General features: G+C 40.5%; 1 pseudogene; it reads right to left on the bottom strand.

The window, feature by feature from the left end:
* Nucleotides 1–5969: 5969 nt before the first annotated feature.
* On the bottom strand, nt 5970–22746 carry LOC119522093 (annotated as a pseudogene).
* Between the last annotated feature and the right edge of the window lie 49343 nt (nt 22747–72089).

Consider the following 72089-nt stretch of genomic DNA (forward strand, 5'->3'; position numbering starts at 1 on the left):
TTGGTTCAATTTATTACTAGATATTTAACATTTTTGGTTCTATTTTAAATGGAATGTTTTCCTGATTTCTTATTTAGATTACTCACAACTAGTATATATAAAGACTACTGATTTTTCACATTGATCTTATACCCCACCAATTTGCTGAATTCATTTATTAGTGCTAGGGAATTTGTTGTGTATTTTTCAGGATTTTCTGTCATCTGCAAGTAGGGAAATTTTCACTTCTTTCCAAGTTGGATGCCTTTTATTTCTTTCTCTTGCCTAATTGCTCAGGCTAGAACTTCCAATACGAAGCTGAATAATAGTGGTGACAATGGGCATCCTTGTCTTGTTTCTGATCTTAGAGGGAAAGCTTTCTGTCTTTCAAAATCGAGTATGGTGTATCACATTATTTGATTTTCTTATGTTGAACCACCTTTGCATACCTAGAATAAATCCCACTTGATCATGGTGAATTAGTCTTATAATGTGCTATTGGATTCAGTTTGCTAGTATTTTGTTGAGGATTTTTGCATCTATATTCACAGGCTTATTGGTCTGTAATTTTCTTTCCTTGTGGTATCTTTATTTGGATTTGGTATTAGGGTGATGTTGGCCTCATGGAATGAGTTAGAGAGTGTTCCATCCTCTTCAGTTTTTTGGAAGAGTTTGAGCAGAATTGGTATTAATTGTTCTTGGAATGATAGGTAGAATTCCCTCGTGAAACCATCAGGTCCTGGGCTTTTCTTTGTTGGAAGGTTTTTGATGACTGATTCAATCTCTTTACTTGTAATTGATCTGTTGCAGTCTTCTATTTCTTCTAAAGTCTGTGTAGATAGTTTGTGTGTTTCTAGGAATTTGTCCATTTTATTTAGGTTTTCTAATTTGTTGGTATACAGTTACTCATAGTATCAATTTATAATCCTCTTTATTTCCAGCCTATTAAATCTTGCGTTGGTGTGGTACATTGTTACAATTAATGAAAGCAAATTTTTACACTTGTACTATTAATTATATCCCATGGTTTAAATTATGGGTCACTGTTTGTGTTGTACAATCCTATGGGTTTTTTTTTAATTTTTATTCTAGTAACATATATTTGATCTAAAATTTTCCCTTTTAACCACATTCAAATATATAATTCAGTGTTGTTAATTATGTTCACCATCTTGTGCTAACATCACCACAATCCATTACCAAAACTTTACAATAAACCCAAATAAAAACTCCTTACAATTTAAGCATTACCTCCCTATTCCCTCCCCTCACCCCTCCCCTGGTAATCTATATTCTAGATTCTGACTCTATGGATATGCCCTTTCTAATTATTTCATTTCTAATTTTAATTTGCATGCTTTCTCTTTTTTTCTTTGTCAGTCTAGCTAAAGGTTTGTTGATTTCATTGATCTTTTCACAGAAACAAATTTTGGTTTCATTGATTCTCTCTATTGTTTTAATTAAATTCCTATTTCATTTACTTCCACTATACTGTTTGTTATTTCCTTCCTTCTAATCACTTTGTGTTCAGTTTGCTCTTCTTGTTCTAGATCCTCTATTGTGAGGTTAAGTCTCTGATTTGAGATCTTTCTTTTTTAATGTAAACATTTAGAGCTATAAATTTTATTCTCAGCACTGCTTTTGCAGTATCCCATAATTTTTGGAGTGTTGTGTTTTCATTTTCATTTATCTCAAGATATTTCCTAATTTTCCTTGTGATTTCTTCTTTGACCCATTTGTTGTTTGTGTGTTGTTTAATTTCTACATATTTCTGAATTTTCCAGTTCTCTCTCTGTTATTGATGTCCAGCTTAATTCCATGGCAGTCATAGAATATACACTGCATGATTTCAATATTTTTGAATTTATTGAGACTTATCTTTTCACCTATCAAATGGTCTATCTGGAGAATGACCCATGTGCGTAGAGAAGAATGTGTATTCTGCTGCTGTTGAGTGAAGTGTTATATGTATATATGTCTGTTAGGTCTAGTTGGTTTATAGTATTGTTCAAGCCTTCTATTTTCTTATTGATCTTCTGTCTAGATGTTCTATCCATTATTGAAAGTGGGTTATTGAAGTGTCATTCTGTTAATATAGACCCATCTACTTCTCCCTTCTAATCTGTCAATATTTGCTTAATATAGTCTGAGGCTCTGCTATTATTTGAATATATATTTATAATTGTTAGGTCTTCTTATTTAATTGACCTCTTTATCAATATATAGTGATAATCTTTGCCCCTCATAATGGTCTTTGATTTAATGTCTATTTTATCCGATATTAATATAGCTACCTCAGCTGCTTTTGTTTACTGTTTGCATGATATATTTTTTCCATCCCTCACTTTCAACCTACTTGTGTCTTTCAATTTAAAATTAGTTTCTTGTAAACAGCATATCGTTGGGTAATGCTTTTTTATCCATTCTGCAAATCTGTCTTTTGATTAGAGCGTTTAATCCATTTACATTTAAAGTAACTACAGATGATGCAGGACTTTCTTCCTCCATTTTGCTATTGGTCTTTGTAGGTCTTATACTTTTTCTGTCCCTCAATTCTTCTGTTAATGCCTACTTTCATATTTATCTTACAGATTCCACCAGGTAGTTAATTTTTTAATAAAAAATGTGTACCGATGACTTGTGTTTGATTTTTGTAGTGAAATATTTTAAGTCCTTTCTCATTTCTTCTTTTAAATTTGGTTTTATTGAGATATATTCATATACCATACAATCATCCATAGTGTACAATCGTTCATAGTACCAGTATATAGTTGTGCATTTATCACCACAATCAATTTTTGAACATTTTCATTACTCCAAAAAATAAAAATAATAAAGATAAAAGTAAAAAAGAATGCCTTTTTCTATATATTTTTCATATAAACATATTTCATTTTTTTTTTTTTTTGGTTACCATGGGGCTTCAATTTAACACCCTAAGTCTACAAAAATCATGTTTGATTTGATACCAACTTAACTTCAATAGCATATCTATACACCGCTCCTATACCTCTCCATCCCCCCATTTTTTTGTTGTACTTGTTACAAATTATATCTTTATACATTGTATGTCCACATCCATAGTTTTATCATTACTTTTTAATGCATTTGCATTTTAGAACCTGTAAGAAGTAAAAAATTGAGTTACATACCAAAAATAGAATAAAATAGTTCAGGGCATTTACAATTAACCATATGGTTACTTTTACCAGACATCTTTTCTTAATGCTTCCTTGGTCCCTTTCTGGTGACCTTTCCTTTCAGTCTGAAGAACTCCCTTTAGCACTGCTTTTTTTTTTTTTATCTTCATTTTATTGAGATATATTCACATACCACGCAGTCATACAAAACAAATCGTACTTTCGATTGTTCACAGTACCATTACATAGTTGTACATTCATCACCTAAATCAATCCCTGACACCTTCATTAGCACACACACAAAAATAACAATAATAATAATTAAAGTTAGCACTGCTTTTAAGACAGGTTTAGTGGTGATGAATTCCCTCAGCTTTTGTTTACCTGGGAATGTCTTAATCTCCCCCCCATTTATGAAAGACAGTCTTGGATACAAAATTCTTCATTGGCAATTGCTTACTTTCAGCACTTTAAATATTTTGTCCCACTGCCTTCTTGCCTCCATGGCTTCCGATGAGAAATTGGCACTTAATCTTATTGAGACTCCCTGACATAATACATTGCTTTTCTCTTACAGCTTTCAGAACTCTCTCCTTGTCCTTGGCATTCAACAGCTCGACTACTATACTTGTGGGTGTGGTTGTCTTCGTGTGTTTCTTGTTAGGTATTCATTGGGATTCTTGAATGTGCATATTAATGTCTATCATTAAATTTGGGAAGTTTTCTGCCATTATATCTTTGAGTATTCCTTCTGCCCCTTTCTCTCTTTCTTCTCCTTCCGGTACTCCCATAATGGGTATGTTGGTATGCTTGATGGTGTCCCACAGATCTCTTAGGTACTGTTTGCTTTTTATTATTCTTTTTTATTTCTGCTCCTCAGCCTTAATCATTTCAATTTTCTTGTCTTTGGGATCACTGAGTGTTTCTTCTGCCAGCTCCAATCTGCTGTTGAAACTCTCCTGGGAATTATTCATTTCAGATATTGTAGTCTTCGACTCCAGTTATTCTGTTTGGTTTCTTTTAAAATTGTCTATCTCTTTATTGATATTCTTATATTGTTCTTTCATTATTTTCCAGATATCCTTTAGCTCTTTCTCTGTTTTCCTTCATCTCCTTAAGCATTTTGAGAATCATTTTTTAAGAAAAGTTTTTGTCCAGTATGTTGAAAGTCTGGTCTTCTTAATTGATGGCTTTTGGATATTTGTCTTGTTCCTTTGGATGGGCCATCATTTCCTATTTCTTTGTTTGTCTTGTAATCTTTTGTTGCACTCCATACATTTGTTTCCCACAACTTCAGCTATTTCCATTATTGTAAAATATAACATGCACACAGAAAGATGTTAACTTTTGACATATAGCTCAACAAGCAGTTTTATAGGTAATTTCAAAAATTGTTATGTGTTACAGTTCCACAGTCTGAGTTCTTTCCTTATTATGCAATATCGGGTATATACAGAAAGGTGAAGACTTTCAAAGCACAATTCAACAAATAGCTAAGAGCAAATTTCAAAGGATGTTATAGGGTACAGTTCTACCATGTCATTTACCTCCTTTCATCTATTCCAACACCCCAGCATCTAAATATATATATATATTTATATAAAGTTTCAGTGTTCATAGACCTTTGTTAAATCTTATCTTGTTTGTTGCTACCCCTTCCTCTCACTTAATCTTTCTCCATCTTCGGGGGTGTCTAGACAGCGAGCACCCTAACTTATTTATATTGAAAGGGGGTGTTGACAGTATGGGGAAGGGGACTGCATCTGATTGTTGTTTTTTTTTTTCCAATAATTTTAATTCTTAAAAATGATACCTAGGAAAAAAAAAGATATCTGTATATAAGTTCCATAACTCATATTCAGAGTAGGCTTCAACATGTGAACAGCAAAATCAGACATTAACAGGTAGTGTATTACATTAGTACCATAAAAAACACCACAGATTTAGGCACTTTATCGGACACAAATGTTTAGAAATAAATGAGGTTATCCAGTCCTCAGCTGCACACTGTAAAAGACTGCTGAGTCCCTATTTACATACTTTAAAATTGTCACATTAATTGGAATATGAACCCTCAACACCAACATTCCTCTTTCTAATTAAGAACCAACTTCTGAACTTTGCAGACCACATAAAAACTGCCAAGTATCAAGACTTTGCTTTAACTGATGAGAGGAATCTAAATCAAAGAAATCAGAAGTTAATACTAAGGGTTTCCCAAGTTACATTATTTTCTTTTCTCTGCATTTTCTGCATAGATTTTAGATCTACACCTCCTGATTGTATATTTAGGCTTTAAAGCTCTCTGCAGTGCTCCAAGAGCATGTTTTAGTTTCACATCTAGACATGCTCTGTACATAATATAGTAATGAAAATGATGTCTTACTCCATTAAGTTAAGAGTTTTAAAAGCTTGTCTGATTAGAGACTGGTATCCTTTTGCAAAAAAAAAAAAAGCACTGACTCAATGGGCCAGACAACCAGAGCAGGTACAATGAAGAGGGAGCTGGTACCTGTCCTGTTCAGGACAGAAAGTCCACAGTAAAATCAATGACTCACCAAATTTAAATGGGAAAAAGCAACACAGTCAAGTCTCCATTTAAGGTGGTTTTATAGTAAACATTAATTTGTCAGTTTCAATATTAATTAGAAAACCTCTGTCGTCTGTTTTGAAGCCTTTCAAATAGTAATTTTTATTTTAACAACAAACTGGTGATGTGGCACACCCTTTCTAGAAGAAACTAGAATTTCATCCAGTGTGCAGTTTCTCATGCCTGTTCCCACCCCCACGAACCCTTGCAGGGCTCTCTGTGTCCCATCTGCTCCTTTGCCGGGCACCACAGCTGCCCCATCATAGGTCTTCTCTTTTATTCCCAGCTCGGTTATCTTCCTTTGAAGCCTGAGATTTCTGATCTTTCTCCTTCTTTTTGCTCTTCTCTTGCTTCATTTTATTTTTCTCTGCTTCCTCCTCCTTTGCCAGGGTATACCTGTCCCTCCAGAGTTACTTCAGCATACCTGTCTTGACTGACCAAAAAGTCTTTGATCTCCCAGACATAGCTCCCATCATGAAGCATACAGACAGCTAGGTCTGATCCCACAATAAACCTCTGGACATTGTAGTTGGCATTGAAAAGACTGCCCTGTCAGAGGCTAGTGATTTCCTCCGTCTCCTTCTCCATGGGGCTTCCTGATACAGTAATAAACATCATGAGAGTCTTCCCTTTCATTGTCATTTTCAACATGCTTTCAGGCTTGCCTGGATCTATCTTTGAGAAGTCAATCGGTGCTGAGGGTCTTTTGTGCTCTGGAAGATCTCCTACTTCTATGTCATCATCTTTCTCCCACTGTTCCAAGAGTCTTGCCAGGTCTGCATCATAGTAATCGCTAATACCCTTTTTCTTCTTCTGGGGGGGTGGAGTAGCCTCACCGGGCATCCCAGCAAGGCCTTCAGCCACATTGGCTGGAGGCAGCAGCAGCAAGTCAAAAGCACAAAGCCTGTTTGTTTTCCTTAAAGAGTCTGTTGCCTCTGGGTTTTAGGACTTGTCTGGCATAGGAACACTGGTGAATTCAAGTTTCTGAGAGATAAAACTTACTGAGTGAATCTTTTCTAGAATCTCAGGTATAGACCTAGGTTTTGGGAATACTTTTGGTAAGGGCATGGCATACTGTGACCATTTAGGATGTCTAGCTAGAGCTTGCATAAGAGAAACCTCCAGGATAGGCTCTTGACTATATTTAGGATCTCTCAGCCACTGTGACCTCAGCTTGTTACCTTTGTTTTCTCCCTCTCCTCCCTTTTGGCCAAGTAGGAATTTTCAATCCCTTGCTTCCAGGGCCCGGCTCATTCCTGGGAGTCATGTCCCTTGTCACCAGGGAGATTCATTCCCCTGGGAGTCATGTCCCTCATTGGGGTGAGGTTAATGAATTTATTTGTCGAGTTGGTCTTAGAGAGAGAAAGGCCACATCTGATAAACAAAAGAGGTTCCTTGGAGGTGTTGCACACCATACATTTTAAAATTTTAAATTGTTAACTCTGGAATTTAGTCTCTGATATGCTTGTTCCTTAAGTTTGTATCCAGATAATAAGAGAGTTTTCCTTGTGTGCTGCTCTCCTTCAGAGTTTAGCCCTCCTATCAAGAAGATCAGCCCAAGGCAAATGTGAAGTGCAGGGTCTTCTCTGTTCTTGGTTTTTGGTTTTTTTTTCCTGAGCCCACCTCTTATCCTGAACTTGTGCTCACTCATGGCCTTAGGAAATCCCCCATTTACAAGAGACCCAGTATCCCCACTACTCTTTATGAAAGAGACTTTCACCCCTCCTGGGTGCTCTATAGTACATCTTAAAGTTAGTAATCCATTTCCTCAGACCACTTCAATTTAATTGTTTCTTACACTTATTTAGCTATCTACAAGCTGCTTCTGCCTATAGGTCAAGTTCTGGGAGGGTGAGCCAGAGACAGCTTTCCTGATTCAGTATTTCTGGATGCCACCTGAAAGATTAGCATTGACATTCAGGCACCTAAGTATGTGAATAGGGATGATCCTGCTGCCTCCAGAAAAGGGCCAGAAATCCACAGTGGAAGCACAGGCTGACTGCACACTGTGCTGATCTCAGAAAGGGGCCATCAAAGGTGCCACAAGCTTCTTGAGCCTCTTCTACCATTTTTAACTGCATTTTCTTGATTTGGCAATTATCCAATTACTGTAATCCTTTATCTGTTTTCCAGAGTTTTGAGGAAGATAGCTGTGTCATTTTTTTTTTAAATTCAGTTTTATTGAAATATATTCACAAACCATACAGTCATCCATGGTATACAATCAACTGTTCACAGTATGATCATATAGTTATGCGTTCATCACCACAATCTATTTCTGAACATTTTCCTTACATCAGAAAGAATCAGAATAAGAATAAAAAATAAAAGTGAAAAGAGAATACCCAAACGATCCCCCCATCCCACCCTATTTGTCATTTAGTTTTTACTCCCATTTTTCTACTGATTTTTTTTTCAATTTTTTAACTTTGTTTATCAAAAAATTAAAAACAAACAGGCAAACAACAACCAAAAAAACCCCACAACATTTCAAACAAAGCAATGGATTAAGGAAAACAAATAACCTAAAATAACTACTTTGCTTCCAATATGTTCCTACCATACCCCAAGAAAATTAATAAACCATGTCCAAACAGAGGAGTAAGAAAAACAAATAATCTAAAATAACTACATTGCTTCCAACATGTTCCTACCATACCCCAAGAAAATTAACAACCCCTAAGAAAACAAAGGAATAAGAGAAAAAAAAACCTAAAATAACTCTATTGCTTCCAACATGATCTTACTATATCCAAGAAAGTTTACAAACCATAATCATTCCTGAGCATTCCCATAACATTGAGATTACCCTCCATAGTTTATCTGTTCTTATTAGATTATCATTCCCCCTCCACTAATTGGTATCTCTAGGTCCCCTACATTCTACAGTATAAAACATTGTACATTTTTCACAGAATTCACATTAGTGGTAACATACAATATCTCTCTTTTTGTGCCTGGCTTATTTTGCTCAGCATTATGTCTTTTTTTTTTTTTTTTTTTTTAATCTTCATTTTATTGAGATATATTCATATACCACGCAGTCATACAAAACAAATCGTACTTTCGATTGTTCACAGTACCATTACATAGTTGTACATTCATCACCCAAATCAATCCCTGACACCTTCATTAGCACACACACAAGAATAACAAGAATAATAATTAGAGTGAAAAAGAGCAATTGAAGTAAAAAAGAACACTGGGTACCTTTGTCTGTTTGTTTCCTTCCCCTATTTTTCTACTCATCCATCCATAAACTACACAAGGTGGAGTGTGGTCCTTATGGCTTTCCCAATCCCCTTGTCACCCCTCATAAGCTACATTTTTATACAACTGTCTTCGAGATTCATGGGTTCTGGGTTGTAGTTTGATAGTTTCAGGTATCCACCACCAGCTACCCCAATTCTTTAGAACCTAAAAAGGGTTGTCTAAAGTGTGCGTAAGAGTGCCCACCAGAGTGACCTCTCGGCTCCTTTTGGATTCTCTCTGCCACTGAAGCTTATTTCATTTCCTTTCACATCCCCCTTTTGGTCAAGAAGATGTTCTCCGTCCCACGATGCCAGGTCTACATTCCTCCCCGGGAGTCATATTCCACGTTGCCAGGGAGATTCACTCCCCTGGGTGTCTGATCCCACGTAGGGGGGAGGGCCGTGATTTCACCTTTCAAGTTGGCTTAGCTAGAGAGACAGGGCCACATCTGAGCAACAAAGAGGCATTCGGGAGGAGGCTCTTAGGCACAACCATAGGGAGGCCTAGCCTCTCCTTTGCAGCAACTGTCTTCCCAAGGGTAAAACCTGTGGTAGAGGGCTCAACCCATCAAACCACCAGTCCCCTATGTCTGTGGTCATGTTAGCAACCATGGAGGTGGGGTAGGCAAATACCCCTGCATTCTCCACAGGCTCCTCAAGGGAGCACTACATCTTTTTTTTTTCCTTGTTTTTCTTTTTTTTTTTTTTTTTTAACTTTCCCTTCTTTTTTAAATCAACTGTATGAAAAAAAAGTTAAAAAGAAAACAAACATACAATAAAAGAACATTTCAAAGAGACCATAACAAGGGAGTAAGAAAAAGACAACTAACCTAAGATAACTGCTTAACTTCCAACATGTTCCTACTTTACCCCAAGAAAGTTACCTAATATAGCAACATTTCTGTGAACTTGCTCCTACTATATCCATCAGAAATTAACAGACCATAGTCATTCCTGGGCATCCCCAGAACGTTAAATAGCTTATCTGTTCTTCTTGGATTATTGTTCCCCCTTCTTTAATTGCTCTCTATTGCTAGCTCCCCTACATTATACATTATAAACCATTTGTTTTACATTTTTCAAAGTTCACATTAGTGGTAGCATATAATATTTCTCTTTTTGTGCCTGGCTTATTTCACTCAGCATTATGTCTTCAAGGTTCACCCATGTTGTCATATGTTTGACGAGATCGTTCCTTCTTACTGCCGCGTAGTATTCCATCGTGTGTATATACCACATTTTATTTATCCACTCATCTGTTGAAGGACATTTGGGTTGTTTCCATCTTTTGGTAATTGTGAATAATGCTGCTATGAACATTGGCGTGCAGATATCTGTTCGTGTCACTGCTTTCCGATCTTCCGGGTATATACCGAGAAGTGCAATCGCTGGATCGAATGGTAACTCTATATCTAGTTTTCTAAGGAACTGCCAGACTGACTTCCAGAGTGGCTGAACCATTATACAGTCCCACCAACAGTGAATAAGAGTTCCAATTTCTCCACATCCCCTCCAGCATTTGTAGTTTCCTGTTTGTTTAATGGCAGCCATTCTAACCGGTGTTAGATGGTATCTCATTGTGGTCTTAATTTGCATCTCTCTAATAGCTAGTGAAGCTGAACATTTTTTCATGTGTTTCTTGGCCATTTGTATTTCCTCTTCAGAGAACTGTCTTTTCATATCTTTTGCCCATTTTATAATTGGGCCGACTGTACTATTGTCATTGAGTTGTAGGATTTCTTTGTATATGCAAGATATCAGTCTTTTGTCAGATACATGGTTTCCAAAAATTTTTTCCCATTGAGTTGGCTGCCTCTTTACCTTTCTGAGAAATTCCTTTGAGGTGCAGAAACTTCTAAGCTTGAGGAGTTCCCATTTATCTATTTTCTCTTTTGTTGCTTGTGCTTTGGGTGTAAAGTCTAGGAAGTGGCCGCCTAATACAAGGTCTTGAAGATGTTTTCCTACATTATCTTCTAGGAGTTTTATGGTACTTTCTTTTATATTGAGATCTTTGGTCCATTTTGAGTTAATTTTTGTGTAGGGGGTGAGGTAGGGGTCCTCTTTCATTCTTTTGGATATGGATATCCAACTCTCCCAGCCCCATTTGTTGAAAAGACCATTATGACTCAGTTCAGTGACTTTGGGGGCCTTATCAAAGATCAGTCGGCCATAGATCTGACGGTCTATCTCCGAATTCTCAATTCGATTCCATTGATCTATATGTCTATCTTTGTGCCAGTACCATGCTGTTTTGGCAACTGTGGCTTTATAATAAGCTTCAAAGTCAGGGAGTGTAAGTCCTCCCACTTCGTTTTTCTTTTTTAGAGTGTCTTTAGCAATTCGAGGCATCTTCCCTTTCCAAATAAATTTGATAACTAGCTTTTCCAAGTCTGCAAAGTAGGTTGTTGGAATTTTGATTGGGATTGCATTGAATCTGTAGATGAGTTTGGGTAGAATTGACATCTTAATGACATTTAGTCTTCCTATCCATGAACATGGAATATTTTTCCATCTTTTAAGGTCCCCTTCTATTTCTTTTAGTAGAGTTATGTAGTTTTCTTTGTATAGGTCTTTTACATCTTTGGTTAAGTTTATTCCTAGGTACTTGATTTTTTTAGTTGCTATTGAAAATGGTATCTTTTTCTTGAGTGTCTCTTCAGTTTGTTTATTTCTAGCATATAGAAACATTACTGACTTATGTGCATTAACCTTGTATCCCGCTACTTTGCTAAATTTGTTTATTAGCTCTAGTAGCTGTATCGTCGATTTCTCAGGGTTTTCCAGATATAAGATCATATCATCTGCAAACAATGACAGTTTTACTTCTTCTTTTCCAATTTGGATGCCTTTTATTTCTTTGTCTTGCCGGATTGCCCTGGCTAGCACTTCCAGCACAATGTTGAATAACAGTGGTGATAGCGGGCATCCTTGTCTTGTTCCTGATCTTAGAGGGAAGGCTTTCAGTCTCTCACCATTGAGTACTATGCTGGCTGTGGGTTTTTCATATATGCTCTTTATCATGTTGAGGAAGTTTCCTTCAATTCCTACCTTTTGAAGTGTTTTTATCAAAAAGGGATGTTGGATTTTGTCAAATGCTTTTTCAGCATCTATTGAGATGATCAATTGATTTTTCCCTTTTGACTTGTTAATGTGTTGTAATACATTGATTGATTTTCTTATGTTGAACCATCCTTGCATGCCGGGAATAAACCCCACTTGGTCATGGTGTATGATTTTTTTAATGTGTCTTTGGATTCGATTTGCAAGTATTTTGTTGAGGATTTTTGCATCTATATTCATTAGGGAGATTGGCCGGTAGTTTTCCTTTTTTGTAACATCTTTGCCTGGTTTTGGTATTAGATTGATTTTAGCTTCATAAAATGAGTTAGGTAGTGTTCCATTTTCTTCAATGTTTTGAAAGAGTTTGAGTAAGATTGGTGTCAGTTCTTTCTGGAAAGTTTGGTAGAATTCCCCTGTGAAGCCATCTGGCCCTGGGCATTTATTTGTGGGAAGATTTTTGATGACTGATTGGATCTCTTTGCTTGTGATGGGTTGGTTGAGGTCTTCTATTTCTTCTCTCTTCAGTCTAGGTTGTTCATATGTTTCCAGGAAATTGTCCATTTCCTCTACATTATCCAGTTTGTTGCCATACAGTTGTTCATAGTATCCTCTTATAATTTTTTTAATTTCTTCAGGATCTGCAGTTATGTCACCTTTTTCATTCATTATTTTGTTTATATGGGTCTTCTCTCTTTTTGATTTTGTCAGTCTAGCTAGGGGCTTGTCAATCTTGTTGATCTTCTCAAAGAACCAACTTTTGGTGATATTTATCCTCTCTATTGTTTTTTTGTTCTCTATGTCATTTATTTCTGCTTTAATCCTTGTTATTTCTTTTCTTCTACTTGGTTTAGGATTGGTTTGCTGTTCATTTTCTAGCTTCTTCAGTTGATCCATTAGTTCTTTGATTTTGGCTCTTTCTTCCTTTTTAATATATGCGTTTAGTGCTATAAATTTCCCCCTTAGCACTGCTTTTGCTGCATCCGATAGGTTTTGGTATGTTGTGTTCTCATTTTCATTCGTCTCTATATATTTAGCAATTTCTCTTGCTATTTCTTCTTTAACCCACTGATTGTTTAGGAGTGTGTTGTTTAACCTCCAGGTATTTGTGAATTTTCTAAGTCTCTGATGGTTATTGACTTCTAATTGTATTCCATTGTGGTCAGAGAATGTGCTTTGAATAATTTCAATCTTTTTAAATTTATTGAGGCTTCTTTTATGTCCCAGCATATGATCTATTCTGGAGAAAGTTCCGTGAGCACTAGAAAAGTATGTGTATCCTGGTGATTTGGGATGTAATGTCCTGTATATGTCTGTTAAATCTAATTCATTTATCAGATTGTTTAGGTTTTCAATTTCCTTATTGGTCTTCTGTCTGATTGATCTATCTATAGGAGAGAGTGATGTGTTGAAGTGTCCCACAATTATTGTGGAAACATCAATTGCTTCCTTTAGTTTTGCCAGTGTTTCTCTCATGTATTTTGTGGCACCTTGATTGGGTGCATAGACATTTACGATTGTTATTTCTTCTTGCTGAATTGCCCCTTTTATTAGTACGTAGTGGCCTTCTTTGTCTCTCAAAACATCCCTGCATTTGAAGCCTATTTTATCTGAGATTAATATTGCTACACCTGCTTTCTTTTGGCTGTAGCTTGCATGAAATATTTTTTTCCATCCTTTCACTTTCAGTTTCTTTGTGTCCCTGTGTCTAAGATGAGTCTCTTGTACGCAACATATTGATGGTTCATTTTTTTTGATCCATTCTGCGAATCTATATCTTTTAATTGGGGAGTTTAATCCATTTACATTCAACGTTATAACCGTGAAGGCATTTCTTGAATCAGCCATCTTATCCTTTGGTTTATGTTTGTCATATTTTTCCCCTCTGTCTATTAATATCCTGTATTGTACCCATACCGAATCTCTTTAGTACTGAACCTTTCTCCAAGTCTCTCTGTCCTTTCTTTGTTTCTCTGTCTGTAGGGCTTCCTTGAGTATCTCCAGTAGGGCAGGTCTCTTGTTAGCAAATTCTCTCAGCATTTGTTTGTCTGTGAAAAATTTAATCTCTCCCTCAAATTTGAAGGAGAGCTTTGCTGGATAAAGTATTCTTGGCTGGAAATTTTTCTCACTCAGAATTTTAAATATATCGTGCCACTGCCTTCTCGCCTCCATGGTGGCTGCTGAGTAGTCACTACTTAGTCTTATGCTGTTTCCTTTGTATGTGGTGAATTGCTTTTCTCTTGCTGCTTTCAGAACTTGCTCCTTCTCTTCTGTGTTTGACAGTGTGATCAGTATATGTCTCGGAGTGGGTTTATTTGGATTTATTCTATTTGGAGTTCGCTGAGCATTTATGATTTGTGTATTTATGTTGTTTAGAAGATTTTGGAAGTTTTCCCCAACAATTTCTTTGAATACTCTTCCTAGACCTTTACCCTTTTCTTCCCCTTCTGGGACACCAATGAGTCTTATATTTGGATGTTTCATATTATCTATCATATCCCTGAGGTCCATTTCGATTTTTTCAATTTTTTTCCCCATTCTTTCTTTTATGCTTTCATTTTCCATTCTGTCATCTTCGAGGTCACTGATTCGTTGTTCAACTTCCTCTAGTCTTGTACTATGAGTGTCCAGAATCTTTTTAATTTGGTCAACAGTTTCTTTAATTTCCATAAGATCATCCATTTTTTTATTTAGTCTTGCAATGTCTTCTTTATGCTCTTCTAGGGTCTTCTAGATTTCCTTTATCTCCCGTACTATGGTCTCATTGTTCATCTTTAGTTCTTTGAGTAGCTGCTCTAGGTGCTGTGTCTCTTCTGGTCTTTTGATTTGGGTGCTTGGGCTTGGGTTATCCATATCGCCTGGTTTTTTCATATGCTTTATAATTTTCTGTTGTTTTTGGCCTCGTGGCATTTGCTGAACTTGATAGGGTTCTTTTAGGATTTGTAGACCAATTGAAGTCCTTATCTCTAATTTATCAGATCTACAGCTTCGTGGAGTACACTTTCTCTAACTAACCAGCAGGTGGCGTCCACGAGCCACCTGTTCTCCACAAGCCAGTTCTCCCCTGCTTAGCCTTTTTGGTGAGTGGGGGAGTGAGTCTTGTGGGGTCCAATTGGTGTACCAAGCTTGCGTGTGTAGTTGGTGTTGCCTGCCCTGTATATGGGGCGTGTTTCTGGGCAGTCAGGGAGGGGGGGTTGGCTCTAACAATCAAATCTCCCTGGTGATCCTAGAGTTTTAAAGCTGCTGCAGTAGTCTAATCCTTCAGTTCAGTCCTGCCACAGTTTGTCTCTGCCACTGACCCACAAGTCCTTGGTATTGGCGTATGGCTCCAGAGACTTGCAAGTGGGCCCCTCTTCCAGGCCGTGCACCCCGGGTCCTCTGTTGAGGGATGACTGTGCTATGTCACAGGTGAGTGCCGTCCCCCCAGGGCAGTTCTGGGCTGCTGGGCTGTGTAGGGAGGCTCCCAGTCTGCTGAAATCATGGCTGAATGGGGCTTTGTTAATTCACACTGCTCCACCTTCCCAGCTCTGGGACAATCAGCTGAGGTTGCAGGGAAGGCTAATGTCCACGCCCAGTTTTGTGGTGTGTGCCTGTTATTTGAAGCACTTCCGTCACACTGGGTTGTCTGCGGCAGTTCTGGGCTATGGGGCTGGCGATGGGCAGGAGTGTTTCCTGTCCACCAGGATGATGGCTGTGAGCGGACACCCCCCTTTTCTTGGGAAGTTGTGGTGTTTAGTGAATTTTCTCAGCCACTGGATTATTGCGTTTTGTCTCAGAGCTCTCCTAGTTCTGCTCTTGACTTGACCTGCCCAAATAGCAAGTCTTTGAAGCTTTCTGTATTGGGCTTCTTAGAGTAATTGTTTTAGAAAAAGAAACAAGGATTAAAAAAAAAAAAAAAAAAAAAAAAGGGCCCTCCTCAGAGATCTAATGGGTTATTGAAATGCTAAGAGACAAAGCAACCAGGGCCATTAAGGAAAGGTCCACAGGGCAGAGAGATCAGCTTTTCTTCGGGATTTGCATATGCGCCTCAGGGCCCTTCCCCTTTCTATGTTCACCAGAACTCCAAAAATCCTCCGCTTTTATTTTAGAGTTTTTCGTGTTGTTTTTTTTTCTATGCCTGTCTCCTCTCTGCTGGGCTGGCTGCTCTCAGATTCTCTGGTGTCTGGTCTCAGTCTATCTATGGTTGGAGTTTGGATCAGTAGAATGAGTTTCCGATAAGGGCTGCCACTGCAGTTCTCCCTTCTCCTTCCCGGAGCTGACAGCCCCTCCTCCCCCGGGACTGAGCCTGGCGGGGGGGGCGCGGGTCCCCTGGCCGCAAAAACTTACAGATTTCGCTGATCTCAGCAGTTCCACGTTTTCATGAGTGTTGTATGAAGTATGCCCAAAGTCAGATTGCTCTGTGGTGTCCAGTCCACGCAGTTCCTGGCTTTCTACCTACTTTCCTGGAGGAGTAACTAAAACATACAGCTCACCAGTCTGCCATCTTGCCCTGCCTCCAGCTGTGTCATTTTGTGTTTGTAGTTCAAAGATTCTGTGGGGAAATGCTACCCTGGAGAATCTTATGCCACCATCTTTTTTGACTAGAAGGCTAGGGGGACATTTTAAAGCAAGATAGTGACAAAACAAAGTAGTATGTTGTGCATATTTGCCTTTCCCATAAATAAAGCAAAACTAAATATCCTACAAGACCGAAGAACTATTGCTTTCTCTCCAAATTTGATTAACACTCCTTATATTACCAATAAATGTACAATATACATTTTCTGCACATTTGTAGATGGCATTCAAAATCATGACTCTAGCATCATTATGCAGGCCTGTTGCATAGGACTGGACAGGAGTAAGCATGGTGGAGAGGAAAGTGTGCTAGCAGAGATCTGAAAATCATATATGACCACTATGAATAATTTTATGCCAATAAATTTGAAAAATTAAATTAAAGGGGTAATCTGCTAGACATAAAATACCAAAATTGGTTCAATAAGGAATGGAAAACCAGAATAATCAATAACCCTTAAGAAAATAGCTCAGTAAGTGAAACAATATCTCCCTCTGCCCCTTACCCCACCCTCTACTAAAGCAAGCAAGCAAGCAAGAAATAAAGAAGCAAACAAACCAAGTTCAGGCAATTTCATATTATAATTTACCCAACATTAAAAAATATGAAGTCCTTCCTTATATAAACTAATATAAAAAATAGAAAAGAAGGAAAATTACCCAACTCATTTTGTGGGGATATTTAGAATCTTGTTTCCCAAAACAGAGAAGTACAGTAACAAGATAAAAACAAATTTGGCTGAATTTGCTTATGAACACAAATTCAAAAATCTGAAAACAATATTAGCAAGTTGAATCCATTAGTGTATAAGAAACTAAAACATTACAGCCAACCAGGGTTATTGCAAGAATGCAAGGATGGTTCAACATGAGCAAATCTATCATGGAATTCATAGTATTTATAAGAAGAAAGGAAAGAACACAGGTGTAGGCATTAAGAGATCAACTTAAGTTCTACCTCTGCAATGCTATTAACTAGCTGTGCAACCACTTGCCTCTCCCCAACACCCTCAAAGGTGTTCTCAGGTGGGGCTCTTCACTAAGGAAGGGAGCACAGCTTTGAGAAACAGGCTGTTCCTATCTTTGCTCCATTTTCTGCACCTGTCAAGTTAAGAAATATTCTAATTACATGATTTTGTAAGTTACCTGAAGGAAACATGGTGGCACTCAAAAAAAACAGGAAAGGAAATATTGCTGCATGTCTAGTCCTGGCTAAGTGTGCCCATGGTGCTGGTGGGTTCCTCAGAGATCACCCCTTGGCCTGTTGGAAAATGCATAAAAAGCATGGACACCACTATGGCATACTTAACTGCAGACAAGAAGAAATAAATCTGGAATGAATGCAGTGATGGGGCAGGGGAGGGTGGAGTACAGGGGAGATTGCACACCAGGGCCCTGCCCATCTCACATGAGCCTCTTTCTGCCCATAATATTTGTTGGCTGATCTATACAATATACTTCTGACTATGTAGCTCCAAGAACAGCAGCAGGTAGGTTGCACAAGATATTGCTGGACAACTTCTAAAGCACTGCTGTTACTCCTAATACCAAGACTGTGGTCTTTGAAAAACATTTCCCATTAAAAGGAACCAGTGGAGAACTTCCAGGGAAGATGGTGGAGTCGGGAGCTGCAGGGCTCACTCCCATTCCAAGGACAGTTAGTGGACAGGTAGAAAATGTCTGAAACAACTGCTCTGGGGCTCCAGGAGCCAGGGGAGCACTGTGCAGCATCCAGGGAAGAGCAGGATGAAGAGACTGAGAAACGGCAGTGAAAAACTGAGTAACTCATTCTGCCATGGCTGATGGCATCCATCAGCTACTCTCAAGGCAAGCAACCTTGGGTCTGGTCCATGGCTGGCTGGCTGCTGGGGACAGAGAGGGGAGTGGGGCAAAGTTGAGTACAGATAATGATGTACTCCATGAATTTAAGACTACTGGGCCCTGATGTTTTAGCCTGACCCAGACAGGGGCCACTGCACCATTGTTTCAACTCTGCCTCTGACAGGGGTGGAGCCAGTGGGCATTTTAAAACACACTGACTTCTTAGGGTTGTAGGAAACAGCTTGCTGAAGAGCATCATCTGCTGGGCAGACCAGGAAAGTTCAGCAACAAAAAGGCTTTTTGGCATCTTTCCTGACCTTCTCCCCAGGGCCCATTAAAACAGGTCTGGGTCCCTAGTTCACTGGGAGATGCAGACAGAAGGATGTTTGGAGATGCTAAGCTAAGAAACAAAGCCCAGAGTTTGCCCTGGAGAGGCTAAGAGAAGACTTCCAGATACTTAGAGAGAAATGCCCTGGGAGAACAAACAAGAATGCACAGGAGCTGAGAGAGAGAAGCTAAGAGAGATAGAAGCCCAGAGACATTTTGGAAAAAGCCATTTTGAAACCAGAACCCAGGAGCAAAGGACCAGCAGATGCCAACCACGTGTCTTTCCAGCTGACAGAGGTGTTCCAGATGCCATCGGCCTTTCTTCAGTGAAGGTATCCTCCTGTTGATGCCTTAGTTTAAACACTTTCATGGCCTTAGAACTGTAACTTTGTAACCTAATAAACCCCCTTTATAAAAGCCAATCTATTTCTGGTATTTTGCATAACAGCAGCTTTAGTGAACTGAAACAGATTCTAGTACCATAGAAGTGGGGTGCTGCTCAGTTTGCAAATACCAAACATGTTGGAATGGCTTAAAAAGGGGAAGATTCTGGAAGAATTGTGAGGAGCTTGGCAGAAAAGGCCCAGACTGCTTTGAAGAGACTGTTGGTAGAAATATGGACTCTAAAGATACCTTCAATGAGGCCTTAAACAGAAATGATGACTATGTCATTGCCAACTGGAAGAAAGGTGATCTTTGTTTTAAAGTAGCAGAGAAATTGGCAAAATTGAGTCCTGGTATCAGATGGAAGGCAAAATTTTGAAAGTGACGAGCTGGGATACTTAGCTGAAGAGATCTCCAGACTAAATATGGAAAATGCAGCCTATACTAAATATGAGAGGAAAGACATAAGCTGAGAACTGAACCCTTGGGTACAAAGAAACAAGAAATTGGTCTGGAAAATTCTGAGCTTCCAGAAAGCGAGACTCCAGAGGATAGTGCACCATGTGAGAATTCAATGAACCTGTAACCAGCCAGCCATTTCAATACAAGTCAGGATTGGAGATGGAGCTATCCAGAAAGGATTTGTGGAAAGTACTGTTGTCTGATGGTTTTGACTCCTGTATGCTGCATGCCAAGCCAACAAACTGTGAGATCTGTATAAATGGAACCACTGCCAGTCTGGACTGAGTGGATGGAGAAGGGACAAAATGAGAGAAAGATGACTTCAAAGGCAGAACCATGGAAGCTAAGGTCTGGAGTCAAGAAATCTCAAGCCAGGAGGGTGGACCTACCCATGCATGTGGAAAGGGTGAGTTTGCTCCGGAGGCAGAGGGTGGGCCTTCTGCCTTGATGCTCAGGAAGAGTGCTGCCACCCCAGGCCTCAGAGAGGATGGAGCACATTCCCCAGGGATTGGGGAGAGACTGGCCACCACCCCACTGTTCCAAAGAGGGGACAGCCTTTGCCCTGGAGGTGGAGAGTCTGGGTGGTGCCCCGATGCTTGAGGAGGGTGGGACCAAGAAGGTGGCCTCCCCATTGTGTGGGAACATTCACTCCAGTGTTTGGAGAGAAAAGGGCTGCCATGAAGGATCTTGGAAAGGGTTGGACTCCTGCTCTCTCAAGCCCCAAGGATAAAATGTCATTCTATAAATTACTCTCAGACTTTGAAATCTAACAGTTTGCCCTGTGGGTTTTTGGAACTGTTTAGGTCCCATGACTCCAGTTTCCCTTCCAATTTCTCCCTATGGCAATGGGAATGTTTATACTATGACTGTCCCTCCTTTCTATATTGGAAGTTGATAACTTGTTCTAAGTTTCACAGAGTCACAGCCAGAGGGGAATTTTGCCTTAGGCCAGACCACGTCTATAACTGATTTTGATAAGACTTGTACTTATCTATTGTTACTGAAATGATTGAAGCTTTTGTGATATTGTGATGGATTGAATATTTTTGCATTGGAAAGAACATGTCTTTTTGGGGTCCAGGGGGTGGAATGTGCTGGCTTGAATCTATTTTGTCCCCCACAAAACTCATGTTCTTTAATGCAATCTTGTGTGGGCAGACATTTTAGTCTTTTGATTAGGGTGGAACTTTTTGATTAGGTTGTTTTCATGGAGATGTGACCCACCCAACTATAGGTGAGACCTTTTGATTAGATCATTTCCATGGAATTGTGGCCCTGCCTATTCAGGGTGGGTCTTAATTAGATCACTGGATTCCTTTAAGAGAGACATTTGGGAGAGAAGCTAAGAGCTGACACAGACCCATATGCTTGGAGACACTGGGAGATGCAGGCAAAAGGACATTTGGAGATGTTAAGCTAAGAGATGAAGCCCAGAGTTTGCCCTGGAGAAGCTGAGAGGACCCCCCAGACACTTAGAGAGAAATGCCCCAGGAGAACCAAGCAGAGAGCAGAGAGAAGCTAAGAGAGACAGAAGCCCAGAGACATTTTGGAGAAAGCCATTTTGAAATCAGAACCCGGGAGCAAAGGACCAGCAGATGACAGCCACGTGCCTTCCCAGCTGACAGTAGTGTTCGGATTCCATCAGCCTTTCTTCAGTGAAGGTATCCTTCTTGTTGATGCCTTAGTTTGGACACTTTTATGGACATTTGTGAACTAATAAATCCCCTTCATAAAGGCCATCCTTTTCTGGTATTTTGCATAACAGTAGCATTAGCAAACCGGAACAGTGACTATATCTCAATAAAACTGCTTTAAAATAAAAGGAACCAAGAATCTTTGGAGAAATAGCTGACTCCAGATCTGGATAGGAAATATAGCATTAAGTCAGGAAGCTATCAGATTCTTGGAGTCATGCTGAAAGGACTCAAGAGCCAAATTTAACACCTTACATTGGGGAAAAGGAAACAATAACAATATTAATTTGGATAAACCTGTGAAGGAATGAAACACATCAAATATGTGAATATCCATGAGTTCATAATGGCAGTCTATATCATTTATATACACACTTGCACACACATACATGTACTGGAGAATGCTAGGTGATCTCCTAGCATTGTCTCATTATTTTGAAAACAGGCAAGTAAAGGGAAAGAATCAGGCATTCTTCCTGCCATTCCTAAGTTATGTTAACCTCATGTTAATACAAAAAGAATGATAAAAGTAATGCCATCTTCTGCAGCTCTGAATGAATTATTAATGTATCTAATCAATGGTTATTAATGAATGGCTACCAGCAATACAAGAAAAAAATCAACTAGACATGTACCTCCTTATGGAAGTACATACCACTACCTAAAGTAGTCTTGAAAACACAACAAAATAGAATCTGATCAAGCCTCCAGATCTACATTAATTAAATAAAATTAAAAATTCATTTCTTCAGTTGCACTAGCCATATCTCAAGTGCTAAATAGCCTCTTGTGGCTAGGGGCTACCATATTGATTAGTGTACATATAGAACATTTCTGTCATTGCAGAAAGTTCTATTGGACAGCATTATTCTAGCTCTAACTACCAATTTACAGGGAATATAGAGGACAGAGGAACATGTTAAATCACCATGAGGATGCACTAAGCAATATTCAGGCCATGGAAACTCTTAAGGATAAAATATCCAGTTCTTTCAACAACAACAAAGTGCAAGAAAAAAATGAAATGGAGGGGAAACATATAGCCTAAAAGGCTTAGGAAATATATCACTCAACTGCAATGTTTGGACTTATTTGGAGCTCAATTCAAACAAACTATTTAAAAAATGTATAAGACAGCCTGGTCCAATCAAGATGGCAGAGTGAGATGCTTCAGTGCTCCATACCACCACAGAAGCTTTGAACAACCAGAAGGAACTGGCAGAAACATCTTTCTCAAAGATCCAGAAAACACTTAAAAGATTACAATAACAAGGTGAGCACCGAATTAAAAAAAAGGCTACTTAAAAGGGGTAGGATTGCATAGGATCCTGGCTGGCCCCTTCCCCCAACCCTTCACCAGCTCAGTGCAGAGCTGACCCGTGCTCCCAGTTCTGGAAGGAGCAGTGTAGCCCTTGAGCACATGTTGGGAGCAGCATGACTGGTGGTGGCCTGAGGTACTCGCTGTCCCTGAACTTGCTCTGCATGTAGAAGGCAGCTCACCAAGTTCTCTTACAGAACACTGTGGGAGAGTAGTCAAGTGGCTGCCTGGGGCAAGGGATTACTGGCTGTGGGGCTTACTGTGCAGTGCCTGAGACTGTGAGGAAACGGTTTTCTAAGGTAGAGTGGACATTCATATTTGTGTAAATGGGGGAATTCACAGGGCCACATGTGCATGCTCAAGACAAGAAACATGTGCAGAAAGTCCCAGGGAGGTCCTTGTGTTTTGGCCTGGAGCTGTTCTCTAAATTCATTGTATGATATGCTGGTTTGAATCTGTTATGTACCCCATAAAAGACTATGTTCTTTTAATCCACTCTTGTGGGGGCAGACCTATTATGGGTGGGATCTTTTGATTAGGTTGTTTTCATAGAGATGTGACCCCACCCACTCAGGAGCTGAAAGAGAGAAGCTAAGACAGAAGCCCAGAGACATTTTGGAGAAAGCCACAAAAAACAGAAGCTAACTCTGGGAGAGGCCCAACAGACTCTGGCCACGTGCCTTCCCATGTGTTCCGGTTTCCTAATGCTGCCATTACACAAAATACCAGAAATGGATTGGCTTAAATAAAGGGGGTTTATTGGGTTACAAATTTACAGTCTGAAGGCCATGATAATATCCAAATTAAGGCATCAACACGAGTATACCTTTACAGAAGGAAGGATAATGGGCTTCCGGAAAAATTCTGTTAGCTGGGAAGGCAAGTGGCTGGCATCTGCTGATCCCAGGTTGTGTTCCACCCCTCTCTCAGCTCCTGTGCTTTGTTCAAAATGTTGCTCTTGGGGCGTTTTGTCCTCTCTTAGCTTCTCTGGAGCAAACACTGGGCTAGCATCTTCAAAGTGTCAGCAAAAGCCTGCTTTCAATGGCCGTCTCCAAAATGTCACTCTCAGCTGCTCTGAGGTCTTTCTGTTTGTGAGCTCTTTTATAGGACTCCAGTGATTAAATCAAGACCCACCCTGACTGGGTGGGGTTCACATCTCCATGGAAATAATTCAATCAAACATTTCACCTACAGTTGATTGAGTCACATCTCCATGGAAACACTCAATCAAAGGATTCCAACCTAATCAACACTAATACGTCTGCCCCCACAATATTACATTAAAGAATATGGCTTTTGGCAGGACATAATGTATCCAAACCGGCACACCATGTGACAGAGGAACCCCAGATGCCATTGTCCTTTCTTCAGAGAAGGTATTGTCCCATTGATGCCTTAATTGGGACATTTTCATGGCCTTAGAACTGTAAATTTGTGAACTAATAAACCCTCATTGTAAAAGTCAATCCATTTCTGGTTATTTTACATTCTGGCAGCTTTAGCAAACTGGAACATATGGATAAGCCCTGAAGAAGAGCACTCCCACAGGTCAATCTGCAAAGACTAGGAAAGGTGTTTTCTTTTTTCCTTCTTTTTTATTGTTTGTTGTTAGCTCCTGGCGGTTAAGGAAAGTTCTGTCATAATACTAGCCAGATACAAGTTTAAGAAACAAATGCCTCGGAGTCTAAATTCCAGCAATAGCACACTACAATATCAAACTATACAGGTTTTTTTGTTTGTTTGTTTTTATATTTAAATTCAGTTTTATTGAGATGTATTCACACACCATACAATCATCCAAAGTGTACAATCAGTTGTTCACATTACCATCATGTAGTTGTTCATTCATCACCCCATCTATTTTTTTCAACATTTTCCTTGTACCAGAAAAAGTGAACATAAGAATAGGAAAAAATAAGAGCAAAAAAAGAACACCCACATCGTCCTCCCCCTCCTGCCCTTTTTCCTTTAGTTTTTTGTCCCCATTTTTCTACTCATCCATCCATATACTGGATAAAGGGGAGTGTGATCCACAAGGCTTTCACAATCACTCTGTCACCCCTTGTAAGCTACATTGCTATACATACATCTTCAGGAGTCAAGGCTACTGGGTTGCAGTTTGTTAGTTTCAGGTATTTATTTCTAGTTATTCCAATACATTAAAATCTAAAAAGGGTTATCTATTAGTGTGTAAGAGTGCCCACCAGAGTGACCTCTTAACTCCATTTGGAATCTCTCAGCCACTGAAACTTTATTTCATTCATTTTGCATCCCCCTTTTGGTCAAGAATATGTTCTCAATTCCATGATGCCAGGTCCAGATTCATCCCCAGGATCATATCCTGCGTTGCCAGGGGGATTTACACCCCTGGGTGTCAGATCCCACGTGGGGGGGAGGGCAATGATTTCACCCACCAAGTTGGCTTAGCTATAGAGAGAGGGCCACATCTGAGCAACAAAGAGGTATTCAGGGGAAGACTCTTAGGCACAATTATAACCAGGTTTAGCCTCTCCTTTGCAGTAACAAGCTTCATAAGGGCAAGACTTTTGATAGAGGGCTTGGCCCATCATCCTGCCAGTCCTCAATGTTTGTGAGAACATCAACAGCCATCCAGGTGAGAAAGCCTGTTCTAGTTTGCTAATGCTGCCAGAATGCAAAACACCAGAGATGGACTGGCTTTTATAAAAGGGGGTTTATTTGGTTACACAGTTACAGTCTTAAAGCCATAAAGTATCCAAGGTAACGTATCAGCAATCGGGTACCTTCACTGGAGGATGGCCAATGGTGTCCAGAAAACCTCTGTTAGCTGTGAAGGCACATGGCTGGCATCTGCTCCAAAGTTCTGGTTTCAAAATGCTTTCTCCCAGGACATTCCTCTCTAGGCTGCAGTTCCTCAAAAATGTCACTCTTAGTTGTACTTGGGGTATTTGTCCTCTCTTAGCTTCTCCGGAGCAAGAGTCTGCTTTCAACGGCTGTCTTCAAACTGTCTCTCATCTGCAGCTGCTATGCTTTCTTCAAAGTGTCCCTCTTGGCTGTAGCCACTCTTCAAAATGTCACTCACAGCTGCACTGAGTTCCCTCTGTCCATCAGCTCATTTATATGGCTCCACTGATCAAGGCCCACCCTGAATGGGTGGGGCCATGCCTCCATGGAAATATCTCATCAGAGTTTCACCTACAGTTGGGTGGGGTGCATTTCCATGCAAACAACCTAACCCAAATGTTCCAACTTAATCCTCACTAATATGTCTGCCCCACAAGATTGCATCAAAGAATATGGCTTTTTCTGGGGGACATAATACATTCAAACCAGCACAAAGCCCAACACCTCTGCATTTTCCCCCAATTCCTCAGGGGGGCTCTGCATATATATTTTTGTTGTTGTATTGTTTTTCAATTAACTTCATCAGAAAATTAAAAAAAAAAGACATAAACAACATCTCAAACAAAAGCAAAATAAAGAAATAACAATAAAACTAATAACCTATAACAACTACATTACTTCCAACATGCTCCTACTCTATCCCAAGAGAATATTTAGACTATAACCAAGCAAAGGACCATACAGGTTTTAACAAAAGATTACAAAACATACAAAGAAATAGGAAGCCATGGCCCAGTCAAAGGAGAAGATTAAAGCATTAGAAACCACTAATGTAGGACCAGACCTGGGGCATACTGGAAAAGGACTTTTAAAAATGGTCTTAAATATGCAAAGATCTAAAGGAAAACATGGGTAAAGAAGTAAAGGAAATCAGAAAATGATAGATGAACACAAAGAGAATATCAATAGAGAGATGGAAATTATGAAAAGGAACTAAACAGAGCTGAAGACTTCAGTAATAGAAATTAAAAATTCCCTAGAAGGGTTCAACAGCAGACTGGGGCTAGTGGAAGAAATAAACAGTGAACTTGAAGATAAAACATTTGAAATCAACCAGTCTGAGGAACAAAAGGAAGAAAGAATGAACAAAAGTGAACAGAGCCTGAGGAAAGGGTGGGGCACAATCAAACATACCAATATAAGCATTGCAGGAGTGCCAGGAGAAGAGGGCGAGAAAGGGACAGAGAGAATATTTAAGGAAATAATGGCTAAAAACTTCCAAATTTTTACAAAAGACATAAATATACACATTCAAGATGCTCAATGAACGCCAAACAAGATAAACCCAAATAAAGCTACACCATGACATATTATAATCAAACTGTCAAATGCCAAACATAGAGACTTCTAAAAGCCCCAATAGAAAAGCAACCTTACAAGGGAGCCTCAATAAGATTAAGTGCCAATGTTTCACTGAAAACCAGGGAGGCAAGATGGCAGTGGGATGATGTATTTAAAGTGCTGAAAGCAAAATGTGCCACCCAAGAAATCAATATCCAGCAAAACTGTTTTTCAAAATTAAGGGAGAGATTAAAACATTCCCAGATACCCAAAAGCTGAGGGTTCTACCAGAGATGTTAAAGAGATTTCTGCAGGTTGAAAGTAAAGGACACTAGGTAATAGAGTGAAGCCACATGAAGAAATAATGATATTTGATGAGGGTAACAAGACGGGTAAATATAAATGCCAGTACTATTTTATTTTTGGTTTGTAATTGCACTTTTTACTTTCCACAGGATCCAAAAGGGCAAAGCATAAAATGTAATGATAAATTAGTGGTTTGGGACTCATGAAATTCATGAGAAGAACTGCATAAAAGTGGGGGGTATGAAGGGGTATGGGAACATAGTTGTGTATACCATTGAAGTTAACTTGGTATCTAGGCAAATGAAATTATTATAGATTTAGGATGTTAAGTTTAAGCTCCATGGTAACTACAAAGAAAATATTGGAGAAAATGCAAGCTCAAAGAGACAGAAATTAGACTATAGGCTGCCTTTCCAGGGGTGGTGGGTAAGAGGGAATGGGGAGTTAATGCATAATGGGTATAGGGTTTCTGTTTTGGGAGCTGGGAAAGTTCCAGTAATGGAAGGCAGTGAAGGTACTGCAACATTGTAAATATCAGTAATCCTCCTGAATGGTATGCTTGAGAGTGTTTGAGGTGGGAAAGTTTATGTTGTATATATATATATGTTCCCACACTTAGAAAAAAGAATGAGCAACTAAAGAGATAATAACAATTAGATGCAATATGTGATCCCGACAGGATCTATTGAGGGAGGAAAAAAGGTTCAAAAGGACATTATTGGGACATATGAAAAATTAGAATATGGACTGTAAGCTTTATATAAATGTTAAATTGTTTGAACTTAACTGAACTTAAAGTGGTTACACAAGTGAATATCCATGTTCCTAGGAAATGTACACAGCACCATTAGGTGTTCAAGGAGCATGATGTATACAACCTACACTCAAGTGTTCAGAAAGTAGATTGAAAAAATGAATAGACAGATAGACAGATAGATAGAGAGGTGGACTGGTGAATAGATAGAATGATACAGCAAATGTGGCATAATGCTAAAACTGGTGAATCTACCTGTCCTGAGGTGGGGGGTGGGTAGGAGTAGGTTGGAGTTCTCTGTATGGGTTTTGTATTATTTTTGTAAGTGTCCTGTAAGTTTGAAAGTATTTCAAAATAAAAAGTCTAAAAAGCCAAAAATAAATAAATTCTCTATTAGAAATGTCTAAGAAAATTAGAGAAAAAGTGAAGACTGACTAGGTATTTGATAAGATAAAGTAATCATTGTTATTGCAGGGAGTGTTAGTGGTACTGTGGTTATGTTCTTTTATAAAAATCCTTAACTCTTAGAGACACTTGGTGCAAAATCTACAGATGGTAAGATGTCTGGAATTTGCTTGAAATTATTCTGGGGGTGGGGGAGTGGGTAAGGGTATAGAGGAAGTAAGATTGGGTATGATTCGATAATGTCTGAAATCAGGTGGTCAGTGCAAGGAGGGTTTATTATACTGTTTTCTCTACTTGGGTATATGTTGAAAATGTCCATAATAAAAAGTTAAAAATATTTAAATAATTTAAAATGTATGCAGAAAAAAAATGTACAGCTGCTTTCCTTGTTGTGCCACATTTAGCAGAGGACTGAATCTAGGGAACCTACAGGGAAGAGAAAAGGAGCTGGATCAAGGATGTTCCCAGGACAGCATACCCATCGTAGGTAGACTTTCCAATACTTGGGAAAATGAAAAGAACAGGAGGGAAAGAAAAGAGAACCTGGAATGGTGAGAAGAGGGGAGAGAAGAGAGGAGAGGTGCAGAAATTAAAGTCTACATACAAAGTGGGGCAACAATAGAGAAGTGGAGAGGAGGTCCAGCCGAGATAGCTCTTGGCTGCAGAAGAGCAACTGTTTCTAGGAGGCATGTGCCTCTCCCCGCCATCACACAGGGTGGCCTCACCACCACATAGTCCAGTCCTTGGCAGTGGATCCAGAGAATCCTTTTCCAACAGCATGCATTTCCAGGCCTCTCACTATCCCTGGCACCCTCCCTCTGGGTTCATTCTAGTTTGCCTCTGTCTCTCATAATGGAGTCTGCGTTCCTTAGCAAGGCATTCAAGGCCCTTACAATTGGTCTTTCTGACCCTACAGGTTCTCTTTTCTTTCTCTCCTGTTCTTTTCATTTTCCCAAGTATTGGAAAGTACTTTCCACCTGCTTTGTACTCTTGTCCAGCTCATGCTGCCATGTCATGTCCCTGAGCCTTTGCACAGACCCAGAATGCCCTCCCCCTCCCTTCTTTGCCCCAAAGACTCCACTTGGTTCTTGAAAGCTCATCTCATACTTTCTGTCCACTGGGAAGGGGTAGCAGACATACTGGGAGCCCCACCCAGATCCCCTCGGCTCCCTCTTACCAGTTTCGTGCACACGACCCTTAGCTGCTACAGGTGCTGCTGCTAATGGCTCACACCTGCAACCTTCTACAGGGGCTTGCCCTTGGGTGATTGGAGCCACTCAGACCTGAAGTTCCTCAGATTTAGGTGTCCCCAAGGACTAATTAGTGTAGGGGTATCAAAGCTCTTTTCCTTGACTCAAGGCAGAACAGTTTCTGAGGGGCAATTTATGCCTCAGAGCTCCCAATGGGATCAGGTTGAGGCTAGACTTCTCTTGAATCCACATCTTCTCTTGGCTTCTTCTCCTTCCCTATTCTGCTTCCTTCACTCCCTTACAGCTCCCTCCTGAGGGGCCTCCCTCAATAAGTCACCTGCACAAGAACCCATGTCTTGGGGCTCTAGGTTTAGGAGCCTTACCCGAGACAGGAGCCTTCCACACCTCTATGAGTATAAGCAGGTGTCCCCCTTGCATGCACACACACACACACTCTTCATCTCTCTCTTATCAGACTCAGAACACAGTGTAGTGATTATGGGTTTATTTCTCCATGAGGCAGAGACCAAGTCTAATAAATATTTGTTTCCTCCATCCAACATGGAATGGTCAAAACCAAAAAGATGCTGGCTTGAAGCCCCCACTGGAGAGGATTTGCAGGTGCTGAAGCTATTGGGCTACAAAGAAAGCTTTGCCAGTTTGGATGTATTAATGTCCCCAAAAATGTCATGTTCTTTAATGCAGTCTTGTGAGGGCAGACGTATTAGTGTTGATTAGGTTGGAACCTTTTGATTGTTTCCATGGAGATGTGACTAGTAACACCTTTGATTAGGGTGTGACCTGTTGATGGGATTGCTTCCATGGAGGTGTGGCCCCACCCATTCAGCGTGGGTCTTAATTAAATCACTAGAGCCCTATAGGAGTTCAGACAGAAGGAGCTCTGTGCTGCAGCTTAGAGAGACATTTTGAAGATGGCTGTTGAAAGCTGACACTGACATTTTGAAGAACACCATTTTGAAACGCAACCTGGAAGCAAGAAGATGCCAGCCGCGTGCCTTCCCATCTAACAGGGGTTTTCCGGATGCCAATGGCCTTTCTCCAGTGAAGGTACCCTATTGTTGATGCCTTACCTTGGGCACTTTACGGCCTTAAGACTGTAACTTTGTAACCAAATAAACCCCCATTATAAAAGCCAATCCATTTCTAGTATTTTGCAACATGGCAGTGTTAGCAAACCGGAACATAAGCCTTTTGGCAACCTGGTCTAAGCTGTGTAGAAAAAAGTAAAAACAAACAAACAAACAAAAACATAGTTCCTGTAGATTAGAACACCTAAACTAAGCCACTAGGATTCAGCTTGGGTTGCACTCTGCCTAACAACTGCCTACATGTTGAAGGAACCACCAGGTGTTTCTGAAGAGGGTGTCGAATCTCTCAGCAAGTTGGGGAGACTCATCTCTAATGGTTCCGAAACCAGTTCTACCAGGGAGTTCATCAGGGTTATGACTCCACGAAAACACTACTCCAGGTGTAGGGGTGGGGGGGTGTGTGCTTCTTGCAGTTCAGAGGATAGAGAACCAAAATTGAGAGCCATATGTCAAAATTGAGAGCCATGTGTCAAGACAAAGAAGGAAGGCAGAGGGGACTGGATGAAGAGTGAAGGTCAGGAACAGAGTAGCCAAGGATCAAGGTCAGTTCAGCAAGCCCCACAGGAAGCCCCAGAGCTAGTTCGGAGATTGTAACTGAAATGTTGACTAAGCTTGACTTGTACATAATGAGAACACTACTTTTATTGAGTCCCTGATGTCCCTTTAAAATTGGTTCAGTAGACATTACCTTCTCCCTTTCCTACATAAATACTCCAGTGGGTCCCATGACTTTTCATCTCAGTCTTAGGTAATAGTTAGCTTTACAGTCCCTCAAAGTCATAAAGTCACAGCCTTTCTTCCATAATTAGAATACCCAGCCCAAGACGTTCATCATAACTTCTCCTCTTTCCTGGCTTAGGCCTTTTTCCAATTGGAATCCTCCAGCAGTAAGGAGGTGTGGCTAGCTTCCGGTCTATCTCTCAACCTCACACTTCCTCTTCCCTTCCTGTCTCTCTCCTAACTAGTAACTGAAGGGTAGGAGTGGGGTGGAGAGAGGAGTGGTAAGTGAATGGGCGGTGTCTCTCTTGACCTGGTTCTCTCTCTGGGCCTGGAAGACATCTAAAGCTGATTCTCTCTCCCTGGGGAGTTTTCATGAGTTCTTCAAAGATTCTCACTGCTAGGGTCCTTGCCTATGGTCATGGATACAGAGGCATGGAAGTCATCTCCCTCAGCCCTGGGCATTGGGCAATACCCTCCCCGCCCCAGCTACTTTATGTTGAAGTCTCCTCACTTGCACCCCAGAAGTCCTCTTGGGCAGAATCTTGGACAACCCCAAGGAGGCTGTCTCCTGCAGGGGCCAAGGAAACTTTCAGGCAAGTTTTGCCCCAACACTAGTTCCAGTTTGCTAAAGCTGCCATTATGCAAAATACCAGAAATGGATTGGCTTTTATAAAAGGGGATTTATTAGGTTACAATTTTTCAGTTCTAAGGCCTTAAAAGTGTCCAAACTAAGGCATCAACAAGAGGATACCTTCACTGAAGAAAGGCAGATGGCATCCAGAACACCTCTGTCAGCTGGGAAGGCATGTGGCTGGCATCTGCTGGTCCTTTGCTCCTGGGTTCTGGTTTCAAAATGGCTTTCTCCAAAATGTCTCTGGGATTCTGTCTCTCTTAGCTTCTCTCAGCTTCTGTGCATCCTTGCTTGTTCTCCCAGGGTATTTCTCTCCAAGCATCTGGGGGTCCTCTCTTAGCCTCTCCGGGGCAAACTCGGGGCTTCATCCCCTAGTCTATCATCAAACGTCCTTCTGTCTGCATCTCCAGGTGTCTCCAAGTGTCTCCAAGCATCTGGGCCTGTGTGGGCTCTCAGCTCTCTTAAGGACTCTAGTGATCCAATCAAGATCCACCCCAAATGGGTGTGGTCACATCTCCATGGAAACAATCCAATCAAAGACCCACCCCACAAGATTGAAACAAAAGAACATGGCTTTCTGGGGTCCATAACAGCTCCAAACCAGCACAACACTCTGGAAGGGTAGGCTGATCCCAATGCAGTAGCACTCCCCTGTCTTGGCCACCAACACTGAGCCAGATGTCATTTGTCCTTTAGCTGTTCTAGATGGGAGCAGACCCCAGTCCACAGCCCCCTTTAGCTTTCTCAGGTGCGGACCTAACACCCATCTCCTGTGGCTCCTCCCTCTGCTTCCCTGCCCATCTCTCGATCTCACACTGTGGCCCTGGGGCTTCTTTGTGGCTGGGTGGAGGGCTGGGGGAACCCACTATGGCATTCTGCAGACATCCTTAACCCATTCGAGATTCAAGCCCATGGATAAATATTCTCCTTGTCCATGTCTTTGGCAGACAATTCTCAGGCACATTTTACGTGGCTCCTCAGAAAGTCCCCGGTGATATCAAACCCAGTTCCCTACAATAATATTAGGTGAGATTTGGATTGGCTTTCCCTTCTTCCTTGTTTCATTCTTCCCTGTCCCTCATTCCTTGGGATCATTCCACAAAATAAACTACCTGCAAATAAGCCATTTTTCTCAGACTCTGCATTTGGAGGGGCAGGGAGATTGAGGATATGGGTTCAGATGGTCATTAAACTTTGGGTTAAAAGGTAACACCTCCAATGGCATATTATTCAACCATCAAAAGGACTGAAGTTCTGATCCATGTGTCAACATGTATGAACCCTAAAGACATCATGTGGAGTGAATAAGCCATACACAAGAGGACAAATATTGTATGACCTCACGGATATGAATACCCAGAATAATCAAATTCATAGAGACAGAAGGTAGATTACCAGTTACCAGGGGAGAGAGATGGGAATGGGGATTAATGCTTAATAGGTACAGAGTTTCTGTTGGGGGTCATGAAAAAGTTGGAGTAATGGATGGTGGTAATGGTAGCTCGACATTGTGAATGTAGTTGTCACTGAATTGTACACATGAAACAGGTTAAAATGGGAAATACTGGGTTGTATATATGTTACTGTTAAAAAAATTCTTTCAAAAAGGTAATATGTACACACTTAGCCCACAGATGCTTTATCACATAACTTCTCATTTTTGGAGGTTGGGTGGGGTCTCACACACAGCAACTACTCTCGTCTGCTCCCCCAAAATGTCTCTTCATCTATTTTCCCCTTCCTACTCTCTAACCTTTTCATATCCTTGTTCTGGCTAAGGACTCCCAGAATCATGAAACAGGTCTGAGAACTAGTTCCTTTGTAAATCTGTGTACAGTGATTTGGCATGTCACTCTGAAATTTCACATTTATTTTATCTTGGTATCTGTAGGAACTTCCATTTTCATATTCTGTCACTCACAGAACATTCAACCCAGACATCTAGTTTTTAGTGTGTATAACACAATTTCCAATTCTACCATACTGGTCATCTCCCTCTGGACCTGTCCTGGGCTGGGCATATTTTAAGACATCAGTATTAAAATGTTCCCACTTCCTCCCTGCTGCTAGTGACACAAATAAAATGCACTCCACGTAGGAGCTGACTAGCAAACAGTAGATGATTAACTCTACCTAAATACTATGCAACTGTAAATGCAGCTAATACTGTGTTTGTTTTAGCAGCCACGTCATCTGGCTACTTAGATAGTAGCTCCCAACTCCTGTTTCCTAATAGCTGGTGGACATTTACACTCGGATGTCTCCGACTTAACAAGCCCGCAACAGCTCATTAGGTCCTCCCACTGAACTTTGCCTCATGAATTCACGGTCTCAGTGAATGAAGTCATCCAAACAGTCTCCCAGGCCAGCCACCTCAGAATCTTTCTTAAGGACTCCTCAGCCTCCTCTCCCCATCAAACCCAACCTATCACCAGATCCTCTGTGTTCAGAGGCTCAAACATCTCTCCATCCCATCGTTCTCACAACAGCCTCCTGGCTGGCTCTCCTCTGACCTCCCATCTCTAGTTATCTTTCTCCAAGTTAAATCGGGTCTTGTCACTTTTCAGTTTAGAAACTTTTGCAGCCTTTCTGATGTCCTTATCATCAGCTTTCAATCCAAGAACAAGAAATACAAGTCTTCGCAAACCGGCCCTAACAGCCTTCCCCAGCCTCAGCACGTGCCCACATACAAGGAAAACATCTAAGGTCAAGGTCTTGGGTCCAGTGAGACTACTGTTTGAAGCTCTCCCTTCTTCTTCATTTCCACCACCAAATCCCTGAATTCCGGTTATTAACAGTAACCTGGCAACTGTGGATTTCCAGTCCTCGGTCATTACTTTGCTGTTCTCATCGTGTTATTCCTGTAATGAGTCATGCTGCTTGATGATGCCTGCCTGCTATTAATTTTCAAAGTCTCAAGGATTATGCTGGCTGCATCCAAATAACAGTCATCTGAGTATATGTTCCCCAAGCCCCTGGGGAGAATCAAGTGGCCAAGGCTCATTAGGAAGCTACAGAAGTGGCCAGCATGCCCTACTCTGGTTTTGAAGGCAGAGTGCTGGAACAGCGTGACCTTTCTTCTCCACCCACACCTCTCAGTTGTTAATGTTGTCTTGAGAGTCGAAACTGGGGCATATTTCACAGTACCTGCTTGGATCCATCGATCAGCTGAGGCTGATGTGGGGCCCAGGCCTGCTCCTGGAGTGGCTGAGGGGCTGGAATGGAAGGCCGGGGACCCCATCACCATTTGAGCATGTGCAAAGAGTTGACCAGATGCATGGGGCGGAAGCACCCAGACTGGGAATGAACACTTCTTAATTTGGGACCCTATGAACCTCTAGATTGTGAATCCCCTGAAATTATTTGTAAAATCTGATTTGTAATTGCACTTCTGGGGAGAAGAATCACAATTTTCATCAGCTTCTCAAAGGGGTTTGTAATACAAATGAGGTTCAGAAAAGGAGGATGAAAGGGGCCTCCAGAGCCATTATTTTATTATATGTTTCTTCCTGACTATTTCTTTTTATTTTTCATATTCATTGGAAAATAAGAAGAGCACAAAGGAGACTATAAAAATCGCCCTTGATTCTACCATCCAGAGATAACCATGTTAACATTTTGACATGTATCACTCCAACCCTTTTTCTGTGCAAACATAAGCACATGTTATCCCTCTAAACCTGGGGAAGATGCTCCTTTACAACCTGCTTCTTTCTGCTTAGGATATCATGGAAATCTTTCCAGGTCATTAAATATCCTTCTATAACAACTAGTTGTCTTTTTTATTTTACATTGCTTTCCTTTTTTTTTTCTTTGCTATTATAATGTTGAGATAAGCATTGTCTTACATGCACTTTTTGTATTTCTTTTCTTTTAATACAATTCTAGAAGGGAAATTTTTGAATTAAAGGATATAAATGTTTTTATTTAAGGATTTTGATATTGATAAATATTCTCCATAAAGGCTTATTCCAATTTATTCTTCAACCAGCGGTTTATGAGAATACTTATTCCCTTGCATCCTTCTGTGATCAATAACCATTGGGTGGTATCATGTGAGCGGGGGAGAATATTTGCAATTTGTTAGATGAAATGTTGCATCTCAGGTTTTACTGGAGTCCTGTGTGAAACTTGGTCAGCACTCTAGCTGTGGATTGCATCGTTAAAGTTGCCTGAGAATTTTCCCCAGAATTTTTGCAACCCTCTGACAGGTGCTATTCAGTAGAAGATGACTCCGCTTTCTTTGCCTGTTTAGCAGAACTAGAGACATAGTGACAGCTTAATTTGAGGGCATTAGATTGAGTGGTGGCAAATAAATATTTGGTGGCTTTTTTAAAAGAGTTAATGCTTAAATTATTCAGAGTTTCTATTTAGGTTGACGGAAAACTTTTGGTAATGGATGGTGGTGGTGGTAGCACAACACTCTGAAAGTAATTAATAGCACTGAATTATATATTTGAATGTGGTTAGAAGGGGAAATTTTAGGTTGTATATCTGTTACTAGAATAAAAATTTTAAAAAAACAAAAACATAGGAATGTACAGCACAGTAAACTCTATTGTAAACAATGGACTATAGTTAATCATACAATTATAAAAACGTGCTTTCATGAATTGTAACAAACATACAACACTAATGTGAGATGTTAACAATAGGGTGCTATATGGGAATTCTATTTTATGCATGATTTTCTGTCAACCTACAACTTCTCTAATAAAAAAAAAGATTCCCTCCCCTCACCACCAACTTAAGTTAAAATGTCTATATCATGTAAAAGTTTTCAGAACTGTGGCTTATCCCAAAGTCCTTCTGGCATGCCCCAATTTTCTGGAGAGTTCTAGGGTAAAAATGAGCACGACTGATTTTAAACGATTCATAATTAACAAACATCTGCATAAAAGCATGTCTTGTTTTACATAATGGACATGTTGGGAATTTCAGAAGTTTGGGTGTAACTGAAATCCTATTTCCAATTTCTCTAGGATTGCCCTTTAGAGAAAACCCAGAGTGATTCTTTCCGTGAAGTAAATAATTACATGTGCTACGAATCCACATTTTTGTCTAGCTGGAGTGCTAGTTAATTCAGTTAGTCCGCTTACTAGATGCCTGTTTTGTGAAGATCATTGTTCTAGGAGGTGCGGAAGTTTTTGCTTTTTTATTTAAGTCTCAGTTTTGTTCCTTGGAGCTTTATTGAGGAGGGTGGCAGAGTCTCTGATAGCTGTGTCCCTACAATGCTTGGATGTGGGGGTCAGGAGGGTTCATAATAAAGGGCACCACAGGCCGGGTTAGCACAGCTGAGAGAAAGCAGAATAGGAAAAACGACCGCAAAGGTCCCCAGCCCAGGCAGCAGTGCCCCAAAACTGGCAAGCAATGTTAACTGGCAATTGTCCCTAATGGGAAATTTCTGCCCCTCTCTGGTTTACAGTAAGGCTAAAGGTTTTGGATGATGTAGGCAGCATGGCATGGAGATGAACAACTCAGTTCTGAACCAATACAGAATATTTCTTAAATTTCCACTGCGACTATGCTTTTCAATATTTTGATGTAATGCAACAAGACTGAAGTTCATGATGTAATGGAAAAAAGCAAATGAGCAGGCAGTGGTCCGATACAAATGGGACATGTCCACAAAATGTCAATTTGGTGTTTTGGAGCATGGAATGCTTTTTTTTCCCCATAGAAAAACAGAATAATGTTTAAATGGTCAGTAGATCCCTAGGCTAGACCTGGAATTTGATGTAACTCATAATATGGCCAAGATACCCATTGCTAATAATGCAAAATTAGTAAGAAACCATGGAACTTTGAATAGGAAGTGAGATATGGCAGGTCTGTATAGGTTAGAGTGAAACAGCAACACATCCCAAAGTAATTTGGGTGGAGAACAAAAATATATATTTGGGGACCCCCTGAGGAGCTGGAGGAGGATGCGAAGGTGTTGGACTTCCTCACCTGGATTGTTGCTGATGTTCTCACAAACATTGGGGACTGACAACTTGACCTGCTGAGCCTTCTGTCTTCGGGCTTGCCCTATGAAGCTTGTTACTGCAAAGGAGAGGCTAAACCTGCTTATAATTATGCCTAAAAGTCTCCCCGAGTGCCTCTTTGTTGCTCAGATGTGGCCTTCTCTCTCTAACTAAGCCACCTTGGCAGGTGATCTCACTGCCCTCCCCCCTACATGGGACCCGACTCCCAGGGGTGTAAATCTCCTTGGCAACGCAGGATATGACTCCCAGGGATGAATCTGGACCCAGCATCTTGGGATTGAGAACATCTTGACCAAAAGGTGGATGCGAAATGAAATGAAATAAAGCTTCAGTGGCTGAGAGATTTCAAATGGAGTCGAGAGGTCACTCTGGTGGACATTCTCACACACTATATAGATAACACTTTTTAGGTTTTAATATGTTGGAATAGCTAGAAGTAAATACCTGAAACTACCAAACTCCAACCCAGTAAGTAGCCTTGACTCTTGAAGACGATTGTATAATAATGTAGCTTGCAAGGGGTGACATTGTGATTGTGAAAACCTTGTGGATTGCACTCCCTTTATCCAGTGTATGGATGGATGAGTAGAAAAATGGGGCCAAAAACTAAATGAAAAATAGGGTGGGATGGGGGGGGTGATTTGGGTGTTCTTTTTTACTTTTAGTTTTTATTCTTACTCTGATTCTTACTGGTGTAAGGATGTATCAGTTCATATATATTATGTCCCCCAGAAAAAGCCATGTTCTTTGATGCAATCTTGTGGGGGCAGACATATTAGTGGGTATTAAGTTGGAACATTTGGATTAGGTTGTTTCCATGGAGATGCGCCCCACCCAACTGTGGGTGATGACTCTGATTGGATAGTTTCCACGGAGGTGTGGCCCCGCCCATTCAGCATGGGTCTTGATGAGTTTACTGGAGCACTGTATAAGTTCAGACAGAAGGAGCAAACTTGCTACAACCAAGAGGGACACTCTGAAGAATGCCCAGGAGCTGAGAGAGGAGCTGCAGTTTGAAGATGGCCGTTGAAAGCAGACTCTTGCTCCAGAGAAGCTAAGAGAGGACAAATGCCACAAGAGCAACCGAGAGTGATATTTTGAAGAGGAGCTATGGCTTAGAGAGGAATGTCCTGGGAGAAAGCCATTTTGAAACCAGAACTTGGAGCAGATGCCAGCCATGTGCCTTCCCAGCTAACGGAGGTTTTCCAGATGCCATTGGCCATCCTCCAGTGAAGATACCCAACTGTTGATGTGTTACCCTAGATATTTTATGGCCTTAAGACTGTAACTGTGTAACCAAATAAACCCCCTTTTATAAAAGCCGGTCCATTTCTGGTGTTTTGCTTTCCAGCTGCATTAGCAAACTAGAACAAAGGAGAATGTTCAAAAATACATTGGGATGATGAATGCACAACTATATAATGGTACTGTGAACAGCTGATTGTACACCATGGATGATTGTGATTGTATGGTATGTGAATATATATCAATAAAACTGAATTTAAAAAAATAAACCTTAAAAAAAATTAGTAAGAAACAAAATGTTGCTTTGCAATATTAACACTCCCAAAACAAAGAAAGAAAAAACAGTTTCAGAACAGAAAATAAGACAGGTTTTAGTCATCTGAAACACTACTGCTTAATAGAAAGTAAGAAAGAAACGGTTAACTTTTACGAACATTTTGAAAGGTTCTTCTGGGAACTCTCAAAGGGTTCAGTAGTTGAAGTCACTGGCTCTTTTTGTCTAATTTTACTTCACAACTTCTAGCTTCTCTTTTTTAAATACAACCATAGCATTAAAAACTGCTCTGGTTTAACACCAGCCATGATTGGGGTAGGGTTTTGGCTCATGAATGGAGAGGGAAAGGGAGAGAGTTTACTGAAATAACTAAATACCAGGTGGAAGCACTAGCAGATAAAGTTAAATGTTAAAAAGGACATAAATTAGGAAAAAAAAAAAAAGATTCCCTGAGGTGGAATTACCAGGCCTTGAGTGGTAAAAGATTGCAATGAGTAGGAAGAAAGGCGAGATTAAGGAAAGCTTGTGCTGGCCAGTGCCCTGGGCCACAGACACCTTGAGTGCTGAGTATAGGGTATTGGGTAAGGGGTGGAAGGGATTGTGAGTATGTGGCCATTCACATCCAAGACCTCCTTTAATGCCCCGTGTTTGATACTCAGACAATGGCTGCTCTGTAGTACCAGACTATGAGAGCTAATCTCCAAAGGACACCCCCCACCCCAGCCAACCACCACCACCACCACCTTAGTGTCAGCACTGCCAAGGAGCCTCACACAGGGGAGAAAATCAGAAGTGACAAAGGTGCTTCTGAGCATGGCAATGGCAGCTGGCTTCTCTTGGGCTCCCAAACATGGGGCTATGTTAGAGGACATAACATTCATGCCCTTGGATCTTGGCTGGCCCTGGGACTTGCTTTTTGGCTGATAGAATGCAGCGGAATGACACCGCATGCCTTCCAAGGCTAGATTACAAGAAATCTTGCAGCTACCACCTGGGTCTCTTGGAACATGTGCTCTGGGGGGAGCCAGTTGCCATGTGTGTTTGGGGAAGTTCAACTACTCTGAGACCGCCATGCTGTAAGGAAGTCTATAGCTGTTCTGGCCACCCCAGCCCAGGCACCAGAGAAGTGAGGGAAGAAGCTTCAGATAACTCCAGCTTTATTCACCAGCTGTCTGCAACTGAATTCTAGCACTTCAAGGAAGAACCAGGCAGCTGAGCCTGTCATCCCCCAGAACTGTGAGAAATAATTTAAAAATTGTTGTTTTAAGCCACTAAGTTTTGGGGGGTGGTTTTTACATAGCAATAGGTCATTCAAATACAGGCTAAGCCAAAAACTTCCTTTCCTACAAAGCACACCAGCATTTCTGTTCCAAACTACCATCTACTTCCAGAAACATATGTTGGCCCATCCTAAACCTGCTTAGTGCAAGGGAACATCACAAATCTCCCAGCATGCTCAGCTTTTAGACCTATCAGTTTCTCCTTAAATCTGACTCATGGGGAGGAGGCGGGGCAAGATGGCAGACTGGTGAGCTGTATGTTTTAGTTACTCCTCCAGGAAAGTAGGTAGAAAGCCAGGAACTGCGTGGACTGGACACCACAGAGCAATCTGACTTTGGGCATACTTCATACAACACTCATGAAAACGTGGAACTGCTGAGATCAGCGAAATCTGTAAGTTTTTGTGGCCAGGGGACCCGCGCCCCTCCCTGCCAGGCTCAGTCCCGTGGGAGGAGGGGCTGTCAGCTCCAGGAAGGAGAAGGGAGAAGTGCAGTGGCAGCCCTTATCGGAAACTCATTCTACTGATCCAAACTCCAACCATAGATAGACTGAGACCAGACACCAGAGAATCTGAGAGCAGCCAGCCCAGCAGAGAGGAGACAGGCATAGAAAAAAAACAACACGAAAAACTCCAAAATAAAAGCGGAGGATTTTTGGAGTTCTGGTGAACATAGAAAGGGGAAGGGCCCTGAGGCGCATATGCAAATCCCGAAGAAAAGCTGATCTCTCTGCCCTGTGGACCTTTCCTTAATGGCCCTGGTTGCTTTGTCTCTTAGCATTTCAATAACCCATTAGATCTCTCAGGAGGGCCCGTTTTTTTTTCTTTTTTTTTTTTTAATCCTTTTTTCTTTTTCTAAAACAATTACTCAAAGAAGCCAATACAGAAAGCTTCAAAGACTTACTGTTTGGGCAGGTCAAGTCAAGAGCAGAACTAGGAGAGCTCTGAGACAAAACGCAATAATCCAGTGGCTGAGAAAATTCACTAAACACCACAACTTCCCAAGAAAAGGGGGGTGTCCGTTCACAGCCATCATCCTGGTGGACAGGAAACACTCCTGCCCATCGCCAGCCCCATAGCCCAGAACTGCCCCAGACAACCCAGTGTGACGGAAGTGCTTCAAATAACAGGCACACACCACAAAACTGGGCGTGGACATTAGCCTTCCCTGCAACCTCAGCTGATTGTCCCAGAGTTGGGAAGGTAGAGCAGTGTGAATTAACAAAGCCCCATTCAGCCATCATTTCAGCAGACTGGGAGCCTCCCTACACAGCCCAGCAGCCCAGAACTGCCCTGGGGGGACGGCACTCACCTGTGACATAGCACAGTCATCCCTCAACAGAGGACCCGGGGTGCACGGCCTGGAAGAGGGGCCCACTTGCAAGTCTCTGGAGCCATACGCCAATACCAAGGACTTGTGGGTCAGTGGCAGAGACAAACTGTGGCAGGACTGAACTGAAGGATTAGACTATTGCAGCAGCTTTAAAACTCTAGGATCACCAGGGAGATTTGATTGTTAGAGCCACCCCCCCTTCCTGACTGCCCAGAAACACGCCCCATATACAGGGCAGGCAACACCAACTACACACGCAAGCTTGGTACACCAATTGGACCCCACAAGACTCACTCCCCCACTCACCAAAAAGGCTAAGCAGGGGAGAACTGGCTTGTGGAGAACAGGTGGCTCGTGGAGGCCACCTGCTGGTTAGTTAGAGAAAGTGTACTCCACGAAGCTGTAGATCTGATAAATTAGAGATAAGGACTTCAATTGGTCTACAAATCCTAAAAGAACCCTATCAAGTTCAGCAAATGCCACGAGGCCAAAAACAACAGAAAATTATAAAGCATATGAAAAAACCAGACGATATGGATAACCCAAGCCCAAGCACCCAAATCAAAAGACCAGAAGAAACACAGCACCTAGAGCAGCTACTCAAAGAACTAAAGATGAACAATGAGACCATAGTACGGGAGATAAAGGAAATCAAGAAGACCCTAGAAGAGCATAAAGAAGACATTGCAAGACTAAATAAAAAAATGGATGATCTTATGGAAATTAAAGAAACTGTTGACCAAATTAAAAAGATTCTGGACACTCATGGTACAAGACTAGAGGAAGTTGAACAACGAATCAGTGACCTCGAAGATGACAGAATGGAAAATGAAAGCATAAAAGAAAGAATGGGGAAAAAAATTGAAAAAATCGAAATGGACCTCAGGGATATGATAGATAATATGAAACGTCCAAATATAAGACTCATTGGTGTCCCAGAAGGGGAAGAAAAGGGTAAAGGTCTAGGAAGAGTATTCAAAGAAATTGTTGGGGAAAACTTCCCAAATCTTCTAAACAACATAAATACACAAATCATAAATGCTCAGCGAACTCCAAATAGAATAAATCCAAATAAACCCACTCCGAGACATATACTGATCACACTATCAAACACAGAAGAGAAGGAGCAAGTTCTGAAAGCAGCAAGAGAAAAGCAATTCACCACATACAAAGGAAACAGCATAAGACTAAGTAGTGACTACTCAGCAGCCACCATGGAGGCGAGAAGGCAGTGGCACGATATATTTAAAATTCTGAGTGAGAAAAATTTCCAGCCAAGAATACTTTATCCAGCAAAGCTCTCCTTCAAATTTGAGGGAGAGCTTAAATTTTTCACAGACAAACAAATGCTGAGAGAATTTGCTAACAAGAGACCTGCCCTACTGGAGATACTCAAGGAAGCCCTACAGACAGAGAAACAAAGAAAGGACAGAGAGACTTGGAGAAAGGTTCAGTACTAAAGAGATTCGGTATGGGTACAATAAAGGATATTAATAGACAGAGGGGAAAAATATGACAAACATAAACCAAAGGATAAGATGGCTGATTCAAGAAATGCCTTCACGGTTATAACGTTGAATGTAAATGGATTAAACTCCCCAATTAAAAGATATAGATTCGCAGAATGGATCAAAAAAAATGAACCATCAATATGTTGCATACAAGAGACTCATCTTAGACACAGGGACACAAAGAAACTGAAAGTGAAAGGATGGAAAAAATATTTCATGCAAGCTACAGCCAAAAGAAAGCAGGTGTAGCAATATTAATCTCAGATAAAATAGACTTCAAATGCAGGGATGTTTTGAGAGACAAAGAAGGCCACTACGTACTAATAAAAGGGGCAATTCAGCAAGAAGAAATAACAATCGTAAATGTCTATGCACCCAACCAAGGTGCCACAAAATACATGAGAGAAACACTGGAAAAACTAAAGGAAGCAATTGATGTTTCCACAATAATTGTGGGAGACTTCAACACATCACTCTCTCCTATAGATAGATCAACCAGACAGAAGACCAGTAAGGAAATTGAAAACCTAAACAATCTGATAAATGAATTAGATTTAACAGACATATACAGGACATTACATCCCAAATCACCAGGATACACATACTTTTCTAGTGCTCACGGAACTTTCTCCAGAATAGATCATATGCTGGGACATAAAACAAGCCTCAATAAATTTAAAATGATTGAAATTATTCAAAGCACATTCTCTGACCACAATGGAATACAATTAGAAGTCAATAACCATCAGAGACTTAGAAAATTCACAAATACCTGGAGGTTAAACAACACACTCCTAAACAATCAGTGGGTTAAAGAAGAAATAGCAAGAGAAATTGCTAAATATATAGAGACGAATGAAAATGAGAACACAACATACCAAAACCTATCGGATGCAGCAAAAGCAGTGCTAAGGGGGAAATTTATAGCACTAAACGCATATATTAAAAAGGAAGAAAGAGCCAAAATCAAAGAACTAATGGATCAACTGAAGAAGCTAGAAAATGAACAGCAAACCAATCCTAAACCAAGTACAAGAAAAGAAATAACAAGGATTAAAGCAGAAATAAATGACATAGAGAACAAAAAAACAATAGAGAGGATAGATATCACCAAAAGTTGGTTCTTTGAGAAGATCAACAAGATTGACAAGCCCCTAGCTAGACTGACAAAATCAAAAAGAGAGAAGACCCATATAAACAAAATAATGAATGAAAAAGGGGACATAACTGCAGATCCTGAAGAAATTAAAAAAATTATAAGAGGATACTATGAACAACTGTATGGCAACAAACTGGATAATGTAGAAGAAATGGACAATTTCCTGGAAACATATGAACAACCTAGACTGACCAGAGAAGAAATAGAAGACCTCAACCAACCCATCACAAGCAAAGAGATCCAATCAGTCATCAAAAATCTTCCCACAAATAAATGCCCAGGGCCAGATGGCTTCACAGGGGAATTCTACCAAACTTTCCAGAAAGAACTGACACCAATCTTACTCAAACTCTTTCAAAACATTGAAGAAAATGGAACACTACCTAACTCATTTTATGAAGCTAAAATCAATCTAATACCAAAACCAGGCAAAGATGTTACAAAAAAGGAAAACTACCGGCCAATCTCCCTAATGAATATAGATGCAAAAATCCTCAACAAAATACTTGCAAATCGAATCCAAAGACACATTAAAAAAATCATACACCATGACCAAGTGGGGTTCATTCCAGGCATGCAAGGATGGTTCAACATAAGAAAATCAATCAATGTATTACAACACATTAACAAGTCAAAAGGGAAAAATCAATTGATCATCTCAATAGATGCTGAAAAAGCATTTGACAAAATCCAACATCCCTTTTGATAAAAACACTTCAAAAGGTAGGAATTGAAGGAAACTTCCTCAACATGATAAAGAGCATATATGAAAAACCCACAGCCAGCATAGTACTCAATGGTGAGAGACTGAAAGCCTTCCCTCTAAGATCAGGAACAAGACAAGGATGCCCGCTGTCACCACTGTTATTCAACATTGTGCTGGAAGTGCTAGCCAGGGCAATCCGGCAAGACAAAGAAATAAAAGGCATCCAAATTGGAAAAGAAGAAGTAAAACTGTCATTGTTTGCAGATGATATGATCTTATATCTAGAAAAACCCTGAGAATCGACGATACAGCTACTAGAGCTAATAAACAAATTTAGCAAAGTAGCGGGATACAAGGTTAATGCACATAAGTCAGTAATGTTTCTATATGCTAGAAATGAACAAACCGAAGAAACACTCAAGAAAAAGATACCATTTTCAATAGCAACTAAAAAAATCAAGTACCTAGGAATAAACTTAACCAAAGATGTAAAAGACCTATACAAAGAAAACTACATAACTCTACTAAAAGAAATAGAAGGGGACCTTAAAAGATGGAAAAATATTCCATGTTCATGGATAGGAAGACTAAATGTCATTAAGATGTCAATTCTACCCAAACTCATCTACAGATTCAATGCAATCCCAATCAAAATTCCAACAACCTACTTTGCAGACTTGGAAAAGCTAGTTATCAAATTTATTTGGAAAGGGAAGATGCCTCGAATTGCTAAAGACACTCTAAAAAGAAAAACGAAGTGGGAGGACTTACACTCCCTGACTTTGAAGCTTATTATAAAGCCACAGTTGCCAAAACAGCATGGTACTGGCACAAAGATAGACATATAGATCAATGGAATCGAATTGAGAATTCGGAGATAGACCCTCAGATCTATGGCCGACTGATCTTTGATAAGGCCCCCAAAGTCACTGAACTGAGTCATAATGGTCTTTTCAACAAATGGGGCTGGGAGAGTTGGATATCCATATCCAAAAGAATGAAAGAGGACCCCTACCTCACCCCCTACACAAAAATTAACTCAAAATGGACCAAAGATCTCAATATAAAAGAAAGTACCATAAAACTCCTAGAAGATAATGTAGGAAAACATCTTCAAGACCTTGTATTAGGTGGCCACTTCCTAGACTTTACACCCAAAGCACAAGCAACAAAAGAGAAAATAGATAAATGGGAACTCCTCAAGCTTAGAAGTTTCTGCACCTCAAAGGAATTTCTCAAAAAGGTAAAGAGGCAGCCAACTCAATGGGAAAAAATTTTTGGAAACCATGTATCTGACAAAAGACTGATATCTTGCATATATAAAGAAATCCTACAACTCAATGACAATAGTACAGTTGGCCCAATTATAAAATGGGCAAAAGATATGAAAAGACAGTTCTCTGAAGAGGAAATACAAATGGCCAAGAAACACATGAAAAAATGTTCAGCTTCACTAGCTATTAGAGAGATGCAAATTAAGACCACAATGAGATACCATCTAACACCGGTTAGAATGGCTGCCATTAAACAAACAGGAAACTACAAATGCTGGAGGGGATGTGGAGAAATTGGAACTCTTATTCACTGTTGGTGGGACTGTATAATGGTTCAGCCACTCTGGAAGTCAGTCTGGCAGTTCCTTAGAAAACTAGATATAGAGTTACCATTCGATCCAGCGATTGCACTTCTCGGTATATACCCGGAAGATCGGAAAGCAGTGACACGAACAGATATCTGCTCGCCAATGTTCATAGCAGCATTATTCACAATTGCCAAAAGATGGAAACAACCCAAATGTCCTTCAACAGATGAGTGGATAAATAAAATGTGGTATATACACACGATGGAATACTACGCGGCAGTAAGAAGGAACGATCTCGTGAAACATATGACAATATGGATGAACCTTGAAGACATAATGCTAAGTGAAATAAGCCAGGCACAAAAAGAGAAATATTATATGCTACCACTAATGTGAACTTTGAAAAATGTAAAACAAATGGCTTATAATGCAGAATGTAGGGGAACTAGCAATAGAGAACAATTAAGGAAGGGGGAACAATAATCCAAGAAGAACAGATAAGCTATTTAACGTTCTGGGGATGCCCAGGAATGACTATGGTCTGTTAATTTCTGATGGATATAGTAGGAGCAAGTTCACAGAAATGTTGCTATATTAGGTAACTTTCTTGGGGTAAAGTAGGAACATGTTGGAAGTTAAGCGGTTATCTTAGGTTAGTTGTCTTTTTCTTACTCCCTTGTTATGGTCTCTTTGAAATGTTCTTTTATTGTATGTTTGTTTTCTTTTTAACTTTTTTTTCATACAGTTGATTTAAAAAAGAAGGGAAAGTTAAAAAAAAAAAAAAAACAAGGAAAAAATAAAAAGATGCAGTGCCCCCTTGAGGAGCCTGTGGAGAATGCAGGGGTATTCGCCTACCCCACCTCCATGGTTGCTAACATGACCACAGACATAGGGGACTGGTGGTTTGATGGGTTGAGCCCTCTACCACAGGTTTTACCCTTGGGAAGACGGTTGCTGCAAAGGAGAGGCTAGGCCTCCCTATGGTTGTGCCTAAGAGCCTCCTCCCGAATGCCTCTTTGTTGCTCAGATGTGGCCCTCTCTCTCTGGCTAAGCCAACTTGAAAGGTGAAATCACTGCCCTCCCCACTACGTGGGATCAGACACCCAGGGAAGTGAATCTCCCTGGCAACGTGGAATATGACTCCCAGGGAGGAATGTAGACCTGGCACCGTGGGACGGAGAACATCTTCTTGACCAAAAGGGGGATGTGAAAGGAAATGAAATAAGCTTCAGTGGCAGAGAGATTCCAAAAGGAGCCGAGAGGTCACTCTGGTGGGCACTCTTATGCACACTTTAGACACCCCTTTTTAGGTTCTAAAGAATTGGGGTAGCTGGTGGTGGATACCTGAAACTATCAAACTACAACCCAGAACCCATGAATCTCGAAGACAGTTGTATAAAAATGTAGCTTATGAGGGGTGACAATGGGATTGGGAAAGCCATAAGGACCAAACACCACTTTGTCTAGTTTATGGATGGATGTGTAGAAAAGTAGGGGAAGGAAACAAACAGACAAAGGTACCCAGTGTTCTTTTTTACTTCAATTGCTCTTTTTCACTCTAATTATTATTCTTGTTATTTTTGTGTGTGTGCTAATGAAGGTGTCAGGGATTGATTTAGGTGATGAATGTACAACTATGTAATGGTACTGTAAACAATCGAAAGTACAATTTGTTTTGTATGACTGCGTGGTATGTGAATATATCTCAATAAAATGATGATTTAAAAAAAAAAAAAAAAAAAAAGAAGGGAAAGTTAAAAAAAAAAAAAAACAAGGAAAAAATAAAAAGATGCAGTGCCCCCTTGAGGAGCCTGTGGAGAATGCAGGGGTATTCGCCTACCCCACCTCCATGGTTGCTAACATGACCACAGACATAGGGGACTGGTGGTTTGATGGGTTGAGCCCTCTACCACAGGTTTTACCCTTGGGAAGACGGTTGCTGCAAAGGAGAGGCTAGGCCTCCCTATGGTTGTGCCTAAGAGCCTCCTCCCGAATGCCTCTTTGTTGCTCAGATGTGGCCCTCTCTCTCTGGCTAAGCCAACTTGAAAGGTGAAATCACTGCCCTCCCCCCTACGTGGGATCAGACACCCAGGGGAGTGAATCTCCCTGGCAACGTGGAATATGACTCCCGGGGAGGAATGTAGACCTGGCATCGTGGGACGGAGAACATCTTCTTGACCAAAAGGGGGATGTGAAAGGAAATGAAATAAGCTTCAGTGGCAGAGAGAATCCAAAAGGAGCCGAGAGGTCACTCTGGTGGGCACTCTTACGCACACTTTAGACAACCCTTTTTAGGTTCTAAAGAATTGGGGTAGCTGGTGGTGGAAACCTGAAACTATCAAACTACAACCCAGAACCCATGAATCTCGAAGACAGTTGTATAAAAATGTAGCTTATGAGGGGTGACAAGGGGATTGGGAAAGCCATAAGGACCACACTCCACTTTGTCTAGTTTATGGATGGATGAGTAGAAAAATAGGGGAAGGAAACAAACAGACAAAGGTACCCAGTGTTCTTTTTTACTTCAATTGCTCTTTTTCACTCTAATTATTATTCTTGTTATTCTTGTGTGTGTGCTAATGAAGGTGTCAGGGATTGATTTGGGTGATGAATGTACAACTATGTAATGGTACTGTGAACAATCGAAAGTACGATTTGTTTTGTATGACTGCGTGGTATATGAATATATCTCAATAAAATGAAGATTAAAAAAAAAAAAAAGACATAATGCTGAGCAAAATAAGCCAGGCACAAAAAGAGAGATATTGTATGTTACCACTAATGTGAATTCTGTGAAAAATGTACAATGTTTTATACTGTAGAATGTAGGGGACCTAGAGATACCAATTAGTGGAGGGGGAATGATAATCTAATAAGAACAGATAAACTATGGAGGGTAATCTCAATGTTATGGGAATGCTCAGGAATGATTATGGTTTGTAAACTTTCTTGGATATAGTAAGATCATGTTGGAAGCAATAGAATTATTTTAGGTTTTTTTTTTCTCTTATTCCTTTGTTTTCTTAGGGGTTGTTAATTTTCTTGGGGTATGGTAGGAACATGTTGGAAGCAAAGTAGTTATTTTAGGTTATTTGTTTTCCTTAATCCATTGCTTTGTTTGAAATGTTGTGGGGTTTTTTTGGTTGTTGTTTGCCTGTTTGTTTTTAATTTTTTGATAAACAAAGTTAAAAAATTGAAAAAAAATCAGTAGAAAAATGAGAGTAAAAACTAAATGACAAATAGGGTGGGATGGGGGGATGGTTTGGGTATTCTCTTTTCACTTTTATTTTTTATTCTTATTCTGATTCTTTCTGATGTAAGGAAAATGTTCAGAAATAGATTGTGGTGATGAACGCATAACTATATGATCATACTGTGAACAGTTGATTGTATACCATGGATGACTGTATGGTTTGTGAATATATTTCAATAAAACTGAATTTAAAAAAAAAAAAAATCTGACTCATGGGCCCTTTGCTAGCTTGGAAGTCTGGTGATGACAATTAAGGAAAAGAAATTAGGTAATAATGATCATGAACTCTCAAATAAGGTTCATTCTGTAAAGTAATCAAGGTAACAGTAGCCACTTGTGGCATTCTGGTGGGGCAGACTTGGCGGAGCCCAGAAGTCATTCTGGGCCACTATTCCACAGCTGGCTGCAAAAGTGGCTTCCTGTCTCTACAGTTTCGGTGATATTAATTAAAACCTCTTACACGTTTCTCTATAATCTCTTTCTAAGAATCGGATGCTTCTGCAGACATAGAGCTGTGCAGATGTTTTTTCCGAGACGGGCTTAAGGGATTGAGGAAAGAAAGACTATTGGGGATATTGCCTGCGTTTCCTCGTGCTGTGGAAATGACTTAACGGAGCAGTCATTTTCTCGGTGAGTTTTCAGTGGGTTGTTCTTGTTTCTTATGAAAAGGAATCAGTCAGGATAACATAGTCACCGAGCTGACCGAGAGAGTCCAGAGTTTCACCAATTCTTTCCGCAGAAGAACGAGAGACATGTGGCTATGTTAGAGGAGCTAAGATAGAAAGAATTTGTCAGGGGGCCAGTTGTGTGAGGTTCGTTGGCAGTACTGACAATAGGATTTATGGTACACAAGGTTCAAGGTAGATACTCAAACAGTTAATTTCCTGGAATTCTGTCATGAAACACAGATGGTACTTGAAAAGTTTTGCCTTATCAATACCTCTATGAATTAGAAGTACAATAGGTTATGACATTAAGTAGCTTGAAGTCAGGTAACCCATAGGGATACAAAAACAGCATGACTGGAAAAAAAAAAAGCTCCATACATGTTGTAATTGAGTTACATCCTAGCCAACTATGCAGGGTAGCCATAAAGTCTAGAAACAGGCAAAACTATAGAATGTCATCAAGGACATCTTCAGAAAAAAAAAAATAGTATCTATGTTGCCAAAGTTTATGAACATCCTGGTCTTTGTTTGTTCTCAAAGGATGTAAGAAGTCTTTCTTGTTTTTTAAGGCTTTGTTCAGAACCCCGTGCAACATAAACCCTATTGTCAACACCGCCAAGGAGCCTCACGCAGGGGAGAAAATCAGAAGTGACAAAGGTGCTTCTGAGCATGGCAATGGCAGCTGGCATCTCTTGGGCTCCCAAAGCACAGTGCCCTCCCGCCAGGGCAAGGCCAAGGATACAAGCAGGCAGCCAGAGGGTCCCATGGTTAGCAGCCCATAAAGAAGGTTTTACTTCATCCGAGTCCTTCCCCAGCAGCCCCAGGCCAGAGAATCAAGGGCTGGTCCCTCAGTAGCAATAATGGTGACAATGATGGCAAGGAAGGTGGGGGCAGAGGTTAGCCTGGCCCACCGAACGAGAAGGGGCTTGATTCCACCCCCACTGCCAGCGACCCCCAGGTTTTTTCTCGAGAAATCTTTCCCCTAAGGGGACTTGCCATTATTTTCTTTCTGCTTCCCCATCCAACCCAGTGCTGAGTCACCTCAAACTGGAGGACCTAGGAGAAATGTTCTCCAGTTGTCCTTGTGATGAGGTCAAGAAATAATAAAAGGAGGTTGTGATGGCTAATTAACTACCAAGTGAGCAGCTTTTCCTGCTACTAAACTTAGGTTAATTAAAGAGCATAATTATCCAATAAACCTTTGGGAGAAACAGCAAAAGGAAAGTTGAGCAAGTACAATGCTGACTAGTTTATGTTTCTAGATACTCTATATTAATCCTCCAGAACCCCCAGAAAGCACTTCACCCCAACAGTGGGCAGAACAGTTTTACCAAGGAGTAAGGCAATGATGATCTCAATGCTCAGGAAGGAAAGAAAGGAGGGGAAGAATCAGCACTGGGCTCTTAAAAGAGCTCTGCTCCCACTATGACCACCACGAAGCAATAACAAAAGGATTAAAACTTTAAAGACATGTTTGAAGGCTCTACATATTTTTAATTGCCTCAAAGTTCTCACAAATCAGGATGTAAGAAGCAGTTTTTTAAAAGGGAGGGCGTGTATAAAGAAAAAAAGAAAGTTGCAAGTCAGAAAGGCTGGTTTCGTTTTTAAAAAAAACACGTTTTATTTGGAAATGATTGTAGAGACACAGGAAGTTGCAAAGAAATGTACGGGGAGGTCTCCTGCACCCTTCACCTCCCCCAGTGGAAGCATCTTGCAGAACCACAGTATTATACCGACACCAGGAAATTTTCATTGGTACAATCCACAGAGCTAATTCAGACTTCCCCAGTTATACATGCATTCATTTGTGTGTGTGTGTGTGTGTGTGTGTGTGTAGTTGTATGCAATCTTATCACATGACAAAAATACAAAATAGAGCACTTAACTGTGCCATCACCTTGAGGCTCCCTTAGGCTATCCTTTTATAGCCACACCCACTCCCCTCCTCCAACCCTAACCCCTGCCAACACTCTGTTCTCCCTCTCTATAATTATGTTATTCCATGAATGTTATATAAATGGAATAATGTAGTATGCATCCTTTTTTAAATTCAGTTTTATTGAGATATATTCACAAAGCATACAATCATCCATAGTGTACAATCAACTGTTCACAGTACCATCATATAGTTGTGCATTCATCACCCCAATCTATTTTTGAACATTTTCCTTACATCAGAAAGAATCAGAATAAGAATAAAAAATAAAGGTAGAAAACACCCAAATCACCCCACCGCCACCACCCTATTTTTCATTTAGTTTTTGTCCCCATTTTTCTACTCATCCATCCATACACTAGATAAAGGGAGTGTGATCCACAAGGTTTTCACAATCACACTTTCACCCCTTGTAATCTACATTGTTATACAATTGTCTTCAAGAGTCCAAACTACTGGGTTGGGGTTTGATAGTTTCAGGTATTACTTCTAGCTATTCCAATACATTAAAACCTAAAAAAAGGATATCTATATAGTGCATAAGAATGCCCACCAGAGTGACCAATTGACTCCATTTGGAATTTCTCAGCCACGGAAATTTTGTTTCATTTCATTTCGCATCCCTGTTTTGGTCAAGAAGATGTTCTCAATCCCATATGCCAGGTCCAGATTCATCCCCGGGAGTCATATCCTGCATTGCCAGGGAGATTTACACCCCTGGGAGTCAGGTCCCACGTAGGGGGGAGGGCAGTGAGATCACCTGCCAAGGTGGCTTAGTTAGAGAGAGAGGGCCACATCTGAGCAACAATGAGGCACTTGGGGAGAGTTAGAGAAGTCGCAGGTTTACATAAAAGTCATGTAGAAGATAGAGTTCCCATATACCCCTCCCCCCATGCTGGTTTGAATGTATTATGTCTCCCAAAACGCCATTATCTTTGATGCAATCTTGTGTGGGCAGACATATTAGTGTTGATTAGATTTTGGAATCTTTTGGGCATTTCCATGAAGATATGATTTAATCAACTGTGGACAAGACCTTTGGTTGGATAATTTCCATGGAGGTGTTGCCCCACCCATTCAGGGTGGGTCTGAATTAAATTACTGGAGCACTATATAAGCTCAGACAGAAGGAGCAGGCTTGCTACAGCCAAGAAGGACACTTTGAAGAACGCACTGGAACTGAGAGAGGAGCTTCAGCTTACAGAGACATTTTGGAGATGGCTTTTGAAAGCAGACTTGTGCTCCAGAGAAGCTAAGAGAGGACAAATGCCCCAAGAGCAACTGAGAGTGACATTTTTGAGGAGCTGAAACCTAGAGAGGAATGTCCTGGGAGAAAGCCATTTTGAAACCAGAACTTGGAGCAGACACCGGCCACGTGCCTTCCCAGCTAACAGAGGTTTTCCAGACGCCAATGGCCATCCTCCAGTAAAGGTACCTGATTGTTGATGCATTACCTTGGACACTTTATGGACTTGTGTAACCAAATAAACCCCCTTTATAAAAGCCATCCATCTCTGGTGTTATGCATTCCAGCAGCATTAGCAAACTAGAACCCCCCCCACACACACACACACACAGTTTTCCCTATTATTAACACTTTGCATTAGTGTGGTACCTTTGTTACAATTGACGAAACAGTATTATTATAATTATACAGCAACTATAGTCCATATTTTACACTAGGGTTCACTGTGTTGTCCAGTCCTATAGTTTTTTTAAAAATTTTTATTCTAGTAACATATATACTACCTAAATTTCCTCTTTTAACCACATTCAAATACATAATTCAGTGGTGTTGATCACGTTCACAATGCTGTGCTGCCGTTATCACCATCCATTACCAAAATTTTTCCATCACCCCAAACAGAAATCCTATACCAAATAAGCATTAACTCCCTGTTCCCTACCCTCGCCCTGGGTCCCTGGTAACCCATATTCTAGATTCTGACTCTATGAATTTTCTTATTCTGATTATTTCATATCAGTGAGATCATACAGTATTTGTCCTTTCGTGTCTGGCTTATATCACTCAAGATAATGTCCTCAAGGTTCATCCATGTTGTCACATGTATCAGACATTCTACTGCCGAATAATAATACATCATGTGTATATATCACATTTTGTCTATTAATTCATCTTTTTTTCCCCATTCATCTTTTGATGGACATTTAGGTTGCTTCCATCTTTGGGCAATTGTAAATAATGCTGCTATGAACATCAGTGTGCAAATATCTGTTCAAGTCCTTGCTTTCAATTCTTTGGGTTATATACCTAGGAGTGGACTGCCGGGTCATATGGTAATTCTATGTTTAACTTTCTGAGGAGCTGCCAAACTGTCTTCCACAGTGGCTGCAACATTTTACATTCCCACCAGCAATGGAAGAGTGTTCCTATTTCTCCACATCCTCTCCCACACTTGTTATTTTCCATTTCTTAAATAGTAGCCATTCTAGTGTGTGTGAAATGGTATCTCATTGTGGTTTTGATTTGCATTTCCCTAACAGCTAATGGAATAATGAAGTATGTATCCTTTTGAGATTGGTTTTTTTTTTTTAACTCAGCATAATTCCCTGGAGATTCATCCAAGTAGTTGCATGTATCAATAGTTCCTTCCTTTTTATTGCTGAGTAGTATTCCATGGTATGGCTGTTCCACAGTTTGTTTGGCCATTCACACTTTGAGGGTTATTTGGGTGGTTTCCAGTCTTTGGGTATTACAAATAAAGCTGCTATGAACATTCAAGTACAAGTTTCTGTGTGAAAATAAGTTTCCATTTCTCTGGGATAAATGCCCAAGAGTGCAATTGCTGGGTCGTATGCCAAGTCCATTTTTAGTTTTAATAGGAACTGCCAAACTGTTCTCCAGAGTGGCTGTATCATTTTACCTTCCCACCAGTGATCTATGAGTGATCCAGTTTCTCTGCATCCTCACCAGCATTTGGTGTTACCGCCATTTTTTATTTTAGCCACTCTGATATGTGTATAGTGATAGCTCATTGTGGTTTTAATATGCGTTTCCCGACCGACTAATGATTTTGGACCATTGGTGGAATATCCGTTCATGTCTTTTGCCCATTTTCTGATTGGATTGCTTATTACTGTTGGGTTTTGAGAATTCTTTAGATAATCTAGATCATACTCCTTTGTCAGATATATGATTTGCAAATATTTTCTCCCAGTCTTTAATTTGTCTTATCATCTTAACAGGGTCTTTCATAGAACAAAACATTTTGATGTGGTTTCATTTTTTAATGTAATTTTATTGAAATATATTCACATACCATACTATCATCCAAAGTGTACAATTATTCATAGCTTCATCATACAGTTGTGCATTCAACACCACAATCAACTTTTGAAGATTTTCATCACTCCAAAAGTAAAAATGAAAATAAGAATAAAAATAAAAGTAAAAGAGAACACTCCAAGCATCCCATACCCCTCCTCCTCCCCATTTACTTTTTTTAATTGACATATATTCACATACCATACAATCATCAAAAGTGTAAAACAATTGTTCACAGTATCATCATATAGTTGTTCATTCATCACCACAGTCAATTTTTTAACATTTTCATTAGTCCAAAAAATAAAAACAAGAAAAATAAAAGTAAAAAGAACACTCAAAACGTCCCATATCCTCCTCCTCCATCTTATTCATTTACTTTTTGTCCCCATTTTTTCTACTCATTTGTCCATACACTGGGTAAAGGGAGTGTGCGCCACAAGGTTTTCACAATCACACGGTCACACCATACAAGCTATATAGTTATATGATTGTCTTCAAGAATCAAGACTACTGGATTGCAATTCAACAATTTCAGATATTTCCTTCTAACTATTCTAATAAACTAAAACCTAAAAAGGGATATCCATATAATGCATAAGAGTTACCTCCAGAATGACCTTTGGACTCCATTTGAAATCTCTCAGCCACTGAAATGTTATTTTGTTTCAATTCTCCTCCCCCTTTTGGTCAAAAGTCTTTCTCAATCACATGGTTTCATTTTAAAATTGAAAAACATAATAGTGATCTCTGGGCTGCTTGTCATCCATGCTGAATAAGAACATGTACATATTTCATTCATTCTTTCATTCAGCCAGTCAGTCACTCGATGTTTACTGAGCACCTACTAGATGCTAGGTTCAGTACCAGGTACTAGTGATCCAAAAATTAAAACAAATAGTTGCCTTCAAGTGCTCACAGTCTAATGGGAATAGGGCTATGTAAGCATATGACCTCCCTCAGAGTGTGGTAAGGGATAAGAAGCAGGCTGCAGGAGCCCAAGATGGGGCACCTGCTCTGTCCAAGAGAGAAGGGGAAAGCCACTCCCTTGCTTGTTTCCTTTAGACAGCTTCTGAGGTACTGTCAGATACTGACCCGTTGAAATCCTAGTATTACTCTAGCTATATACAGGTCATACTATATTGCATAAAAATGTTTCCATCCATTATTTTAATCATAAATACCACTGGTTCATTCTCTAGACAAGGTTTTTCACATTCTAAAATGACTAATACCAAAAGTAAGATCCTGGGAGATTCATGGGGAATTAACCCCTGGAAATGATCATTTTTCAAAAATAAAATGACACCTATTAGGCCAACAGGTGGTCTTCACTGTGAAGTACAGGCATCAAGGAAAGGTGTAGATGGGTCTTATTGCATAATACTCCTTGGTCCCAATATAGCAACGTTCATCTGAGAAGCTTAAGGACTTGACTCACATGATAAGCTGCCTAAATTTTGTACTGACTCTTCGAGGAAGGCAAGATGAGGTTTATTATTCAGTGGCCTATATTCCAAATAGAGTATGATGCTCCCTACCTAGGTAATTCGAAAAGTATGTCCAGTGACACATTTGGGAGGAACCTAGAGATCCTTAAGTGAGAAGAGAACAGTGTACCTTTGGTTTAGGTCTTGGTTCTCCCCCAAGAATTTTTTAAAGTATAAGGTGTGATCTTGCTTATATAGGACTGTTAGAGGATCATCATAACAAATACTTGGGCTTCAAAACCTGAGAATGCTTTCTGTTTCCATATCTAAACTGTACCTCATCCTGTCAATTCTCCCTGTGTTACATCTCCCTTATATTCTCTCTTTCTTCCTATTCCTATTGAAGTTTGGTCCTGGGACTCTTGACATCTGGCTGCCCAGCCTTGGCTTTTCTCTGCCCCAATCCACCCTGTATGTGACACGGACAGATTAGTATCCCAAACATAACATTTCATCCTGTTGCTCCCCTTCTCAGAAACCTGTAGTTGCTCCTCACTGCTTACAAAATAAAGTCCAAACACTTCATTCTCCATGACCAGTCTCAACTTACCTTTCCAACTTTTGTCTTCCTCTACTTTGCTAAACACCCATTTACACGCTGTAGTAAACAGCTGGTCAGCTCCAGGAGGTCAAGGACCAGTGTCTTTTTTTGCTCACCACTGTATTCCCAGCTCCTAGGACAGTGTTTTGTGGGTTTTGCTGAGTGAATGAATGAACCATCTCCTCTAACCATTGTTTCCAAAACTCACTGTTCCCAAAAGTTCTTTGGCTATTCCTACCCCCCTGCCCTGCCCAAGTTTCCACACACTCAGTGTCCTCTCCCTCATCCCGACAGTCATATACACACGGCCCCCACCCATCAAATAGCCTTTCCCCTCTTCTCTGATAATCTGAATCTTATCCATGTTTCCAGATTTGACTCAAACTCTAACAACTCTGAAGGCTTTCTGAACTTTCCAGTCCACCATGGTATCTCCCTCTTTAGAATAGCTACAGCGCTTCAGTACCAAGATTCGTTCATTCACTCACTCATTCACTTATTCATTCCACACTAAGATAACAGGATGCAGGGCCCACTATAGAGGAGTTCACAGTTTAGACACCATTTATCACATACTGCCTCATATTCTGTTAATAAGTCCCAATTCTGTGATGGCAGAGGCCATGTTTTAAACTTGTTTTTAGTCCCCCCATCCCCTAGCTTTTGAATCTTTTGAACGATTAAAATAATACTTTGATTTACACTTTCCCCGTGTGGTTTTCTTCCCTTGCCTAGATAAAATCATTTCCTAGCACCCATATGTGACACAGAGGGAGTGCCTCTCATTATCCTTATTTTATAAATGAGGGAACTGAGGCACAGAAGGATGAAGTAACTTGTTCCAGATGGCAAGTGAGTCATTGTTGCTTCATCCAAAATATAGGTTGAACAGTTCTGGAACCAAAGACAGCTCTGGTATCTCCATGGTGCCAGGATTTAGCTTGCTCTCTTGGATGCTGACGTACAAATAATTGCACCCTATTATACTCGCATAGACTTTATCAAAATCAGTAAGAGGAACATGTATATGTTTGAGGTCAGAGTTTGGTTTATGCAGAGTAGTATTTCTTCTTATATTCGAGATCAAGTTTTATGAAAGATAACATATGATAGACTGAAAAACATTCCCGAGAGGAAAGAGTGGGTGGCAGTCGGTGAGCTGCAACATATTTCCTTTCATAGAACCATTCTTGTGGAAGAAACAGCATTGCTGACTTTTTCTATTTTCAGCACAAAGCAACACTTAACTAATCTAATTATTATTCAAGGGAAGGTGCATAGCCACAGACCTTCATTCCATCTTCAAATATTGCAAAACAATAAGCATGCGACAGAGAATGCAACCCGGTGGCCGGCTGGCAAAATTGAACTGACATGAAGGGTTTAAAGATTTTTCAGTTTAATTCTGAACGCACATAAAAGGATGTTTATGACATATATAAATAAGGCGAGAAGAACACAGGAGAAAAAAACCACTCACGTGCCCATCAACTCAGTTCAAAAAATAGAACAGTACTGGCGGCCCTGAAGCCTTCTGTGTACACACAGTGCAATGGAATAATCCAAATTAGCTGCCAACAGCTCACATTTGGGACATTTCATGTGACAAATCTGGATTTCTAGCCTCTCTTGAAAAACCTATATTCCCACAGGGAAATAATGGGTCAGCCCTGAGTTGGGCTGCCCCTCACTTCCCAAGTTCAGTACATCCCACCCCTGTCTGATTCTTGGCTTCATTGACATGTCCTGGAGGCATCTGAATTCATAACCCCTGGTATGTGTAGCTCCCTTCTAGGTAGTCTTTCTCTCCCTTGACACTGTTCAAGCTCTCCATTTCTCCAGTTCTCCCGTCTTTGCTTGGGGCATCTTTTTTTCTGGGTGGAGACACTAGGTTCCTTGTCTATGGAGATGAGAAGACAAGAAGAAACAGTCTCTGTCCTTGGTGAACATGGAGGAAACTGACCTGTGTGCCACTACATATTACACAAGATGGGCAGTACTGGAAAGACAAGAAAGGTTGTTGCAGGAGCACAGAGCAGGGAGAGACTTGACAGGCAGCGGGACGGGTGGGCAGGTGTGCATGTGTGTATTTGTGTGTGTATGTGTGTGTAGGTTCAGGAAGAGGGCTTTGTAGGAATTTGAGAGGCAGGAACACAGGGCAAGAACATTTTGTGTGGAGGGAACACTGTGAACAAAGACACTGAGGAGAGAGAATGCTGAGTATGTTCAGAGAATGTTGAGGAGCCTAGTGGAGGAGCAAAGTGCAAAAATGGTGGTGGGGTAGTGGCAGGGGCCTTGGTGGACAGGAGACAATGTGATGGGAGAGTGTGACTGGAACCAGGTCCCCACTGACCTTGAACGCTCTAGGAGGTGTCAGAGGTTTTTGAGCAGGCAAGTGGCACAGGAAGACTGTGGTTTAGGATGAAAATGCTGGCAGAAATGCCAAGGGTGAGACAGAGGGGGAGACACTGAGGCAGGAAGGGCCGCGAGGAGGTTTCCGGGATAATCAAGAGCAGGCTTGAGCAATACTTGGCCTGTGGGGGAGAATATGCCTTTTATTTTTCTTTCCTATGGGGGAAAAAACCCAGCTCTTAAACCTTTATATGGTTCTTAAATTGGCACTCAGGTCAAAAAAAGATTGCTCACTCCTGATGTAGAGGTGAATAAAGGCCTGAACTTGGCAGTGAGGCAAAGAGACAAATTTGAGAGGCATAGGGTAGGAAAGGAGGAAGGATTGGTTTGTGGATGGTGGGGAGGATATAAGAGAAATGGAGTAAAAAAATCACTGAGAGAGGCGGGGCAAGATGGCAGACTGGTGAGCTGTATGTTTTAGTTACTCCTCCAGGAAAGTAGGTAGAAAGCCAGGAACCGCGTGGACTGGACACCACAGAGCAATCTGACTTTGGGCATACTTCATACAACACTCATGAAAACGTGGAACTGCTGAGATCAGCGAAATCTGTAAGTTTTTGCGGCCAGGGGACCCGCGCCCCTCCCAGCCAGGCTCAGTCCCGGGGGAGGAGGGGCTGTCAGCTCCGGGAAGGAGAAGGGAGAACTGCAGTGGCAGCCCTTATTGGAAACTCATTCTACTGATCCAAATTCCAACCATAGATAGACTGAGACCAGACACCAGAGAATCTGAGAGCAGCCAGCCCAGCAGAGAGGAGACAGGCATACAAAAAAAACAACACGAAAAACTCCAAAATAAAAGCGGAGGATTTTTGGAGTTCTGGTGAACATAGAAAGGGGAAGGGCCCTGAGGCGCATATGCAAATCCCAAAGAAAAGCTGATCTCTCTGCCCTGTGGACCTTTCCTTAATGGCCCTGGTTGCTTTGTCTCTTAGCATTTCAATAACCCATTAGATCTCTGAGGAGGGCCCGTTTTTTTTGTGTGTTTTTTTTTTTTTTTTTTAATCCTTTTTTCTTTTTCTAAAACAATTACTCTAAGAAGCCCAATACAGAAAGCTTCAAAGACTTGCTATTTGGGCAGGTCAAGTCAAGAGCAGAACTAGGAGAGCTCTGAGACAAAACGCAATAATCCAGTGGCTGAGAAAATTCACTAAACACCACAACTTCCCAAGAAAAGGGGGGTGTCCGCTCACAGCCATCATCCTGGTGGACAGGAAACACTCCTGCCCATCGCCAGCCCCATAGCCCAGAACTGCCCCAGACAACCCAGTGTGACGGAAGTGCTTCAAATAACAGGCACACACCACAAAACTGGGCGTGGACATTAGCCTTCCCTGCAACCTCAGCTGATTGTCCCAGAGTTGGGAAGGTAGAGCAGTGTGAATTAACAAAGCCCCATTCAGCCATCATTTCAGCAGACTGGGAGCCTCCCTACACAGCCCAGCAGCCCAGAACTGCCCTGGGGGGACGGCACTCACCTGTGACATAGCACAGTCATCCCTCAACAGAGGACCCGGGGTGCACGGCCTGGAAGAGGGGCCCACTTGCAAGTCTCAGGAGCCATACGCCAATACCAAGGACTTGTGGGTCAGTGGCAGAGACAAACTGTGGCGGGACTGAACTGAAGGATTAGACTATTGCAGCAGCTTTAAAACTCTAGGATCACCAGGGAGATTTGATTGTTAGAGCCAACCCCCCCTCCCTGACTGCCCAGAAACACGCCCCATATACAGGGCAGGCAACACCAACTACACACGCAAGCTTGGTACACCAATTGGACCCCACAAGACTCACTCCCCCACTCACCAAAAAGGCTAAGCAGGGGAGAACTGGCTTGTGGAGAACAGGTGGCTCGTGGACGCCACCTGCTGGTTAGTTAGAGAAAGTGTACTCCACGAAGCTGTAGATCTGATAAATTAGAGATAAGGACTTCAATTGGTCTACAAATCCTAAAAGAATCCTATCAAGTTCAGCAAATGCCACGAGGCCAAAAACAACAGAAAATTATAAAGCATATGAAAAAACCAGACGATATGGATAACCCAAGCCCAAGCACCCAAATCAAAAGACCAGAAGAGACACAGCACCTAGAGCAGCTACTCAAAGAACTAAAGATGAACAATGAGACCATAGTACGGGAGATAAAGGAAATCAAGAAGACCCTAGAAGAGCATAAAGAAGACATTGCAAGACTAAATAAAAAAATGGATGATCTTATGGAAATTAAAGAAACTGTTGACCAAATTAAAAAGATTCTGGACAATCATAGTACAAGACTAGAGGAAGTTGAACAACGAATCAGTGACCTCGAAGATGACAGAATGGAAAATGAAAGCATAAAAGAAAGAATGGGGAAAAAAATTGAAAAAATCGAAATGGACCTCAGGGATATGATAGATAATATGAAACGTCCAAATATAAGACTCATTGGTGTCCCAGAAGGAGAAGAAAAGGGTAAAGGTCTAGGAAGAGTATTCAAAGACATTGTTGGGGAAAACTTCCCAAATCTTCTAAACAACATAAATACACAAATCATAAATGCTCAGCGAACTCCAAATAGAATAAATCCAAATAAACCCACTCCGAGACATATACTGATCACACTATCAAACACAGAAGAGAAGGAGCAAGTTCTGAAAGCAGCAAGAGAAAAGCAATTCACCACATACAAAGGAAACAGCATAAGACTAAGTAGTGACTACTCAGCAGCCACCATGGAGGCGAGAAGGCAGTGGCACGATATATTTAAAATTCTGAGTGAGAAAAATTTCCAGCCAAGAATACTTTATCCAGCAAAGCTCTCCTTCAAATTTAAGGGAGAGCTTAAATTTTTCACAAACAAATGCTGAGAGAATTTGCTAACAAGAGACCTGCCCTACTGGAGATACTCAAGGGAGCCCTACAGACAGAGAAACAAAGAAAGGACAGAGAGACTTGGAGAAAGGTTCAGTACTAAAGAGATTCGGTATGGGTACAATAAAGGATATTAATAGACAGAGGGGAAAAATATGACAAACATAAACCAAAGGATAAGACGGCTGATTCAAGAAATGCCTTCACGGTTATAACGTTGAATGTAAATGGATTAAACTCCCCAATTAAAAGATATAGATTCGCAGAATGGATCAAAAAAAATGAACCATCAATATGTTGCATACAAGAGACTCATCTTAGACACAGGGACACAAAGAAAGTGAAAGGATGGAAAAAAATATTTCATGCAAGCTACAGCCAAAAGAAAGCAGGTGTAGCAATATTAATCTCAGATAAAATAGACTTCAAATGCAGGGATGTTTTGAGAGACAAAGAAGGCCACTACGTACTAATAAAAGGGGCAATTCAGCAAGAAGAAATAACAATCGTAAATGTCTATGCACCCAACCAAGGTGCCACAAAATACATGAGAGAAACACTGGAAAAACTAAAGGAAGCAATTGATGTTTCCACAATAATTGTGGGAGACTTCAACACATCACTCTCTCCTATAGATAGATCAACCAGACAGAAGACCAATAAGGAAATTGAAAACCTAAACAATCTGATAAATGAATTAGATTTAACAGACATATACAGGACATTACATCCCAAATCACCAGGATACACATACTTTTCTAGTGCTCATGGAACTTTCTCCAGAATAGATCATATGCTGGGACATAAAACAAGCCTCAATAAATTTAAAAAGATTGAAATTATTCAAAGCACATTCTCTGACCACAATGGAATACAATTAGAAGTCAATAACCATCAGAGACTTAGAAAATTCACAAATACCTGGAGGTTAAACAACACACTCCTAAACAATCAGTGGGTTAAAGAAGAAATAGCAAGAGAAATTGCTAAATATATAGAGACGAATGAAAATGAGAACACAACATACCAAAACCTATCGGATGCAGCAAAAGCAGTGCTAAGGGGGAAATTTATAGCACTAAACGCATATATTAAAAAGGAAGAAAGAGCCAAAATCAAAGAACTAATGGATCAACTGAAGAAGCTAGAAAATGAACAGCAAACCAATCCTAAACCAAGTACAAGAAAAGAAATAACAAGGATTAAAGCAGAAATAAATGACATAGAGAACAAAAAAACAATAGAGAAGATAAATATCACCAAAAGTTGGTTCTTTGAGAAGATCAACAAGATTGACAAGCCCCTAGCTAGACTGACAAAATCAAAAAGAGAGAAGACCCATATAAACAAAATAATGAATGAAAAAGGGGACATAACTGCAGATCCTGAAGAAATTAAAAAAATTATAAGAGGATACTATGAACAACTGTATGGCAACAAACTGGATAATGTAGAGGAAATGGACAATTTCCTGGAAACATATGAACAACCTAGACTGACCAGAGAAGAAATAGAAGACCTCAACCAACCCATCACAAGCAAAGAGATCCAATCAGTCATCAAAAAATCTTCCCACAAATAAATGCCCAGGGCCAGATGGCTTCATAGGGGAATTCTACCAAACTTTCCAGAAAGAACTGACACCAATCTTACTCAAACTCTTTCAAAACATTGAAGAAAATGGAACACTACCTAACTCATTTTATGAAGCTAACATCAATCTAATACCAAAACCAGGCAAAGATGTTACAAAAAAGGAAAACTACCGGCCAATCTCCCTAATGAATATAGATGCAAAAATCCTCAACAAAATACTTGCAAATCGAATCCAAAGACACATTAAAAAAATCATACACCATGACCAAGTGGGGTTTATTCCCGGCATGCAAGGATGGTTCAACATAAGAAAATCAATCAATGTATTACAACACATTAACAAGTCAAAAGGGAAAAATCAATTGATCATCTCAATAGATGCTGAAAAAGCATTTGACAAAATCCAACATCCCTTTTTGATAAAAACACTTCAAAAGGTAGGAATTGAAGGAAACTTCCTCAACATGATAAAGAGCATATATGAAAAACCCACAGCCAGCATAGTACTCAATGGTGAGAGACTGAAAGCCTTCCCTCTAAGATCAGGAACAAGACAAGGATGCCCGCTATCACCACTGTTATTCAACATTGTGCTGGAAGTGCTAGCCAGGGCAATCCGGCAAGACAAAGAAATAAAAGGCATCCAAATTGGAAAAGAAGAAGTAAAACTGTCATTGTTTGCAGATGATATGATCTTATATCTGGAAAACCCTGAGAAATCGACGATACAGCTACTAGAGCTAATAAACAAATTTAGCAAAGTAGCGGGATACAAGGTTAATGCACATAAGTCAGTAATGTTTCTATATGCTAGAAATGAACAAACTGAAGAGACACTCAAGAAAAAGATACCATTTTCAATAGCAACTAAAAAAATCAAGTACCTAGGAATAAACTTAACCAAAGATGTAAAAGACCTATACAAAGAAAACTACATAACTCTACTAAAAGAAATAGAAGGGGACCTTAAAAGATGGAAAAATATTCCATGTTCATGGATAGGAAGACTAAATGTCATTAAGATGTCAATTCTACCCAAACTCATCTACAGATTCAATGCAATCCCAGTCAAAATTCCAACAACCTACTTTGCAGACTTGGAAAAGCTAGTTATCAAATTTATTTGGAAAGGGAAGATGCCTCGAATTGCTAAAGACACTCTAAAAAAGAAAAACGAAGTGGGAGGACTTACACTCCCTGACTTTGAAGCTTATTATAAAGCCACAGTTGCCAAAACAGCATGGTACTGGCACAAAGATAGACATATAGATCAATGGAATCGAATTGAGAATTCGGAGATAGACCCTCAGATCTATGGCTGACTGATCTTTGATAAGGCCCCCAAAGTCACTGAACTGAGTCATAATGGTCTTTTCAACAAATGGGGCTGGGAGAGTTGGATATCCATATCCAAAAGAATGAAAGAGGACCCCTACCTCACCCCCTACACAAAAATTAACTCAAAATGGACCAAAGATCTCAATATAAAAGAAAGTACCATAAAACTCCTAGAAGATAATGTAGGAAAACATCTTCAAGACCTTGTATTAGGTGGCCACTTCCTAGACTTTACACCCAAAGCACAAGCAACAAAAGAGAAAATAGATAAATGGGAACTCCTCAAGCTTAGAAGTTTCTGCACCTCAAAGGAATTTCTCAAAAAGGTAAAGAGGCAGCCAACTCAATGGGAAAAAATTTTTGGAAACCATGTATCTGACAAAAGACTGATATCTTGCATATATAAAGAAATCCTACAACTCAATGACAATAGTACAGTTGGCCCAATTATAAAATGGGCAAAAGATATGAAAAGACAGTTCTCTGAAGAGGAAATACAAATGGCCAAGAGACACATGAAAAAATGTTCAGCTTCACTAGCTATTAGAGAGATGCAAATTAAGACCACAATGAGATACCATCTAACACCGGTTAGAATGGCTGCCATTAAACAAACAGGAAACTACAAATGCTGGAGGGGATGTGGAGAAATTGGAACTCTTATTCACTGTTGGTGGGACTGTATAATGGTTCAGCCACTCTGGAAGTCAGTCTGGCAGTTCCTTAGAAAACTAGATATAGAGTTACCATTCGATCCAGCGATTGCACTTCTCGGTATATACCCGGAAGATCGGAAAGCAGTGACACGAACAGATATCTGCACGCCAATGTTCATAGCAGCATTATTCACAATTGCCAAAAGATGGAAACAACCCAAATGTCCTTCAACAGATGAGTGGATAAATAAAATGTGGTATATACACACGATGGAATACTACGCGGCAGTAAGAAGGAACGATCTCGTGAAACATATGACAACATGGATGAACCTTGAAGACATAATGCTAAGCGAAATAAGCCAGGCACAAAAAGAGAAATATTATATGCTACCACTAATGTGAACTTTGAAAAATGTAAAACAAATGGCTTATAATGTAGAATGTAGGGGAACTAGCAATAGGGAACAATTAAGGAAGGGGGAACAATAATCCAAGAAGAACAGATAAGCTATTTAACGTTCTGGGGATGCCCAGGAATGACTATGGTCTGTTAATTTCTGATGGATATAGTAGGAGCAAGTTCACAGAAATGTTGCTATATTAGGTAACTTTCTTGGGGTAAAGTAGGAACATGTTGGAAGTTAAGCAGTTATCTTAGGTTAGTTGTCTTTTTCTTACTCCCTTGTTATGGTCTCTTTGAAATGTTCTTTTATTGTATGTTTGTTTTCTTTTTAACTTTTTTTTCATACAGTTGATTTAAAAAAGAAGGGAAAGTTAAAAAAAAAAAAAAAACAAACAAGGAAAAAAAAAAAAAGATGCAGTGGCCCCTTGAGGAGCCTGTGGAGAATGCAGGGGTAGTCGCCTACCCCACCTCCATGGTTGTTAACATGACCACAGACATAGGGGACTGGTGGTTTGATGGGTTGAGCCCTCTACCACAGGTTTTACCCTTGGGAAGATGGTTGCTGCAAAGGAGAGGCTAGGCCTCCCTATGGTTGTGCCTAAGAGCCTCCTCCCGAATGCCTCTTTGTTGCTCAGATGTGGCCCTGTCTCTCTAGCTAAGCCAACTTGAAAGGTGAAATCACGGCCCTCCCCCCTACGTGGGATCAGACACCCAGGGGAGTGAATCTCCCTGGCAACGTGGAATATGACTCCCGGGGAGGAATGTAGACCTGGCATCGTGGGACGGAGAACATCTTCTTGACCAAAAGGGGGATGTGAAAGGAAATGAAATAAGCTTCAGTGGCAGAGAGAATCCAAAAGGAGCCGAGAGGTCACTCTGGTGGGCACTCTTACGCACACTTTAGACAACCCTTTTTAGGTTCTAAAGAATTGGGGTAGCTGGTGGTGGATACCTGAAACTATCAAACTACAACCCAGAACCCATGAATCTCGAAGACAGTTGTATAAAAATGTAGCTTATGAGGGGTGACAAGGGGATTGGGAAAGCCATAAGGACCACACTCCACCTTGTCTAGTTTATGGATGGATGAGTAGAAAAATAGGGGAAGGAAACAAACAGACAAAGGTACCCAGTGTTCTTTTTTACTTCAATTGCTCTTTTTCACTCTAATTATTAATCTTGTTATTCTTGTGTGTGTGCTAATGAAGGTGTCAGGGATTGATTTGGGTGATGAATGTACAACTATGTAATGGTACTGTGAACAATCGAAAGTACGATTTGTTTTGTATGACTGCGTGGTATATGAATATATCTCAATAAAATGAAGATTAAAAAAAAAAAAAGACATAATGCTGAGCAAAATAAGCCAGGCACAAAAAGAGAGATATTGTATGTTACCACTAATGTGAATTCTGTGAAAAATGTACAATGTTTTATACTGTAGAATGTAGGGGACCTAGAGATACCAATTAGGGTAGGGGGGATGATAATCTAATAAGAACAGATAAACTATGGAGGGTAATCTCAATGTTATGGGAATGCTCAGGAATGATTATGGTTTGTAAACTTCCTTGGATATAGTAAGATCATGTTGGAAGCAACAGAGTTATTTTAGTTTTTTTTTTTCTCTTATTCCTTTGTTTTCTTAGGGGTTGTTAATTTTCTTGGGGTATGGTAGGAACATGTTGGAAGCAATGTAGCTATTTTAGATTATTTGTTTTTCTTACTCCTCTGTTTGGACATGGTTTATTAATTTTCTTGGGGTATGGTAGGAACATATTGGAAGCAAAGTAGTTATTTTAGGTTATTTGTTTTCCTTAATCCATTGCTTTGTTTGAAATGTTGTGGGGTTTTTTTGGTTGTTGTTTGCCTGTTTGTTTTTAATTTTTTGATAAACAAAGTTAAAAAATTGAAAAAAAAATCAGTAGAAAAATGGGAGTAAAAACTAAATGACAAATAGGGTGGGATGGGGGGATGGTTTGGGTATTCTCTTTTCACTTTTATTTTTTATTCTTATTCTGATTCTTTCTGATGTAAGGAAAATGTTCAGAAATAGACTGTGGTGATGAACGCATAACTATATGATCATACTGTGAACAGTTGATTGTATACCATGGATGACTGTATGGTTTGTGAATATATTTCAATAAAACTGAATTAAAAAAAAAAAAAAATCACTGAGGTTTTAAGTCTGGGTCTTAGAAAAGCTGATGCTATCATCTGACATAAAGCCACAGAAGAGGAAGTTGTTTTTGAAGATGATGATGTGTTCTGTTTAAGACTTGCTGAGTTCGAGGGATTTAACCGGTTAACTGTTGAGCCCCAGAGTCACTCTGCGTGGGTTGGACTCCCGGCTCCACTGATTAGTTCTGTGAACTGGAACAGGTCCTTGTGCCTCCCGTCTGTAAAATGGGGAAACAGTACCTTCCTTCTAGGTTTGCTGGGAGGATTAGATGAGCTGAGAATACACGTGAAGCCTTCAGAACAGCGCCTGGCACACAGAGAAGAGCCAGTTGAAACTGCAGCTACTTTATCTTCCCAGAGAACATAAATAAAAGTTCCAAGGCACCTTCCCTTCTGGCCTCCACATTCCAGGAGGAGTCACCTGCCCTGTGTGGGTGGTGACACTCCTAGACAGTCTGTAATTAGTCTGTATCTCCATGACAAATCTTCTCTGTCTTTTGGTTCACAGCGCTAGAAACTGCCAACGCGCGAAGAGAGAATTTGTGGGAAGTCCAGGGTCCCACCTACGTCCTACCTAAGTAGAGAACTCTGAGCTGGACAGTTGTAACAAGATGTCTGAAAGAAATAAAAAACGAAAACATTAAGTTTTAAAAACCTTAAAAATGGTCACACATGAAGGTCTGTTTGACAATGACAGCAAGAACCACTGGGTAGGAAGGAAGGTGTAGGGGAAAGAGGAAATTCGTTTTATGAAGCACAGGGCCCTCTCTGTGAGGTTATGTTAGCTTCAAGTTCTACATCACCTGAGAGAGAAACTGCTAAAAATGCCCCATGACCTAAGACGCAGTAGTGAAGGGCAGGTAACCCCCTTCACTGTACTTCCCAAATATCTTAGTTTCCCGGCTGTTATGACAAATATCACACAACAGCCTGGCTTAAGCAACAGGAATTTATTGTCTAATGGTTTTGGAGGCTGGAAGGCTTGCTTCCCAGCCGGGGTCAGTAACATTCTGGGGACTGGCCATCTTCGGGTTCCTTGGCTTTCCCATCACATGGCAATGTCCTTTCATTTCTCTTCCGGGTTTCAGCTGACTTCCGGCTCCTCCCCGTGGCTTTCTCTCTGTCGGAATTTCTTCTGTTTATAAAGGACTTTGGTAATTTGGATTTCGGCCCAACCTCATTCAGTTGGCTAAACCTGAACTAAAATAACATCTTCAAGTGATCCTATTTACAATGGGTTCGCACCCACAGGAATGTGGTTCAAGATTAAGAACAGGTCTAAGTTGGGGTACATAATTCATCCTACCACACCAGACTCCCCATCTTCTCTCCCAAGGCAAGGTAGCCTCCATGCCCCTTTCCCTCCAGTTCAAAGCCTCTACCCAAGGCTTCCCTCTTACTTACTCCTTGTGCTCCCCAATCTCTTTGCATACACGAAGGCAGACATACACTGGACTTTTATGTTGAAAATATTTTTAGCAATATTAATGCTTGAGAAGATGGCCTCTGATCTAATTTTGCTTTTGGCCTTGCCACCTTTGTGGCAGGAAAGCAGATTCCAGGCCAGATCTGCCATTTGGGAGGATAAGAATTGCTTAAAGCATTCCTGGTTTTGTATGTACCAGATCTCACCCTTGGAGAATAACGAGAATAAGCAATATCCTTTCCCTTTAGGACTTTTATCATCCTCCAGAGTAACATTTTCCTAATTACCATAAATTACCTGGCATTTGAAACTAACCTGCTTTACCTGAAGTCCCAAGCAAACAAAAAAACACTAAAAAGGCTATTGTACTTTAAAACATAAAAGGGGACTGCTTTTGCCTGCACACCTATAATTATCCTTCTGATTTCAGGGATGGAGTCCCGCCCTCTTTGAACTTTATTCCCAATCCACACTAAAGGGAAGTGTGGTCAGGTGGACCCAGGCCTTACCCCTGGGTCTTGTTAAAAACGACCAGCAATTGTAAGTTCACTGAAGACACTGCAGGTTCTCTCTCTTGGAATCCCTCTTGACTATTCTTTGTCTTCTAGCTGCAGAATAGTTTAATTATCTTTCTGCCCTATTTTTTTAGGTTACTTAGGCACATTATTTATTCACATGGCGATAATGTGATTTCAGTCTATCTCAGTTTCACAGTGGTGATAAAACTTGCTTAAAGCTATCTGTGGAAGCCAAATAATGGATCTAGAGCCCTTACCATGGCCCACATCACGACTTGCACAGGACAGGCATTTGCACTAGCTATTCAGCCATCATCAAACATCTACTGGACATGGACGTGCCACGCCCTGCACAGTGATAGTGCATGACAAGTTCCAGCCCCCCCCCGGGGGGGTCCTCCCACACACAACTACAGGGCAACATGCTGAGTATTACAGTGGTGGCTTAAACAGTGGGTGCTGTGGGAACCCAGTGTCCAGGACAACCCACTCTGCTGGGGAAGTTGAGATGACAGGGAGATAGAAACGTGTATATGTACATGTATCAACCGTGTACTAAGCACTTCCTCTTTGCCAAGCACCTTCATGTACGAG

Source organism: Choloepus didactylus, chromosome X, assembly GCF_015220235.1.
Source record: "Choloepus didactylus isolate mChoDid1 chromosome X, mChoDid1.pri, whole genome shotgun sequence".
In the NCBI taxonomy this organism is placed as follows: Eukaryota; Metazoa; Chordata; class Mammalia; order Pilosa; family Megalonychidae; genus Choloepus; species Choloepus didactylus.